The sequence below is a fragment of the Anomaloglossus baeobatrachus genome, chromosome 6 (assembly GCF_048569485.1).
Source record: "Anomaloglossus baeobatrachus isolate aAnoBae1 chromosome 6, aAnoBae1.hap1, whole genome shotgun sequence".
NCBI classification, from domain to species: Eukaryota; Metazoa; Chordata; class Amphibia; order Anura; family Aromobatidae; genus Anomaloglossus; species Anomaloglossus baeobatrachus.
Window position 1 is genome coordinate 501,226,505 of NC_134358.1, and position 72,089 is coordinate 501,298,593.

Here is a 72,089-nt window from a genome sequence, read left to right on the forward strand (position 1 = left end):
AAGTCACCAACACAGCTGGTTCACCATCATCACCTGAAGAGGAGGGTTAGCCTGGCCAAAATGTAGAAAAACGTCCTCAGCACGCCATAAGGTCTGGCACCACCATCTGATATGGTCCGTATTAGCAGTTGGTAGTGTTTCAACAACATGGTGGAAGAGTATGTGCCACACGTCTCCATGTATGTAGTGATGAGTCTGCCTCATTTAATGTCTGGATCTCCAAGTTTCACACATGGCCTGAGCTTGCCCTTTATGCTGTGGAGGTGCTGGCTTGCACTGCAGCAAGTGTACTGCTGGAACATGTGTTTAGCATAGCAGAAGGTATACTCACTTACAGATGCACCAGCCTGTCCACAGCCAATGTGGGCACCATCACATTCATAAAAACAAACCAGGCATGGATCCCACTGGACTTGTGCATATTTTTGGCTGACGAGAGAAGTAAACCATCTGCACCCAGCCATAGTTATAATCCACCGCAATTTGTTCATTATATTTGCCATTCCCAATGCTTTGGGTCCTCCCCAAATTAAAAAAACCCCAAAACAACTAAACAATGTTGACTACCTCCTCCGCCTCCTCCATCTACACTGCCCCATCCACCTCCTCATCAACCTTCTCCTCCACTTCTTGGATCTTTGCCACCTGGTTCAAGATTATTATTATTATTATTATTATTATTATTTATTCTTTGTTATTTTAAAGGGATTTTGTGTGTTCTGTGGGGATCTCTGAAAACAGGCTCCTAGGGGGATTTCTTAAAGTTTTGGCTCTGTGAGGGAACTCTAAAAACAAGCTCTGTGGGGAACTCAAAATTTTGGTTCTATGGAGGAACTCTGAAACAGGCTCTGTGGGGGTAGTCTTAAAATTAGCATTTTATTAACTTATTTCCTATTTACCCATAATTGCTATGGTGACAGAACCACTTTAAGTGATTTCCCTATCCACATTTGTTTGCAAGGCAATTGTCCTGCTCTTATCCCAATTTTGTTTCTTTTTGCAGCCCCCTAGCCCTTGCTAAGACCATTTTACAGCACAAAAGTTTGACTTCTATGGGTTTTGAGGTCAAGTTCGGGTACGAACCAAACTTTTAACAACAGTTCGGCCGAACCTAGCGAATATAATCATCCATGTGTCCGCTCATCTCTGTTGTGTTGAATTTATCACAAATCGATCAGAAAACATATGTAAATGCATATGTCAACCACACTGAGCTACACAATATGAACCACAAGTTCCACATATCTTTTGTGACGGCGATATAATTAACTAATATTGTGTAATTTTCAGATGCTAATTGCAAAAATACTTTTGAAAATAGTAGATTGATTCTTGTTTAGAAGTTATAATGGGAAAAAGGAAAGAAGGCAAGTTTTAAAAATATTTTCTTTTATTATGAAGAATATGCATATACATACATATACATGCATATACATGCTTCAAGTACGACTTACTTTTGTTTATTTCTTTCTGATTATCTAGCTGTAATCAACCAACATTGCAGGGTGCAATTTCCTTTTGTAATCAATGATAGCGATATCCTGATGAAAACGGTCCCGATGTTCATCAGTAAGTGTAGCACAATTAATGGGGAGACATCTAAATGAGGATATAGGATCTGAAGTTTCAGAGCCATTCTGCAGTCCATTTTCTTGATTGTCATCAGACAAGATGGTAGAAATTTTTGGTTCTTACATTTCCAACCAAAATACTTGACACATTTTTGAAAGCCTTCCATGCCTCGCTTTAACTATTCTTCAACCAACTGTCATGTTTCATCCTTTTGACGTTCTCTGATCTGGGGACCCATAAATATTTCCTCCTTGATTTTTTCTGTGGAGATCCATTTAAATAGCTGGCACAAATAGGTAACATTACTGCTCCTATTAGGACCCTTTACAAAATGTTTTATGAGACTGATGTTAATACTGCATCTAGGTGTGGAGAGATGACTTTATCGGGAGTGACAAGCAACTGATGCAATATGTTCTTCTGACCTGGTGTAAATAACAGTGATTAGGCCAGTCCTCCCTCTTTGGATCATGTAATCTGTCATGACTATCCCATTGACATAGATAACAACATAATTTTAAGGCCACTAAAATAGTGATTACTTTAAAATCCCAACATACATGTTACTCTTGATTTTTGCACCGTACGAGTCAAAAAAGGTTTTTCATGATGGTATAAGATTCTTTACTTTGGGTTGTATGCGGCAGTGGAACTGAAGGCAGCACATGTCACGATGACTATAGGATAGCGGGGAACTGGGGCTCCTAAGCTGTCCCTTCTTCCTGGCCCTACTCCTGACCAGTCCTGATCTGATTTGCTGTCCCCCACACAACAGGTTAATGCCTGAGTCTCCCTGTGTTGACCCCAGAGAACAAAGAAACCATCGAGTGGAGTGTCAGAATCTGCAATATTAACAGTGCCCAATGCCACCATTATAGTTGGCAAAGTTCATGCAAAACTCTGTGTGACAGCACGTTGCCATTGTGCAAAAACTCAGTCTTCAAACTGACCAAAGGGCCATTTATTGTGATATTGTGTGATGCTCAAAGCTGCCATAATGCAAGTGACAATGTTACAGAAATTTCTATCACTTTCTTCAGTAAAGAGCTGCACAAAGCATTGTTGTTTGAAGTGAAATATAAGTTACTTTCACATTTGTTAGTGAGGCGCTTCCATTGTCTCCACCTTCCAAAGCAGAAACACAGCACCAAGCAGTCAAAGTCAGTAATGAGGGTGTCTGATAGACGTCTGATAGAAGCATATCTATTACTAACCCCTGGGCTTGATGTCAGCTGTGAATTCACAGCTGATATCAACCCCAAAAGTATTACGCTGATTACCACCACATCAGGGCAACCAGAAAGAGCAGGGAAAAGTGCCAGAATTGGTGTATGTAAGATGCACCACTTCTTGGGCGGATGTGGGCTGCTATTTTTAGTCTGGGATAGGCCAAAATAACCATGGGTCCTCTTAGCCTGATAATTCCAGCCCCTAGCAGTCACCTTTACTTTGGCTGTTATTAAAATTATGGCATCCCCAAGCCATTTTTTTTAAATGATTTAATTAAATAATTTAAAAAATGGTGTGGGATCCATTCTATTTTTGATAGCCAACCAAAGTAAAGCTGACAGCTGAGGGTTACAGCACCCAACTGTCTGCTTTACCTGTGTTGGTTTTTAAAAATAAGTGGGAGCCCACGTCATTTTTTTTTCCTTTAATGCTCACAGCAGCATACAAGCAACTTCCCTATGCAATAAAGCTTGTTGATTGCCTGTGCTGCAGCGTTTAAACTAACTTTATTAACATAAAAACAGTACTCGAACTCTGACACAGACATTTTTAAATATCTGTGTTCGGGTCCGAGACCTGGCCAACCAATGTCCAGTACAAACCCTGAACATTACACGTAGGGTTTGCTCATCCCTTTTAAAAGGACATCTAGACCGCCTCTAGTACTGTTGATTTCTGTGTTTGCTTCCATCTTGTAGTCGGCATCTATGCCATTTAGAGGATTAGAGGTACATGGACTTCAATATTTACAATTACCTATATTTTTTCGTTGATTTGCTCCTCAACAATCCTGATCAATGTTCAGCTATAAAAGCAAAGATGCTGCAAAGTGAAATACCCTGGGGTTATCCCTGTGGCATGTCAGCAAACTTTAAATCCCAGTTTGCAAGTTCTTGTAAAACAGTTCATGGCATATTAACAGTTTGTAGGGAACTTAAAAGGGAATTTTTATTACTTTTTTTGTTGCAGATGACAGCTTATGTTTGCAAAAGCACAAAAGGTAATTTAAGATGGTACAGAGTACAACTATGTTAGCCTTATAGACATACATTATGGATGATTTACTGAATGACTGTGTAATATATGTAGAAGGAAAGAATATGGGGTTAATCTGCAGAGTATTAGCGTTCTGAAGCTGTTTGGCCGCCACACTGAGAGCCCGGCTACCGGGAGAAAATGAACTTTATTTCCCCAGGAAGCCTCTGGCTTTCAGATATTGAGGCGCTGTCGGAGCGTTTTCCATCATGTTGTAGCATCAGGCACCTGATTGGCTCAAAATGTATTCTGTAGTAACACAACGACCCCACATGTAAAGACAATGTCACTAAGAACTATCTTCAGTTGACTGATTGACTAGATTATTACAAGGAATGGAAGGCCTCCCAAAGAAGTGATTATATGGCCCCAACAGAGCCCTACTATCTACATTGTCAAGTCTATGATGGATTACATGAAGACAGAAGAATTTATTCAAGCCCAAACCCACAGAACATGAGCCGTCAAGATAAATTCCTTCAAAAACTGTGTACAAGTGTATACAGAAAGTTGCTACTTTAATGCAATTTTAAAGGCAAAGAGTGAACAGACCCAATATTGATTTCATTTACAACTCTCTGTTGTTCAATAACTTTACATTTTATCCATTGATAAAAATAAACTTTTAATACTTGTATTTTTGAAAGTGCTCTTATTATGCAGCATTTTTTCCACACTTTCCTAAAACTCTTGGACAGAACCAGGGGTGTAACGATTCCAGTCAAAAACGTTGCGACCTGGCTTGTGGATGAGGGGCCCAGCACTTATTTCAGCTGCATATGTGTCCTTGGATGCACACACAGTTGAAGTGTATTGCTGCCCAGATACTCAATAAGTCTCTGCACTGCAATTCAATAAGCAGCTAGCAGCTGACATCAGCACACTGTGACTGGGGGCACATGTCAGTGACATCATATTCTCTCTGTCGCATGCACGCAGAAGTCAGTTGCCAGCTTCAGAAGAGGATGCCGAAAGTCGGGGAGCAAAGCAAAGGTGAGTAGAATTGGGGTTTTTTTGTGTTTTTTTTAATGCTTTAAAAAAAGCGGCAAAAACAGGAGATTTATACACTAGGATGGGGAACATATATACCAGGATGGGCCCAGAATGGGAAATATATACCAGGATGGGAGACATACACCGTGTGAAGAATTATTAGGCAAGTTGTATTTTAGAGGATTTTTTTATTATTGATCAACATCTATGTTCTCAATCAACCCAAATTACTCATAAACATCAAAGTTTAATATTTTTGGAAGTTGTAATGGGTGTTTTTTAGATTTGGCTATCTTAGGAGGATATCTGTTTGTGCAGGTAACTATTACTGTGCAGAATTATTAGGCAATGTAATAAAAACCAAATATATTCCCATCTCACTTGTTTATTTTCACCAGGTAAACCAATATAACTGCACAAAATGTAGAAATAAACATTTCTGACATGCAAAAACAAAACCCCCTAAAAATTAGTGACCAATATAGCCACCTTTCTTTATGATGACACACAGCAGCCTACCATCCATAGATTCTGTCAGTTGCTTGATCTGTTTACGATAAACATTGCGTGCAGCAGCCACCACAGCCTCCCAGACACTGTTCCGAGAGGTGTACTGTTTTCCCTCAATTTAGATCTCACAGTTTATGAGTAACCACAGGTTCTCTATGGGGTTCAGATCAGGTGAACAAGGCGGCCATGTCATTATTTTTTCATCTTTTAGACCTTTACTGGCCAGCCACGCTGTGGAGTAGTTGGATGCATTGATGGAGCATTGTCCTGCATGAAAATCATGTTTTTCTTGAACAATACCGACTTCTTCCTGCACCACTGCTTGAAGAAGTTGTCTTCCAGAAACTGGCAGTAGGTCTGGGAGGTGAGCATCACTCCATCCTCAACCTGAAAAGGTTCCACAAGTTAATCTTTGATGATACCAGCCCATACCAGTACCCCACCTCCACCTTGCTGGCATCTGAGTCAGAGTGGAGCTCTTTGCCCTTTACTGATCCAGTTTCTGGCCCATCCATCTGGCCCATGAAGAGTCAGTCTCATTTCATCAGTCCATAAAACGTTTGAAAAATCAGTCTTAAGATATTTCTTGGCCCAGTCTTGACGTTTTATCTCATGTTTCTTGTTCAAAGGTGGTCGTTTTTCAGCCTTCCTTACCTTGGCGATATCCCTGGGTATGGCACACCTTGTCCTTTTTGATACTCCAGTAGCGTTGCAGCTCTGAAATATGGCCAAACTGGGGGCAAATGACATCTTGGCAGCTTCACGCTTTTCCCCAATTCGTGGGCAGTTATTATGTGCCTTTTTTTCCCAACACGCTTCTTGCGACCCTGTTGGCTATTTGCCATGAAACGCTTGATTGTTCGGTGATCACGCTTCAGAAGTTTGACAATTTCAAGACTGCTGCACCCCTCTGCAAGACATCTCACAATTTTGGACTTTTCAGAATCCATAAAATCTCTCTTCTGACACATTTTGCCAAAGGAAAGGAAGTTGCCTAATAATTAAGCATACCTTATAAAGGATGTTGATGTCATTACGCCACACCCCTCCTCATTACAGAGATGCACATCACCTGATTTACTTAATTAGTAGCCTATACCGCTTGGAGTAGGACAACATGTATAAAAAGTATCATGTGATCAAAATACTCATTTGCCTAATAATTCTGCACACGGTGTATACACTAGGATGGGGAACATATACACCAAGATGGCCCCAGGATGGGGAACATATAAACTACTATTGAAGACATACACCAGGATGGGAGACATATACACCAGAACATTGGAGAACATTCCCAAAAAGGCCACAACATAAACTGTTTTCAGGGTTGACCACATAGCCCATATTGTTAGAGTTCCCCCACAGAGCAACAATTCTCAAAACGAACCTTAAGCTAGTGTCACACACAGCGACAACAACGTCGCTGCTACGTCACCATTTTCTGTGACGTTGCAGCGACGTCCCGTCGCTGTCGCTGTGTGTGACATCCAGCAACGACCTGGCCCCTGCTGTGAGGTCGCCGGTCGTTGCTGAATTTCCAGCTTCATTTTTTGGTCGTCACTCTCCCGCTGTGACACACACATCGCTGTGTGTGACAGCGAGAGAGCGACGAAATGAAGCGAGCAGGGAGCAGGAGCCGGCGTCTGGCAGCTGCGGTAAACTGTAACCAGCGTAAACATCGCGTAACCAAGGGAAGGCCTTTCCCTGGTTACCCGATATTTACCTTCGTTACCAGCCTCCGCCCTTGCTGCCAGTGCCGGCTCCTGCTCTGTGCACATGTGGCGGCAGTACACATCGGGTAATTAACCCGATGTGTACTGTAGCAAGGAGAGCAAGGAGCCAGCGCTAAGCAGTGTGCGCGGCTCCCTGCTCTCTGCACTGTGACATGTAGCTGCAGTACACATCGGGTTAATTAACCCGATGTGTACTGTACCTAGGAGAGCAAAGAGCCAGCGCTAAGCAGTGTGCGCGGCTCCCTGCTCTCTGCACATGTAGCGACGTTATGATCGCTGCTTCTGCTGTGTTTGACAGCTAAGCAGCGATCATAACAGTGACTTACAAGGTCGCTGTTACGTCACAGAAAATGGTGACGTAACAGCGACGTCGTTGTCGCTGTAGCTTAGTGTGAACCCAGCTTTACATAGCCTGTTCAGAGCTGACACACACAAACAAAAATGTTAGCGCTCCCCCACAGAGCAACAATTCTCAAAAAGGCTCCTACATAGCCTGATTTTGGAGTTGACACACACAGCCAAGATTATCAGGGTTTACTCACAGAGCAAGAAGTTTCAAAAAGGTCCTTATAAAACCTGTTTTAAGAGTTCAGCCAGACATACAAGATTGGCAGAGCTTACCTACAGAGCAACTATTTTCTAAGAAACACTTACAAAACCTGTTTTCAGAGTTGACCTACACAACCAACAGGTGAAAGGAGCTGCTGACGTTCCTAATTGTGGAATTGTTGTTTGCACATGTGGTTTAGTGCTCACATGAAGTCCGCCAGGGAATATATACATATCAAAGATTTACAAATCCGCAACATCCTGTATAGTTAAAAAAGTATCTTCTTCTTTATTCAAAACATAGACACAATTTTAAAACAAAGCGCCGAAGCACACACACCATGTGACCCTGGTGTGTTTCTGACGCCCACAGCATCCTTAGCTAGTGATGCTAAAAACCTTTATTTTTTTAAAAAAGAGTTTTTGGTGTGATAGTAGCCAAACCTAAAAACACTATACAAACCTGGTATCGCTGTAATCATACTGACCGGAGGAATAAAGCTGCCTAGTCACTTATACTGCATGGTGTGCAGCATAAAAAATAAATAAATAAAAACAATTACTCAAATGCTGTTGATTTGTTTATTCTGCCTTCCAATGATTGCAATATGGCGCAGGTCATATTTCTCCTGCGCTCTACGCTGAGCGCTTGCATCAGGGAATATGTATAAATATATGAAAAACATTATTCCTACAAAATTCCCAACTGAAAATTCATGTATTTTGGGAGAGGGAGTCACTTTGAACTCCCATCTTGCCTGTGGTGCAGCAGTGTCCATTGTTTTACTAATCTTTTTAGACATGCCGAAGTGTGGTCATCAATAGATTTATTCAACTTGAAAAGAAGGGCACCACTGAGCAGAGGCCAAACAGAGTCCAGAGTAACTCTGTTGCCTCATTAGGGAATGTATCCTTTGGGTGTTTCACCTGAATCACGTATTTCGGAGATGTAGATGGAAACCCTGATGCAAGTCCTCAGCATAGAGTACAAGATAAATGTGAACTGATTCAAAATGTTCTTTACCTAAATTGCCACCAAATAGCATTCAACTCAACCCACAGAAACACAAGAAACCACTGTTGTCTGTTAGTGGAACTGTAGATGGCTCCAACGTTACTGGCAACACAAAGGTTCTGGAAAAACACTATGGCTCCTCCCTCAAAAAGATCTAGCAAAATACAAATCCCCCCCTCTTCGGAGCCCCACAATGTGCCTAAACCACAGTTAGCATCTACATATTTGGCATTATTATAGTGAGGAGAGCTTGCTTTATTTAGAAGGTGCACATTTGCAGAAGCATGAGCTGGGCACAAAGTACGGGCACTACAATGTGCTGGACATGACAAGGACTTATTTTCAATTTATAATTCTGCAACATTCACTATGTTTGACACCATGGGTATTTTCCAGAGACTAGATCATAACTACACCAGTAGATAACAGCCCAGAGGGGTGTAATTTCCAGAATTTGTTCACTTGAGGGGATTTATTTTGTTCTATAACTTAAGGCCCTGTCACACACAGAGATAAATCTGCGGCAGATATGGGGTTGCATTGAAATTGTGGACAATCCATGCCAGGTTTGTGGCTGTGTACAAATGGAACAATATGTCCATGATTTCACTTCAACCACAGATCTTCCAAAGATTTATCTGTGTGTGTGACAGGGCCTATAGGGGCTCTGCAAATGGAGTCTGCAAACTATTTTAGAAAATCTGTGCTCAAAAATCAAATGGTGCTCCTTCCCTCCCGAGCCCTGTGGTGCAGCCAAACAGTATTGTACAGTCACGTATGAGGTAGCACATTATGGGGCCTTTATTACTTATTCCCCTTGTGAAAATTAGAAGTCTGGGGTCAAAGCAACATTTTAGTGGTAAAAATAACTATTTTTTGTCCACAACCCAACAGTATAAAATTTTGTGACATGCCTGTAGTGTCATTATACTCAGTGCACTCCAGGATAAATTCACTGAGGGGTGCAGTTTGTAAAATGGAGTTACTTGTGAGGTGTCTGCTGTTCTGGCACCTCAGGGCTTCTGGCAATGGAACATGGTACCCGCAAACCATTCCAACTAAAGCTGAACTCAAGCATGGCGCTCATTCCCTCCTTCACTTTGTACTGGGCCTCAGAAGTAGTTTTTGACCAATCAGGAGAAATTGCACAACAAATTGTATGGTCCTTTATGTCCTATTACCCCTGTAAAAATAAAAGATTTGGAGTTAAAGGAACTTATTTGTGGTAAAAATGTAGCTTTTCATTTTCACAGCTCAACATTAAAATTCTGTTAAGCTTCTGGGGGTGCAAGGTGCTCAACAAATATCTAGATAAATTCCTTGAGGGGTCCAGTTTCAAAAATTGGGTCACGCGTGGGGGAGCACCACTATTTAGACTTTCAAAACACGACCTGGCATCCGCTAACGATTCCAGCTAATTTTGTGCTATAAAATTCAAATGGCCTCCTTCCCTTCCAAGCCCCGCCGTGCACCCAAACAGTAGATTTCACCACATCACCACATGTGGGGCATTCGTGTACCTAGAAGAAATTGCATAACAAATTATATGGTGCATTTTGTCCTGTTACCCCTGCAAAAATGAAAGATTTGGGGTTAAAGCAACAGTTTTATCTTAAAAATGTATTTTTTTTTATGTGTACGGCTCAACGTTATAAGGTTCTGTAAAGCACCTGGGGATTCAAGGTACTTAACAAACATCTAGATAAATTCCTTGAGGGGTTTACTTTCCCAAATGGTGTCACTTTGTGGGGGTGCTCCATTGTTTAGGCACACCATGGAATATCCAAACGCGACATGGCGTCTGATATCTATCCCAGACAATTTTGCGTTCTAAAATTCAAATGGCGCTCCTTCCCTTCTGAGCCCTGCTATGCTCACAAATAGCACCTTCCTACCACATATGAGGTAGCAAAGTATTCAAGAGAAATTGTAGAACAAATTGTATGGTGCATTTTCTCGTTACCCTTGTGAAAATGCAAAATTTGGCACTAGAGTAACATTTTTGTGGGAAAAAGTAACTTTCACTTTTTCTTTCACATTGGTTTAGTTCATGTGAAGCACCTAAATAGTTAATAAACTTCTTTGGTGTGATTTTGAGTATTTTGAGGGGTGTAGGTTTTAGAGTGGTGTCAGTTTTGGGTATTATCTGTCACTCAGGCCTCTCAAAGACACTTCAAATGTGATGTGCTCTCTAAAAAATGATTTTGTAAATTGCGTTGGAAAGGTGAGAAATTACTGATAAACTATGAACCTTTCTAACTTTTTAACGAAAAAAAAAGATATTTTAAAAATTGCACTGATGTAAAGTAGACATGTGGAAAATGTTATTTATTAACAATTTTTTGTGATTTAACTCCCTGGTTTAAGGGCATGAAAAGTCAAAGGTTGAAAATTACTAAATTTTTGCCAAATTTCAGATATTTTCACAAATAAACACAAAAAATGTGTTACTAAGTGTTCCACTAACATGTCGCCAAAAGAATAACTCAGAATCACTGGCATCCATTGAAAGTTTCCAGAGTTATTACATCATAAAGCGATACTGGTCAGAATTGAAAAAATGGTCTCGTCATGAAGGGGAAAACAGACGGTTAAATCAGCCGGCATTAGAAATGTTTACACAAGTCTGTATTATTGCTGTTTAAACACGCCGGTATTAGGGCAATCTTTGCTCCACCAGGATCAGAATGCAAAATGAAGGCAAAACCCATGATCCAACATTTATACAGGCCGGGTCACATGGTGCGCCAGCCAATCACAGCCATGACAATTCTTGACATGGCTGCGATGGTTCCGGAAGTGCCCACAGCCTAAATGATTTTTAATTGGCCCCACCTCTCCCTATTGCTAACCTCGGGATTTTGTGTCACAATTCAGTGCTCAGAGTCAGAGAGCTGGGTTTGCGTCCTAGGTCATGGGTCTACCAGCAGGACAATGATCCCAAACATACTTCAAGAACCCCAAGAAATGGATGAAAACAAAGCGCTGGAGAGTTCTGAAGTGGCAGCAATGAGTCCTGACCTAAATCCCATTGAGCATCTGTGGAGAAATCTTAATATTGCTCTTGGGAGAAGGCATGCTTGAAATATGAGAGACCCGGAACAGTTTGCAAAAGAAAAGTGGTCCATAATTCCAGCTGAGAGGTCTTGGAAGCTTGTTGATGGCTATAGGATGCAATTGACTGCAGTTATTTATTTCAGTGTGCAAAAAATATTAATTTGAGGGTGCCATTTTTGGAGTTTTGTGTTAAATGATGTCCAATTTGCATTCTTTTCTCTGTTTTCTTTTTTTGTTTTTTCTTGTTTGTTTTTTGGGGTTGTTCCAGTAAACACAAATTAAATATTTAATGTGTATAACAAAACATGTAATTGCAATAGTTTTCTGGGAGAAATACTTCCCTTTCATATTTGGCTTTCGGGTGAAATTTCAGGATGATCCCAAAATGCCCTCTAAAATTTTCAGGGAAATTACTGTGACGTTCTCTAAACCTTCGAATGCCCATGTCCTACTGTTCACTGTTTCAGTTTCAGCCCAACTTGCTGTTTTCTAACAAGGAGCTTAAGCTTGATGGCAAAATTCACAACAGGTGTTTGATCCATAAATCGCCCAATAAATTTCATGGTCCAATAAGAATTGGTATTTAACAGTCGTCCTCATCATTCTGGTCACATTTTGACATCATGAGATCGAGAAAACACCTAATAATTGATCAACAGTATCTCGCCATTGCGAAGCATCAAGTAGGATGTTCTCAGATGAAAGTGGCCACTAGGCTTAAAATGTCATAGAGTGTCATTAGCAGATTGCAACAGAGATACAAAGAGACTGAAAGACTAATGGAAAGGCATAAAAGTCAAGTCGTTTGGCCACATCCCATCATGAGGACAGTTCATTGTGAACAATGCCATTCGGAATCAGATAAGGAATAACACACAACTCCAGGCACATTTAAGGAATTTGAGAGGCAGCCATATGTCATGACATACCATTCAAAACCGTTTACATCAGCATGATCTGCTTGCTAGATGACCTGCAAAGGTATCTGATCACACTCCAGGCCCATCCTTCATCGTGTTGCTGAATGAGGGACTGGTGGGCCTAAGTGCTGTTCACTGATGAAAGTCAATTCCCACTGAGCAGAAATGATGGCCACCAATTATGATGTTACCAGGCAAGCCTTTTGTGGGCGTGGTGGTGTTACAGAGTGGGCAGGTGTCTAGTCAATTTAGATGTGCCCTACACTTTGTGAATGGTACAGTGACAAGCACCTATTACTTGAATAACATCATTAATCCAGTCATTGTGCCTTTGCATAAATAACACAGGCCTAATTTCATCTTCATGGATGACAGTGCTCCAGCTCTTCAAGGTCAAATCATTAGGGAACAGCTACTGGAGACTTTGGTACTTCAAATTTAGTGGCCTGCACTTTCTCCAGACCTGAATCCCATAGAAAACGTACTGTATATGATAAGCTAAGTCGCCATATAGAGGCTCATAACGCTGTACCCTAGAACTGCAATGACTTGAGGGCCACCCTTCAAGAAGAGAGGGATGCCTTGCCTCAGCAAACAATAACTTGACTTGTGAACAGCAAGAGACATCATTGTCAAACTTTAATTGATGCTCAATGCCACATGACAAGTTTTATGACATTGATATTTTTTTGGGGGGGGGGAGGGGTATATATCCACCACCGTTGTTGGCTTTTGTTTCATTGCTAAATGATCTGATTTTATATAAAAGCATTTCTTGAGAAACAAAATATATATATATACTATATGTATGTATTTATGTTCCTGCCTTTATGTTGTGGCAATACAGTGTGGGGATAGTATTGTTTCCCATTAATTAATTAATTCTATTTCAGTGGAAATTTTAACTCTTACATATGTATAAGGATGGATAAAAGGTTTATAATTTCCCTTTGAGAAAAAAGGAAAGTCGGACGTGACGGATACATTCATTGGTAACATCACTATCTTTGATGTGTTGGATTTTGTTTAGAAGAATCCCTCACTTCTTCCCTGGAGCCTTTTGCTTCATCTTCCTTTACACTTATCCTATAGTTTTTTATTTACAGATAATTTGTTCTGGACTTGCTTTAAAATCTGAATATCTCTGAGTCTTTCATTAATGAAAAAAATGTTTAAAGAGCATTAACCCCTTCACGACCGGTCGATTTTTCGCTTTCCGTTTTTTTTTTGCCATTCTTTTTCTGAGAGACGTAACTTTTTTATTTTTCAGTCAATATGGTCATGTGAGGGCTCATTTTTTTGCGGAATGAGCTGTACTTTTAAATGAAACCATCAGTTGTACCATATAGTGTACTGGAAAACGGCAACAAAATTCCAAATGCAGAAAAATTGCAAAAAAAGTGCGATAGCACTATGGTTTTTGAGATATTTTATTCACTGTGTTCACTATATGGTAAAACTTATGTGTGGGTGTGATGCCTCAGGTCAGTGTGAGTTCGTAGACATCAAACATGTATAGGTTTACTTTTATATAAGTGGTTAAAAAAAATCGGACGCTTGTCTGAAAAAAGTGGCGCATGTTTTACGCCATATTCCGTGACCCGTAGCGTTCTCATTTTTCGGGATCTATGGCTCAGTGATGGCTTATTTTTTGCGTCTCGAGCTGACGTTTTTAACGGTACCATTTTTGCGCAGATGCTACGTTTTGATCGCCTCTTATTGCATTTTGCGCAAAAGTTGTGGCGACAAAAAAACGTCATTTTGGCCTTTGGAATTTTTTTGCCGCTACGCCGTATACTGACCAGATTAATTGATTTTATATTTTGATAGATCGGGTGGATCGAGCAGATACGCTCTCTTTCTCTTTTGCTGTGCCGCTGGCACAGCGAAAGTGAAAGCAAGTCATGTGTAGTACAGGAGTCATCACATGACCCTGTGCTACCATGACAACTATCGGAAGTCACGTGATCACGTCACGTGACTTCCGGTATCGGGTGGTAAGTAAAAGTTTACCACGATCGCGCTTATAATGGCGCTGTCACATATTGACAGCGCCATTTAAGGGGTTAATGGGCACGAGCAGATAACGATTCTGCTCATGCCTAGCAGGCACACATCTCAATTGTGAAAATCAGCTGAGATGTGCGCCGATCGCGGCATGCTGCCGCCGGAGGACCGCGGGCAGTAACATTATGACATTTAGGACGTAATTTTACTGCCCGCGGTCGTTAAGGGGTTAAATAGAAGTTGTACATATATAATTATACATTATATATACATTACATATCTATCTATCTAGCAATATCTCTATCTAATAATAATAATAATAAAAATATCACAATTATATAGCACCAACATATTTTGTAGTACTTTACAATTAGGCAGGGATGTACAGACAATAAAAATATATATACAATGCTCAGTATAACGGAGTATATCCCAACAGATTTATCATAAAACCTAAAGGCCGCTTTACATGCTGTGATATCGTGACCGATATCGCTAGCGTGCGTACCCGCCCCCATCGGTTGCGCGACACGGGCAAATCGCTGCCCGTGGCGCACAACATCGCGCAGACCCGTCACACTACTTACCTGCCTAGCAACAACGCTGTGACCGGCGAACCGCCTCCTTTCTAAGGGGGCGGTTCGTTCAGCATCATAGCGACGTCACAGCAGCGTCACTGAACCGCCGCCCAATAGAAGCGGAGGGGCGGAGATGAGCGGGACGTAACATCCCGCCCACCTCCTTCCTTCCTCATTGCGGGCGAACGCAGGTAATGTGAGTTTCATCGTTCCTGCGGTGTCACACATAGCGATGTGTGCTGCCGCAGCAATGAGAGACTATATCGCTAGCTGCAGCAGCAGCGATATTCGAGAATAGGGGGGTATGTCATCGATGAGCGATTTTGAACGTTTTTGCGACGATTCAAAATCGCTCATATCACATGCAACGACATCGCTAACGCGGCCGGATGTGCGTCACAAATTCCGTGACCCCAACGAGATCGCTTTAGCAATGTCGCAGCGTGTAAAACGGCCTTTAGTTTCTTTCAGAATCAACGTTTCTTATGGAATATCATACTACAAAATTCTACCTCAAATGTGGACAATTCAGTGCAAACAAGATTTGTTATTCATTATTTTCGTAAAAACTTAAATCATACATAAATGTGACTTGCAATTATTTAGCATATGATTAGTTATGCAGATTCTTGTCATGTTACCACATTGTTCTGCTTTTCTCATAAATATCTAAATTTTAATTTTAATTATTTTGTTAGTATTTTGTAAAGCCACCTTTTGGTTTTCAACACTGCCTGAACCCTTCTGGGCATGCTTTTGATCATATTCCAGCATATTTTGACTGAAATCTTATGCCAAGTCTCTTCTTCATGTTCCCAATGTTGGAGTATACTGGTCAACTTCCTTGGGTTTTTTCTTTCAACTCTACCCACAAGTGTTTGATTGGGTTGAGGTCTGGGGACTGTGGGGGTCAATCAAGAACCACTACTTCATTGTCATTGAACAATTTCTTCGCCTATCTCGACATATGCTTACATATGCTTTGGATTGTTGTCCTACTGGTAAACTTTGCCTTCCTTTTCATACCCAGAGTACTTAGGTGTATAAAGTAACTCATCTTGTTGGATTCTCAAATATAAAATCAGAATTGAGACCACCATTTATCCTGATCAAGTATCCAGTGCCTTTAGCTGTGAAACAACCTCATATCATCAGGCTTCCTCAAACTTGACAGTTCCTTCAATTTCTCTATCCATTAGCCCATTTTTCCATTGTTTCTTGCAGATCCATTTTCACCCATCAGAGCCTAGTCTACTTACTTTCATTTCATCGCTCCAAATCACCCATTTCCAGTCTTCTACTGTCCATTTTTTTTACTTGTTTGCAAACTCAAGCCAAGACGTCATATGACAATATTGATGTTGAGGCGTCTTCAACTGTTTTCACACTACTACTCTAGACTTCTATAATGTGCATCGATGCTAGTACGGACATCTGTGATCTCATTATTATGAAGCTTATGAGCCCCCTCCACTGCTGTTTGTTACGCCAGACCTGATAGACATTGTGATGAGCTATCTTGTTGACTCCGATATTTTACCTGGACGTCCGCATCTTGGCTTCTGAATGGATGGACTTCATTTCGTATTCTTCCAACAGTCATGGCACTCACATGATGCAGGTTAGTAATTTTCTTGGCCGAGAGACCAACAACGATTACCAGAATAATGGTTTTTCTCTTTTCTTGGGAAATCTTCTCGACTTTTCCTCAATTTGAACCGGTGATTTTTCACTTGGGAATCAGCCTAATAGCCCACTGAGCTATTAGGGAATGTGAAAACAGGTTGTAATTTGCAGTATACATTTGTCTACTATCAGGAGCAAAACAGTAACCATGCAGTGAAATTTATGTATAAAATAGTCAAGATGATTGTCCATTAAAATGATGTATAACATCTCTCACACAGAGTGAGAGATGCAGTAATAAGGCTGTACACTAGGTGGCACTGGGGATACCTAGAAACTGAGGGAAGTAATACAGGCTGGAGTCAGAACCAAGAGGACACAGAGAGACACAAGGAACAGACAAGAGACAAGCTGGAGGTCGGGTAACCAGGAGAGAAAGTATGAACACAAGGGGCAGACAACAGAGTAGCCAGGAGAGAAAGCCGGGGTCAGGAGCCAGACGAGAATAGAGAAGTCAGAGGGGAGTAGACAGAGGCAAGTCAGGAAGTCAGTCCAGGGTCGAGTACCAGCTTGCACCAACAGAGCCAGAATATAATACAACTTGCAGAGTTCTGGAGGAGCATGCTCAGTAACGCTGCTTTCACGCATCCGGTTTTTGCTGAGCGGCACAATACGGCGCTTTGCAGAAAAAACGCAAATGTTTTTTTTGCCGCCGGTTGCGTTTTTTTCTGCATAGACTTGCATTAGCGCCATATTGTGCCGCATGGCCTTGCGCTGCGTCCGTTTTTTGCTGGATGTGGCTTATTTAGCCCATGCGGCGGCCGGATGGAACGTTGCCTGGCACTTTTTTTGTGCGGCGATTTACAATGCAAGCCTATGGACGCCGGATGCGGCATCCTGCGGCAAAAAATGCATCCGGCCGCCGGATGCGGTTTTTTGCACTGCACATGCTCAGTATCAAGCCGCATCCGTCAAAAAACGGACGGGCCGCATGGAAAAACGTATGCAATGGATCAGTTTTTTTCGCCACATCCGTTGCATAGGTTTTTGAGCTGGATTGAGCTGCACTGCTAAAACCGGATGTGTGAAAGCAGCCTAAAGAAGCCTGAGCAATTTCCCAGAAGGTGTAACAGCTGAGCAATCAGCACCTTCCAGAACCAACCTGGACTCCAGTATAGTGACCAAGCTGCTAGATGTGTAAGTGCCGCAGAGCATCTCCAGGTCTGTGAGATGCTCTGCGCAAAGTACTGTGACAGATAGTAGTCTCATGTTCGACACTGTAGTGGATAGTGAGATATGGGGAAAGAAAAATCTCACCTTATTATCAGCCACATGGCGTTGGCCAGCATGCTATACTTGATTCCTGAGATACAGGTTGGTGGTTAGTACACTGATTGGTTCTTTTATATTAGTGATTTTGGTCTGGAATATAATTATCAAGGATTTAGAGTGATGACGCTATCTCTTGGGATTGATATGTCCATTTTCTTTTTTTTGTAAGCCTGGCATTTTTTTAAGCAACATGAACTCTACTAAAGATAAAAAAGGGCAATATTGACTTTGCATTTCTAGCAACAACTCATGCTGAATGTGTAGGACGAAATGCAATTATATGTGGAATTGCTCTTTTTATTTCTCAGCCCTTTGTCACTGCAAATAGAACTCATTAGTTTTGGACAAACAACCAAACTGTATTGCTTTGCTATTACACAATAGAAAGATAAGGCAGTATACTGCCAGAGACTCTTGATTGTGCCATTTATTTCTAAATACAAATGCACATGATGATCTATGTGCTACCATAGAAAGATGAGTACAGTTTCTTGAAATTTTGGTTGATGTAAATTGCAACTTCATCTGACATGAAATACAATAACTATGCATAATGCCAAGAAATAACCTTTTTGAATGATAATACTGCCCCAATTGCCCATTCCATTATAGATAAAGGGCAAGATCCAAACATTTTATTTCCAAAAAAACCCAGGAATTTTTATAATTACTGGTGGAAATATTCTCAGACTCAGGGTACGGTTCCACTTGTGCATAGCTGGTGATGCAAGACCATGGGAAGCGATATGCTAATGACCCTCTGCTGCGAGGGTCAGCCGAGGGTCACACAACTGTGATGAGATCTTGCAATCGTATCATAGCTGTGGAGAAGAGGGAGGCAGCACTTTCTCCCCATCTCCTCCCCAGCCTGTCTCTGCATACATCACACTGCAGTCTGATGACATGCGAGTGCAGTGCGATGTTTCACACACTCCCGTAGACTTGTATGGGGGTGCTTGAGACGAGAATCGTTGCCAAACACAGCATGCTGCGATTCATTTCTCATGCCGATATGACATGAGAAATCTATGACAGATGGACACAGCCCCATAGTTTTGCACTGGTGCAAGTGCAGTCCAATGTTTTATTGGATTGCACTCGTCAATGCAAAACACAAGTGGAACCGTACCCTAAGGCTATGTGCACACAGTGCGTTTTTCTCGGCGTTTTTGCGCGTTTTTCGGGTGCGTTTTTGGCCTCAAAACTGCATGACTTTGCTTCCCCAGCAAAGTCTATGAGTTTTCATTTTTGCTGTCCCCACACAGCGTTTTTTTCAGCTGCGTTTTTGTGGTGGCCACAAAAGCGCAGCATGTCAATTATTCCCGTGTTTTTCACTGCGCTTTTCATCCATTGAGTTCAATGGGATGTTGAAAGACGCAATGAGAAACGCAAATAGCTGCGTTTTGGTGCGTTTCTAAGACCAAAAACGCAGCTATAAACGCAGGAGGTGGGTAGTAAAGTGACGTGTACAGGAAGAGGATTCCTTCTGTCAGTAAAGACAGAAGCGTGAATCCTCCCGGTACCGTCACCGTTGCTTCCATCTCCCGTCCTGTGCATGTCTGCTGCCGTGCGGCGCCATGTCTGGGCGGGAGGTGGAAGCGGCTGCGAAAACAAAAGTTAACAGTAGAAAAAAAAAAAAAAAAGTTATACTCACCTGTCTGCAGCCTCCCGGTGCCATGCCCGCTCCCATCTCCTCCCGGTCCCGCCGCTCTGGCTGTGTGCAGTCTCCCCGGGTGCGTATGCCTGCAGGATGCAGGACCTGGCGATGGATCACCTGACGCAGTCACCTGACGCATCAGCTGATCGTAAGTATCGCGGTGATGCGGGCGCCCGGCCGGTATCAGCGGATGCGTCAGGAGACTTCATCCCTGATTACCGGCAGCTGCTGCAGCGATCGGACGGGATCAGACTCCCGCCCCATCGCTGCAGGAGCTGCCGGTAATCAGCACATAAGAGAGTATTATTTTTTTTTTTTTTTTTTGCACCAATGCATCTGCTGATTGTATAAACGGCTTTTATACAATCAGCTGATGTGTGATGGGATTCAGGCACTTGATCCTGACACATCATCTGATCGCTTTGCCTTCCAGCAAACCGATCAGATGATATTGGATCCGGATTGGACGGCGCGGGACCCTGACCCAGGATTACTGCGGAGGGGGGTTCTTTATTTCAATAAAGATGGAGTCACTAATTGTGTTGTGTTTTATTTCTAATAAAAATATTTTTCTGTGTGTTGTGTTTTTTTTTATCTTTACTAGAAATTCATGGTGGCCATGTCTAATATTGGCGTGACACCATGAATTTCGGGCTTAGGGCTAGCTGATAATATACAGCTAGCCCTAACTCCATTATTACCTAGCTAGCCACCCGGCTTCAGGGCAGCTGGAAGAGTTGGATACAGCGCCAGAAGATGGCGCTTCTATGAAAGCGCCATTTTCTGGGGTGGCTGCGGGACTGCAATTCACAGCGGGGGTGCCCAGAAAGCATGGGTACCCTGCACTGTGGATTCCAATCCCCAGCTGCCTAGTTGTACCCGGCTGGACTCAAAAATTGGGCGAAGCCCACGTCATTTTTTTTTTAAATTATTTCATGAAATTCATGAAATAATTTAAAAAAAAAAGGGCTTCCCTATATTTTTGGTTCCCAGCCGGGTACAAATAGGCAGCTGGGGGTTGGGGGCAGCCCGTACCTGCCTGCTGTACCCGGCTAGCATACAAAAATATGGCGAAGCCCACGTCATTTTTTTTGTTTGGGGGGGCAAAGAAATCCTGCATACAGTCCTGGAAGGAGGATGCTGAGCCTTGTAGTTCGACAGCTGCTGTCTGCTCTCCTGCATACACTATTGGATGGAGGATGCTGAGCCTTGTAGTTCTGCAGCTGTCTGCTCTTCTGCATACACTAGTGGAGAATGAAGAACACATTGAAGAAGGAAATGACATCAGACCTTTTTTTTTTTGTTCACTGATAAAAAACGCATAAGGACGCAGTGAGCAAAAACGCAGCAAAAAAACGCACCAAATCGCGGCAAAATGCGTGCGTTTTTTGCCGCGTTTTTTCGACGCAGGTGCGTTTTTGTGCGTTTTTAGCGGCCAAAAACGCACAAAAACACAGCGTCAAAAAAACGCAGTGTGTGCACGTACCCTTACTCTACTAATCTGCATGTCTTTCTTCTGCATAAACTTGCTTCTACACAAACTTTCTTCTACATCATTTCTCTACAGTAGCATGGATAAGGACGGATTACCATTTACATTTTGGAATAGGTGAAACCTTCAAGAAGAACATCCATGACATCTGCAGACAAAGCAGACACCATACTGATTAAATTATTTTTTTAGCGGCGAATAGGTTGCCGCTATGCGAATATTCGATACGCAATGTAAGTCTATGGGAAGCCCGAATAGTTCCGAATAGTTATTATTCGGGTTTCCCATAGACTTACATTGTGCATCGAATATTTGCGAATAGTTGAATAACAGCGACCTATTCGGCAAATATTCGCAAAGCTGAATATTTGAGGTATTCGATCATCCCTATTCCTTATGTCAGCTAGTAACATATAAAACATGCCAAAATGGTGAGTCACTTAATAGATGTACTGTTGTTATCAGTCTAGGAAGGAATAATAAAGATGAAAGCACAGACAATAGGTAACTCCCTAGAAATGGAAGGCTGAATGAGGCAGAGTAAAAGCTGCAAGATGACGTAGGGACTAGAGGATGGTGGTAGAGAGTCAGCAAGTCCCAGCCATGGTGAACTTAGATGACCAGAAATCCTTCCAGCAACAGGCTGCCCAAATAGAAAAAGAACACTGGGGGGAAATGGGAGCTGAGGTGAACTCATCTTGAGTATGGGAAAGAAAGAATAAGTTGTGTTTACCAAGGTCCCTGTTCCCCATGATTGTGCAAGTAGCCTATGACCCCCTTAACGCATCAAAAAGTCACATGTGTATTTTGGTAAAAGTCTTTCGGATTGCTCCTGGTTTCAGTCATAGCCTCCAAATATGTAAAGTCCTGCTTCATATGTGCATAACACAATCCAGGAAAACACAGTAAAAGTCCCTAAGAAAACAACACCCAGGTCACTCTACCCTTTTAAAAGACTGCATATTGGCTACAAAAAAGTATCCATGGTAGGAGTGCATAAATATATCCTTTCATGTGTAGAGCGCTTATCAGGATGGTCAGAAACCTACTTGGTAAAAAGAGCCATTGCGAAAACAACAGCAGACAAATTAAAGAAATAGCTTGGAGATATGCTGTCCCAGAAACCATAGAAAGTGATAGGGGTTCACTGGGGAACAAATTAGGGAAGTTATACAGGTCCCAGAAATAGATTCCATACCCCTTATCCACAATCCAGTGGAAAAGAGGAGAGATTAAAGAGAACTGTTAAACTAAAGATCCGGAAAGCTATAGTGGGTACAAAAAGAACTGTGTAGAGTGCCTGCTCTTTCCATTATTTTCAGTCAAACACACTCCAAAAGGAAAGGTAAACTTGTCCCGATCTGAAGTACATCTTCGTAGTAGTGACCCAAAGATAGGTCTGTACTTCCACAAGTGTTACAGATGCAACACGGTAATATGACAATCTATGTCCAGGCCTTACAAGAAAGACTCAATGTGGTGCCGAAACATGTAATTTTTTCAATTCCAAATTCAAATGCAATTACGGATGTGGATCAGGTATTTGGGTAGTAATACACAGACACGTGAAGAGGACTCTAGAACCATGGTTTGATAGCTTCTTCCAAGCCCAGCTGACCATGTACAATGTCCACCTCTGTGAAACTTAAAAGAAAGCCCACCTGTATTTATGCTAATCACTGCAAAAAGGTCACTCCCCAGGCAGATTGACTCTTCTACTATTTGTCCTGCTTGGAGTAGATGGGTTATTGCCCCTAATAAAGACATTGGATACAATTTTAAATGAAGACTGTGACATTTTGCTAAGATACAGAACACCGATTAGATCGTATGGAAAAATCTTCATTTGTAAATGATTTGTAGAATGTAGATACCCCAATAAATGATTTATAGAATGATTAAAAAAATATTTGTAACTTACTCTTTAGTAAAGATGAGCGAACCTGAGATTCGGTGTCACGGTCATCTCTCTGCTGTTTTGAGACCAGTGACAGCCTTAGGACTGGAGCCTCCCATCTCTATCTTGACCTCTCATTTAAACAAGGTTCCCTTTCCTTTGGCGTCTTATGAGGGTTATACTACATTCAGTAAGGACAGGAAAGACAAAAATGGTGGTGGGGTGTGTATATTTATCAAATCTAACCGAAAACCTGTGTTGAATGATGACATTGGGGGGAGCTGCAACAATGTAATTTCATTTGTGCGAGCAGCGCTGTGCTCAGGTATAATCGGTGCTCAGCCCTATGCAAGCCTCTTGCAGTGTGTGAACAGTGCACAATGGGGGTAACAACAGCGTAATTAGATGTACTGTGCAACAAAAAAAAAATTAAAAAAGCCGCCAACCCTCCCCTGGAAGTGATCTGTTTATGGCTGGCTGTATGTGGGCGGAACTCAAACTGCCAATCAGTGATTTCGAACCGGGCTCAGGCCTAGTTCGAAATAGTTGAGTTTTGGTTCGATTGCTGCCAGTGAATTGAACCGCCAATGGTTTGCTTATCTCTACTCTTTAGATTATCACAAGTTAATGAGTAGATGATTTTTCATTCACAATATGAACTAGTCACGAAACCTACACAAAACAAGAATTAAATCAATGAAATAATGAAGTTGATTGACTTTAGTGTATTATAGTCAATGATATAATTTGATAATTTGTAAGATGCAATGTACTGAGTGTGTGTATGAATGCATAAAATAAAATGTTACTCAAGTGGAATTATACTTATTTTATAGAGAACTCCATTAAATCTTTTAGTACATGAGGAGCCATGGACTCTTATAATCTACCCTGATTACGACTCTCACCTTGACACATTCCTCTCCTATGTCTTTTAATTTCCCAATTTCGCTTACATGAACCTATTTAAATTAAACTTTTATTTTATCCCATATTCCATGCTGTTTTATTCCAGGAAAGATTATTTTTTATTGGGATTGTAAACATTTGTTAGCTGAATAATTTCTGATGTGATCCCATAAGAATTTGAGGCAAAAAAAAAAATAATTTTCATTATTTTAATTTTTTAAATTTATGAATATTTTTTTTTTTTGCTTTATTAAATAACTGTACATTTCTGTTTAGGACATACCGTAAGTTTAAGAAAAAAGTTATTATGACCGATATGATAATCAGAATACAAAATTTTCTATGATGATGACGACTTAAAATCAGTAATAACTTAATTCATACTGTGCGCGCTAATAAGTACTATAGCCATGTTATACATCATTCTGACTCGGTATATAATTTAGAGCACAGAATGTCATTTTGTAAGTTGTCAGCCAGAAGCTGTTGTGCATAAATTATGGAGTATAATTAGGGTTGTCACGTTTTGATGACTACCCAAATACATGCATGACAGCCTTGGGATTATTATTATTATTATTATTATTTTTTTACCTTTTTAATTAAGAACATGTAAATTAATGTTTGTTTCTTTTAAATGTGAGCAAAGGTCAGTAAGACGTACATGGCTTATATTACAAATTAGCCACATTGTCACTGAGGGAACCTATACATTTATATTTTACAGAATAGTTTGCTCATTCTAAACACAAAGGACAAACATAAGCATTTCACATTTTTATACACATTATTTATATTGTATTCTACTATCCAGCCATAGGGGATTATTTTGGTTCATTGTTAAATCTTACGCAGATATATTTTTTAATACTTGGGATTAGATCTGCTTTTAAATATAGGCGATAAATTGCAGTAAAACATAAATTTAGCAAAGGCATTTAGTATTTTCCTCTCTACTATTGAGTCCACCAGTTGCCTTGGAGAATTGTTTTTTTATAGATGATTTCAGCTGTAAATGACAAATTTAATAGATTGGAAACCATTTAACAAATGGCTCACATTTTTATTGCTGACAGTGTGCCCTGACTGAGGAGTAAACCTGCGGCGAAACGACTGACCAAGTGCATGAACTTACATAGGGCAATAATTAACCATTACTAAAAATCTTTACTTTAACTACTAGCTAAATGCAAGTAGATAAAAAAAAATCACGTATTATACTTTAGTAGATGATAACTAAACAGGATGTGCCCTCATTGCTTTTTTATATGCAGAAAATCTGCCCATAAAAACTCATGTTTTGGCAGGAAGAAAACAGCTGAAAAAACATGCATTCTTTTATTGTGTTTGCGTATTTTTTCACATGCTTTTTTCCTTTCTGCTTTTTGTAGTCATGGTGACCACGGGGTGTTCAGGTGCTATACCCCCGCGGTCACCGCCTGGTCACTGGGTGATCTTAAAGCTGGGACCCGGCTCTCACTGCCAGGAGGAGTGCCCGCTCCGCCCCCAGCAGTGTAACTTCTTAAATGTTATGATCAGTGCAATCACAGTGTAGCACCCAGGGGGCAGGGGGTGTCAGGCACAGGGTCTCGTACCTGAGTTACTTGTTACCAGGCTGGTTTGGTGGTCTGGGATGTCGCGGTGGCCTGCCTGGCTTCATGCCCCGAGGTGTACACCAATAAAGAGGGAAGATCATGGGGGTAGTAGTAGGATGATTGTCGTGATGATAACTGTGGTATGTGGCCAGGGATTAGCCACCGCTGCTGTCACTGTCCTCTGGGGCAGATAATAATAGCAGCCAGAGATGGTATCGCTCCCCACAGGTGGAGCGGGCCCCGGGGAGGATGTTGAGGGGAGTAGTGAGGGCAATAGCCTTTGGCGCTGAGGCGCGGGGCGGCGGCAACGGTATTAAGAGTCCGAGTTGGTTGCTGCAGTTCCAGGTGTCTTTACTCACTCTTTGTACCGCTCAACCAGGTAGTACCGGTCACCAGCTGTGATGCGCCCCATCAACCTCGGATAAGTTGGAAGAAGTCACCGGTGTTTGAAAGAAGAAAGTCCTTTGTTAGAGTTGCCCTTCCAGCCTAGAGGAAAGTGGGCTGAGCGCTCCACTCCAAGCCTCAGGCCCCGTAAAGAGAAGAGAAGAAAATGGTGGTGGTGTCGTGTCCCAGAACTGATGGACTGACTGGTGATTGTGTGAGTTTGCCTCCTACTTTTACCCCAAGTGGCTTTTTTTCCTGCGTTTTTCCCTGACTCCATTGAAGTCAATTAGTGAAAAAAGCAGGGAAAAACGCAGAAACAATTGACATGCTGCTTCTTTTTTTCAGCAACAAAATCTGCAAAGAAAAAAGAAGCAGTGTGTGCACAGCAACTTACGATTCTCATAGACTTTGCTGGGATGCTTTTTCCTTACTTTTATTTTATTATTAAAAAAAGCAAGGAAAAAAGCATGGAAAAACACAAAAAAACTCACTGTGGGCACAAGGCCAAAGCCTTTATCCACAAAAGAGTGCAAGTACATCGATGTACAAGAGGAACTCAATGCTCCTCACCAGCTTATTACTTTGTGTGTAGCCAGGACTCAAATAAGTAGCCAGCGAATGGAGATACAAAAAGCTCTCATAAACCTTTACAAGGTAAGGACTCATTCAGACATCAGTTTATCTCCTTTGAGTGGTATCCATATTTCTCAAGAATAGTACTCGTACTTCCGGTACTTTATGGATTAGTTCACCACCAGTCTGATTTTGCCTCAGACCAAGTGGTCTGCACAAAAGAACAGAGACTAGAAATGAGTGAAAAAAATTGAGCGGAATTGAATTGTATTTTAATGTGAAAAAAATCTGCATAAACCAAAATGTAGATTTTTTTTTTGTATTTCGCTTCCACATGGATTCAGCAAAACCATGGCCTATGAACCATAAAAGATGCTCAAAGTGTAATAAAAATAAAAAAAAACCTGTATACTCACCTGTCCACCATCTCCGACCCTAATAAGTGAGGCCCTGGGGATTTTAGGAGTGTTGACACTGATATGAAGATATGATGAGGACCGAACAGATCATGGTAAGGAACGCAGGGAAGTAAAGATGAGCGGTGAGATGAGCTATGGTTTTTATGCTCATTGGTCTGGAGCCACCCCAGAGCATAATGAGAGATATTGAATTAGTGGAGAAAACGTCACAATTTGAATTCACCAAATCACCAGGAAAACATGCAAACAGGAGAATTCAAATTTTGCCTGATTCATTCATCTCTAGTGGAGACTTATCCAATACTGGTCTAGGTAAAAAAAAGAAAAAAGTGTGACAGGACAAAATAAACAATCCAAATATTTTTTTTTTTTTATTCCGTATATGTAAATAATAAAAACAATTACGGTAAATTACAATAGTTCCAGCAGTACAGACAAAGCCTAAAATTGGTGGGAGAGCCGCAGTGGGAATTCCAGTAAACAGTATACAGTACATCACATAATTCTACGTTGTATATGGTATCTGAACAATATACAGTGGGTACAATAAGTATTTGAACACGTCATCAATTTTTTAAGTAAATATATTATTAAAGGTGCCCTTGAGTTGACATGAAGTTCTCACCAGATGTTGGTAACAATCTATGCAATCTACACAAGCAAAAAAATCAAACCATAGATGTCCATAAATTAAGTTACAGTTGAAACTAGAAGTTTACATATGCTATCTCAAAAGACACATCTGCAGGTTTTTCTCACTATCTGACATGAAATCAGAATAAACCTTTCCCATGTTTGGAAAATTAGGATAACCAAAATTATTTATAGTTGCCAAATGTCAGAATAATGAGAGAGAAAATGTTTTAAGGCATTTTTATTACTTTCTTCAAAGTCAAAAATTTGCATACATTAATGCGGGCGTCACACGAGACGATCTATCGTGCGACGTGTCGTCGGGGTCACAGTTTTCGTGACTCACATCCGGCATCGTTTGCGATGTCGTTTCGTGTGACACCTACGAGCGTCTCAGAACGATCGTGAATCGGTTACAAATCGTGTATCGCTTACACGTCGTTTATTTTTAAAAAATCGTTTATTCTTCTTTGCGCCGGTTGTTCATCGTACCCGGGGTAGCACACATCGCTCCGTGTGACACCCCAGGAACGATCAACTGCAGCTTACCTGCGGCCGCCGGCAATGCTGAAGGAAGGAGGTGGGCGAGATGTTACGTCCTGCTCATCTCTGCCCCTCCGCTTCTATTGGGCGGCCGCTGTGTGACGTCGCTGTGACGCCAAACGTCCCTCCCCCTTCAGGAAGTGGATGTTCACCGCCCACAGCGACGTCGCTCAGCAGGTAAGTACGTGTGACGGGGTTTAATGACTTTGTGCGCCACGGGCAACTAATTGCCCGTGACACACAAACGATGGGGGCGGGTACGATCGCTCATGCGATCACACGATAGATCGTATTGTGTGACGCCTGCATAAGAGTACTACGCTTTAAACAATATGGGGCAGCCCATGTGATGATGTCATGTCTTTGAAAGCTTCTGATAGGTTTATTGGCAACATCTGAGTTAAAGATACACCTGTGGGTGTATTTTAATGCAAGCCTGAAACACACTGCTTCTTTGGGTAGCATCACGGGAAAGTCAAACAAAATCATCCAAGCTCTCAGGAAAAGAGTTGTGGACTTGCACAAGTCTGGTTCATCCTTGGGTGGGTGCAATTTCCAGATACCTGAAGGTGCCTCATTCATCTGTACAATCATCTCTTTCATCTGTACAAACAAAAATATGCAAGTACAAAAATGATGGGAATGTCCAGCCATCATATTACTAAGAAAGGAGACAGGTTCCAGGTACTAGAGATGAACGTGCTTTGGTTATACATGTGCATATCAACCCAAGAACAACAGCAAAAGACCTTGTGAAGATGCTGGTGGAAGCTGGTAAGATTGTGTCATTATCCACAGTGAAATGAGTACTGAATCAACTTGGCCTGAAAGGCCACTCTGTGGCAGGAAGAGGCCTTTACTCCAAAAGAAAAGTAGAAAAGCCAAATTAATGTTTGCAAATGTTTGCAAATGCACACTGGAACAAAGACCTTAATTTTTGGAGACATATCCTGTGGTCTGATGAAACTAAAATGAACTGGCCATAATGACCATTGTTACATTTTGAGGAGATAGGGAGAAGCTTTGAAGCCTATGAACACCATCCCAACTGTGAAACACAGGAGAGGCAGTATCATGTTGTGGGGTTGTTTTGCTGCAGTAGGGACTTGTACACTTCACAAAATAGATGGCATCATGAGGAAAGAAGATTATGAGACAATACTAAAATATCATCTTAAGACATCATTCTGGAACTTAATGCTTGGGAGGAAATGGGTCTTCCAAATGGACAATGAACTGAAGCATAATGACAAACTCGGCACAAAGTGGATCAAGGATAACAAAGTCAATGTTTTGGAGTGGCCATCACAAAGCCCTGGTCTCAATCCTATTGAAAATTTATGGGCATAGCGGAAAAGGCAGGTGCGAGGAAGGTGACCTACAAGGTACTGGAGAAAGAATGGAGGTATTGCTGCGCGACTAGGACACTGTTGTTGATTTCCATGGTCCTGAGGAAGGGGACTTGATCCCAGAAACGCATTGACCTGTAAAATAAATTACTAATATTAATCAACACTTCTTCGCATTGGTGGTAGCGCGGCAATACATCCATTCTTTTTCCAGTACCTTCCAGATTATTCACGTGGAGCTGCAGCAACCGCCATTAAATTATTATGTATTAATTATTATACATTATATTGGAGTTGTGCCTGCAACAACCCTGCCAGGTGAGTGTTGTCAATTTTACCTAACTCACCATTTATCTAGTAAAGCCCTATTTTGCGCTCTCCTTTGTTTTCAGCAAGGCGACCTAACAAACATGGCTCAGTTACACTAGTTGTCAGGAGGAATGCTCCAAATTCCTACCAACTATTGTGAGAAGCTTGTGGAAGGAGATCCAAAATGTTTCACCCAAGTAATAAAGTTTAAGGGCAATGGTACCAAATACTAATAAAATATGTAACGTTTAACTTTGCAAAAAGTAATAAAAAATGCCTTAAAACATTCTGTCCGTCTCTCATTATTCTGGCATTTGACAAATACAAATAATTTTGGGTTCCTAATTGACCTAAAACGGGAAAGGTTCATTCTGATTTCATGTCACATAGTGAGAAAAACCTGCAGATGTGTCTTTATAGATAGTGGATGTAAACTTCTGGTTTCAATTGTATATGATTAGCATTGTGTCTACTGGTCAACGTTCAGCATAGATGCTACAGTGATAATTTAATGGTACACAGAATCTCCAGAGATAGAATGGTAAATAACAGAAAACAAAGAGGTTTTATCATACAAAAGTGAGACAAATATTCAGAACTAAAAATAAATTGGGAGACTGCTTATCAATTTGTAGGAAAATAGCACATTTTTCTCTAGCTATTATAGTATATTTTTTCCGTTTATGCACTTGGGATTTCAGTTTATTTGGAAATTCATGTGTGAGTGGTTAATGTGTATTCACAATTTTATAGTCCTCAGAGCTGAAATCTTCCAGCATTCCTTGCTGCATTAAGTTTCTTCTGGTGATTTACATTTTGAATCTTTTAGGCAATATACACTGCTTTGATGACTAGAAACAACTTTTTTTTACTGAATAATAGTAAAGACAGTTAAAATATTAGTGATGTGTCTGTAGACAAACTTGCTTACTGTTTTCCAATAATATCCTTCAGAATTACGAATACAACTCTAGGCCGTAATATAAACTATAATTTCGATGACAAATCTCTTGGAGAGTGACCTTTTTTTTTTTTTTGGGGGGGGGGTACAGGTTTCTTGCTTAAATCATTATCCAGAGCATAACTAGGGAGGTTCACGTGACATACAGTACAGACCAAAAGTTTGGACACACCTGCTTTGCCCACTGTTGGCATTCTCTTGATGAGTTTCAAGAGGTAGTCAAAAGAAATGGTCTTCCAACAGTCTTGAAGGAGTTCCCAGAGATGCTTAGCACGTGTTGGCCCTTTTGCCTTCACTCTGCGGTCCAGCTCACCCCAAACCATCTCGATTGGGTTCAGGTCTGGTGACTGTGGAGAACGGGTCATATGGCGTAGCACCCCATCACTCTCCTTCTTTGTCAAATAGCCCTTACACAGCCTGGAGCTGTGTTTGGGGTCATTGTACTGTTGAAAAATAAATGAAGGTCCAAATTTTTTTTTTATATAGTTCTTTGTGGTTTTTCTAACTAATTCAGTGTAGGGACTCGCAAGTGTGAGAATCCTTGACGAACGGATTGCGAGCTTACATATTTTGGGCAAAAATATAAACTAATATCTCACTATTTGAGGTATGGCACATTTTATCCATTTTTGCAGGATGTGTGTGGACCTTTTGAATTCAGGTGGTTAAATGGTGAGCCTGTCATGTGTTATGTACTCATAGTGCTAACTGACCCGCCTGGACCTGGTGTTGTGTGTCATTTATAGGCCATTATTCAGACACTGTGCGTCTCGTGTATCCGTGCGAGATGCACCTATATAGTGCTTATTTGCCCGCCTGACCTGGGTTTCTGGCGTCATTTATAGGTCACAGTTCAGACACTGTGCATTTCACTCATTATATGATGGGCTCCCAGTGCAAGCCTTATTAGTGTGCATGTCTTATGCTAAGCAGCCGCCCCTCCCCCTTAGTGTGGAGGTTGAGTGGCTGTGACATCAGCATCTTGCACCTCGGCTGCAGCCATCTTTATGAGGAAGGCTCACCACATTCTGTGTGTGCACATATCATTTGTCTTGGCTCCTTTTTGTTTTTTTTTTTTTTGTTTTTTTTTTTTATATAGTTCTTTGTGGTTTTTCTGGTGACTGTGGAGGCCAGGTCATCTGGCGTAGCACCCCATCACTCTCCTTCTTTGTCAAATAGCCCTTACACAGCCTGGAGGTGTGTTTGGGGTCATTGTACTGTTGAAAAATAAATGATGGTCCAACTAAATGAAAACCGGATGGCATAGCATGCCGCTGCAAGATGCTGTGGTAGCCATGCTGGTTCAGTATGCATTCAATTTTGAATAAATCCCCAACAGTGTCTCCAGCAAAGCACCCCAAGACCATCACACCTCCTCCTCCATGCTTCACGGTGGGAACCAGGCATGTACAGTCCATCCGTTCACCTTTTCTGCATCGCACAAAGACACGGTGGTTGGATCCAAAGATCTCAAATTTAGACTCATCAGACCAAAGCACAGATTTCCACTGGTCTAATGTCCATTCCTTGTGTTCTTTAGCCCAAACAAGTCTCTTCTGCTTCTTGCCTGTCCTTAGCAGTGGTTTCCTAGCAGCTATTTTACCATGAAGGTCTGCTGCACAAAGTCTCCTCTTAACAGTTGTTCTAGAGATGTGTCTGCTGCTAGACCTCTGTGTGGCATTGACCTGTTCTCTAATCTGAGCTGCTGTTAACCTGCAATTTCTGAGGCTGGTGACTCGGATAAATTTATCCTCCGCAGCAGAGGTGACACTTGGTCTTCCTTTCCTGGGGCGGTCCTCATGTGAGCCAGTTTCTTTGTAGCGTTTGATGGTTTTTGCCATTGCACTTGGGGACACTTTCAAAGTTTTCCCAATTTTTCGGACTGACTGACCTTCATTTCTTAAAGTAATGATCGCCATTCGTTTTTCTTTACTTAGCTGCTTTTTTCTTGCCATAATACAAATTCTAACAGTCTATTCAGTAGGACTATCAGCTGTGTATCCACCAGACTTCTGCACAACACAACTGATGGTCCCAACCCCATTTATAAGGAAGAAATCACTCTTATTAAACCTGACAGGGCACACCTGTGAAGTGCAAACCATTTGCGGTGACTACCTCTTGAAGCTCAAGAGAATGCGAAGAGTGTGCAAAGCAGTAATCAAAGCAAAAGGTGGCTACTTTTGAAGAACCTAGAATATAAGACATATTTTCAGTTGTTTCACACTTTTTTGTTAAGTATTTCATTCCACATGTGTTAATTCATAGTTTTGATGCCTTCAATGTGAATCTACAATTTTCAGAGTCATGAAAATAAAGAAAACTCTTTGAATGAGAAGATGTGTCCAAACTTTTGGACTGTACTGTATATGTCTTGGGTTCCATTACACACAGATAAGGCAGCAAACTGAATCTTTACTGTGCTTGAGAGAAATCCTTACTACAATTTTCTATTGGGGCTCGTTCATACGTCAGTCATTTTCCTCATATAAGAAACACTGCTTGAGTTACATCTGTGTTTTGAGCAGAGATCATCAAAGTTTTATCAGGATGTCAGGTGTTACCATTAAAAATACACTGTTGTATGTGTTTATTGTTTCTGAGCTTTTAAAAGATAGTATTCTCTTTTTAGTAACACTACATTCCCCCTTTTATCGCCTGTCATCATAATTTCGAATAATCCTAAAACCGTTTAATGCCATCTTTCACCGTCCATTATTTCTACTTTTGGGGTAAATCAGTGCCTTAACTTTTTCAGCACTTATACGCTAAATAGATCTATCTTGTTCCCTGGTTGTATGACAGGCATATATGTGGATTTAATTCTTTTCATAAAAGGATTGAACAAATCTCTCTTGCTAGTAGGAGCTACCCCCTCAGAACCCTTTTCACATATACTAAGCAATACAGCTGTATCAGTGGTCACCGAATCCAGATCTGATTTTGGTCTCAAGCATGATTCATTATTGTTAATGGGAATTTCAACTGGATAAACAGCTTTAGATTGTTGTTCAATGTGACAAAATGATTTAAATAAATGCATCTTCCTTGTGGCATTAAACAGATCCACATTAAATTCAGAAAATTCTAGTTCATCTGGTTTACAAAAATGTAATCCTTTAGACAATAAATTTTGCATGTCCTTAGTCAATGTCAATTGCATAAGATTTATTATTGTTAATTGGTCTTGTTCATCCATCATCGTCTCCAAGTGAGCTGTTTTCGTGTTATGCCTTTGTCTTTTACTGTGTCCTATCCTTATTCTTTCTCTAAAAGGATATCCATCATTCCTGCTCTATCTTTGGACAATTTAGCGTTACATTTCAGATTCCCGCGTTTGTTTCTAAAGGCCTCGTTACACGCTACGATATATCTAACAATATGTCGTCGGGGGTCACGTCGTTACTGACGCACATCCGGCATCGTTTGACATATCGTAGCGTGTGACAGCTACGAGCGACTGTGAACGAGCAAAAATACTCACCTTATCGTTGCTCATTGACACGTCGCTCATTTTCAAAAAATTGATCGTCCTCTGCGCGCATGTTCATTGTTCCCGTCAGCACACATCGCTCTGTGTGTCACCCCAGGAACGATGAACTTCAGCTTACCTTCGGACGCCGACAATGCGGAAGTAAGGAGGTGGGCGGGATGTTACGTCCCGCTCATCTCCGCTCCTCCGCTTCTATTGGACGGCCGCTGTGTGAAGTTGCTGTGACGCCGAACATCCCTCCCCCTTCAGGAAGAGGATGTTTGCCGCCCACAGCGAGGTCGTTCGGGAGGTAAGTACGTGTGACGGGGGTTACCGAGTTTGTGCGACACGGGCAGCAAATTGCCCGTAATGCACAAACGATGGGGGCAGGTGCGATCGCACATGCAAACACACGATAAATCAACGCATGTAACGGGCCATTTAGGCACTCGAGTCTAAGTCAGTGGTCTAATATTAGAATGTTTTTTAAAAACCTTTGGTTTCCTCTGTTGTATCTTACCCCACTAAAAAAATATTATTCGATTTGTAATCTAACTTGTCTTGCAAAATTGTGTCTTTTTCTCTTTGTTTAATTTCCGTCTGAATTGATACCAATCTTTTGTCGTGTTTCTGGAAGAAGATTTCTAATTTTTTTTCTTGATGCACGTGTGTTAAATTCTGCTTTAGCTCTATTTAATTCTTCCAACAATTTTTCATAATCCTTTTCATTGTTTGAGTATTAAAATCATAGGCTTTTTAGAGTAGTCTACATGAATTCATTTTCATGAGTTACTAAAATCAACATCAGAAAAATACACATCAATGAAAAAAAAGAAAAATTGCGAGACAAGTTAGATTACGAATCCAATAATATTTTTCAGTGGGATCATAAGACACAAGAAAGGAAACAAAAAAGGTGTTTTAAACAACGCTCAAATGATTATTGGATCTCTGACTCGGGTGTCTTGGAAGAAAGCAAAGGCTGGAATCTAACAAGCCATGGAGAAAAAGACATGGATCGCACATCCCAAAAATACATTGATCTAAAAGCCGCTAGGCAAACATTTAAATAGAACATGAGGTTCTTAGTTACCTTTCTGATCAGACTGTATTAAGCCCACTGCCACGTCACGGCGAACCTCTTGAGTGGGTCCCTAATCTAAAGCCTTTATGGTGCGGCACTGTGCACCAACCACTGCCACAGCGACAAAGCACCAGCAAGGCAGGCGACCTGGCGCCTCACAGCACCCATGCTGCAAGGCAAAGCCCCCAAGGCTCCAGGCCGCACTGCCCCACTGTCACGACATCACCACAACAGCGGCCACTGCACAGCACCAACACACAGTGAGAGAAGCTGCGCACTCACCTCCCACCGGCTCCCATGTGTAAACTGGGAGCAAAAAAGGCTGACCCCTCTTGCAGTCTCCTGCTGATTAAAAACACCTGTGCCAAATGGGGGGAGTGCAGATCCAAGCAAAAAACAGAGGGGGATAGACTGTTATATAACAAGCCATGGAGAAAAAGACATGGATCGCACATCCCAAAAATACATTGATCTAAAAGCCGCTAGGCAAAAATTTAAATAGAACATGAGGTTCTTAGTTACCATTCTGATCAGACTGTATTAAGCCCACTGCCACGTCACGGCGAACCTCTTGAGTGGGTCCCTAATCTAAAGCCTTTATGGTGCGGCACTGTGCACCAACCACTGCCACAGCGACAAAGCACCAGCAAGGCAGGCGACCTGGCGCCTCACAGCACCCATGCTGCAAGGCAAAGCCCCCAAGGCTCCAGGCCGCACTGCCCCACTGTCACGACATCACCACAACAGCGGCCACTGCACAGCACCAACACACAGTGAGAGAAGCTGCGCACTCACCTCCCACCGGCTCCCATGTGTAAACTGGGAGCAAAAAAGGCTGACCCCTCTTGCAGTCTCCTGCTGATTAAAAACACCTGTGCCAAATGGGGGGAGTGCAGATCCAAGCAAAAAACAGAGGGGGATAGACTGTTATATAACAAGCCATGGAGAAAAAGACATGGATCGCACATCCCAAAAATACATTGATCTAAAAGCCGCTAGGCAAAAATTTAAATAGAACATGAGGTTCTTAGTTACCATTCTGATCAGACTGTATTAAGCCCACTGCCACGTCACGGCAAACCTCTTGAGTGGGTCCCTAATCTAAAGCCTTTATGGTGCGGCACTGTGCACCAACCACTGCCACAGCGACAAAGCACCAGCAAGGCAGGCGACCTGGCGCCTCACAGCACCCATGCTGCAAGGCAAAGCCCCCAAGGCTCCAGGCCGCACTGCCCCACTGTCACGACATCACCACAACAGCGGCCACTGCACAGCACCAACACACAGTGAGAGAAGCTGCGCACTCACCTCCCACCGGCTCCCATGTGTAAACTGGGAGCAAAAAAGGCTGGAATCTAAAATTCAACTCTAATTTATCCAAAGGTACTGTAGATCAGGAATGATGGATATCCCTTTAGAAAAAGAATCAGGAGAGGACGTAGTAAAAGGCAAAGGCATAAAATGAAAACAGGTCACTTGGAGATGCTGATGGATGAGCAAGACTAATTGACAATAATAAATCTTACGCAATTGACATTGACTAAGGACATGCAGAATTTATTGTCCAAATGATTACAGTTTTGTAAACCAAATAAATTTGAATTTCCTGAATTTAATGTAGATCTGTTTCAAGCTACAAGGAAGATGCATTTATTTAAACAATTTTGTCACATTAAACAATTGATAGATGCTTATCAAGTTGCAATTCTCATCAATAATAATGAATCTTACTTAAGAACAAAATCAGATCTGGTTTTGGTGACCACTGTGAGGTAGCGACTGGTTATATAGTGAATGGAAGATTATGTATCGCAGAGGCAGGAGTCCTCTGCAATTTAAACCTGGAATGTTTAGTCTGGAACTTGTAGTTTCACAAGGGTTGTTAATATTTAACCTCACTCAAAGGGTTGTGTACTGACTGAAATCAGTGAGGGACTGTTGCAATACCTTCACTGGGATATTTCAGTGAGGTTGTATCCAAAGCAGTGCAGGCGTACCCACGGATGAAATGAACTGAATGTTATTTTCATTTCTGTAAAGCTGAAGGAAGGCTCATGATTTGTTTCTGGAAGTCGGTTTATGTGTGCTAAATAAACCGGCTGGACTAAATAGAAACTGTTCCTGTGTGGGTGCCTCAATCTAGCAGCCAAGCGAGTGTTTCCAGTTACATTCAGTGAGCGCAACCTCACACCACTGATACAGCTGTATTGCTTAGTTTATGTGAACAGGGTTCTGAGGGGTGGCTCCTACTAGCACGAGAAAATTGTTTAACCTTTTAATGAAAGGAAATAAATCCACATATATGCCTGTCATACAACCAGGGAACATGATAGATCTGTTTAGAGAACATGTGCTGAGAGAAGTTAAGGGACTGATTTACACCAAAAGTAGAAATAACAATTGACGGTTAAAGGAAGGTTTTCAACAATGTTAGGATTAACCAAGAAATCTTAATCCGACAGTCAGATAAAAAGAGGGTAATGTAGTGTTATTAAAAAAAAATCTTTTAGAAACTCAGAAACTGATATCAGATACAACAATGTATTCTAAATTAACAGCAGATCCCTCTTTTAAACCCAAAATGACGCAGGAATCCATTTCTGGTACAACAAGTCAGAGAGGGAATAATTTCCCCAAAAACTGATGAGAGGTTCCTCCCCTTTTATCCACGGAAGCCACATTGGTACTTTGTCCAAAAGTTCATAAATCTTTGACCTCCCTCTCTGGCTACCTAATTGTGGCAGGGAATGGTCCCTCACAGAAACCCTGTCACAATATGTAGATTGGCTACTATACCCGCACTCAAAATGATGCCCTCATTTTTACAAGACACGGGTGATTTTTTTTAGTGGTACTACAGGATATTGTGTGGCAGTAAGATTTTTCTTTGGTGTCCATAGATATGCAAACCCTGTATACCAGAATCCCACAACAAGAGAGTGTGACAGTGGTCAGGAAATTACTTACAGATGTAGGCAAAGAAGACAAATACATTGAATTGATTGGAGAAGCATTAGCATTTATGTTAGCGTACAATGCGTTTCAATTTGATAAATGGTTAATTCAAAAGCCAGGTACCACAATGTTTCATGTACTTTAGTGAATTTGTACCTCTCAGAATTTCAGAACAAATACTTGCTTTCACATATGAGCCCTTTTCTCATATTCATCAAATGATTTTTACGTTATATTGATGATATCTGCATTATTTGATCAGGTTTCAAAAAAAATGTTGAAGATTTTCTCAACTACTTAAATGTCATAAACATTATATGTACAGTACATCGGTTTTTGGAGGACATCAGTTGGCTTTTCTGGATGTTAGAGTAGTGATAATAAACAATAACTCCATACACACTGAGATATGTAAGAAAAAAACAGCAACTAATGTGTTAATACATGATACGAGTGCAGATGCCTACTTTACAAACAGTGCTCTGCCTTACAGTCAATTCCTACGCCTGGAAAAAATCAGCAGCTCAGATGATACTTTGGAAAGGCAATCTGATGAATTAAAACCGAGATTTAGACACGGAGGCTACCCCCGACATTTGCTTAATGAGGCACATGAGAAGGCTAATCTCACTAATCAAATAGTAATTCTGAAAGGAAGCCGAAATATCGAAACTTGTAAAGTTAAAGAAAAACAATTCATGTTTCATTTTAAATATAGTGCCATGGATAGGAGAATTAGAACAGCAATTAATAAACATTGGCATCTGTTACAAAATGATAAAGATTTACGAGAGAGAGCAAATAGAGGCCCCCATATCACTTATGGATGAGGAGAGAACACCAAGGATAATCTGGTGAATAATTGTTTTGAGACCCAAAAAGATGATAATTGGCTAGAGAAATTCATTCCAAAAGGGAACTTTAAATTTAACTGTTCCTATAACTATCAGCGGCACATCCGAAACCCCATTCAGTTTGGACATATGAATCATTTTGTATCTTATTTTATCTCTTCTAGGACAAATCTCGTAGTTTATATTGTAATGTGCCCATGTGACTTTTTTTACATAGGCAAAACGATATGCCCTATGTTTGAACATTTGAGAGAGCATACTTGCTCGATTGCAATACGAAAGGGCTCACCGAGGTTTATAAATTATATATGTAATGTAGATGCAGGGAATGCAAAAGTACTACAATTTACTGGTCTCGAGAATGTGAAACCATTAAAGAGAGGGGGAGAAAGGTACAAGTTACTTCTGCAAGGGAAAGCCCATTTGGATCATAGATTCTAATGCCCAGGGCCCCTTAGGGCTTAATGACAGGAATGACCTGTCGGTATTTCTTTGAGAATATTCTTCAATTCAAATGTCATGAGGAAACACTACAACAAAGTAGTAAAACTAATCTTTGCTTTTCTGTAACACATTTTAACCATTTTTAACTGTATATATTATGCATACTAAGTATAATGACTGTTCTGTAATGTCTAGACATGTGACGTACTCACCTAGATGAGGTGGTAAATGGTCATAGTACGTCACTTTCTGGGTGGACCCATTGAAGAACCTGTGTGCATGAAATGGCCGTCGTCCGGCCTCTTGCACCTGCACTTCCTTGTTTCTCCTGCTCCACATGACCAAATATAAAAAAAATTAAATCATTTTAATCATCTTCCCTGTAGGTCTTCTAACATAGCTGGCACAGAAACCGGCTGCTGACTTCAGCATGAAAGCGTAAGGCAGCACATGATATCCCTGCTATGTGCCACCAGTGATTTGCACTCCAACATAAATGCTGATCTCTGTTTGGCTGGCAATGTTTTTTGCAGTACAGGGACCCAAATGCATCTCTGTGACATGCCCCACCTGGGGGCTATTCGTTACCGGCTAAGATTCTGGGATGTCACGGTGTCAGGGCCTAGCTCCGTGACCCTGGGGGTCTTGTTTCAATGTGTGGTGGGGGTTATTTACAGGGGATAAATCGTGACTGTAGTATACGGCAACATAAATGCCGCCGCTGCTATTCAGTTTCCCCTGGGGGTTGATGGTGGGTTGCAGCTTAGTTGGTATAGCTCTCCACAGGTAGAGCTGAGCCCCAGGGCTGAAGACGGAGTTGTGGAGCAATGGCGGAGTGCAGGGCCGGAGGTGCAGATAATAAATGGGCAACACAGGGATGTAGTCACAAGATCTTTACTCCCAATTAAGAGTTCCTGATCAACATGACCGGTCAAATGCTGCCCTTGGATTGCTGAATTCTGCTGTGATGGGCCCCAGTCGATCCCCGAATAGTTTGGAGGCACAACCCGCTGCACTCTTCTGTGTTCCTTTCCTGGTTGTCTTCCTGCGCTGGCCTCTCTGCCTGCCCTGCACCTCACACACAGTGCCCTGAGACAGTGTCCGTGGATCATTTGATGGGTGACTTTTCTGCCATGTCCCTTGGTCCTATGTAGTCACCTTTTCAGAGGTTTATGTGCAGATGTGGCTTTGATACTTGCAGTAACATCTACCTCTGGTTTGCTAGCTCAGTGGATAGAGCTCTCGCCTAAGAAGCATAACTTCAGGAGTTCTAGTCCCGATCGCGGTCAAGAATTTAATTTATTTATTTTTTTATTTTTAATTTTAAATTATAATTATTATACATTTATAATTATAATTTAATTTAATTATGCACTGAGGGGAGGAGCCTGACATCAGCTGTGAGCCACGGGACACACCTCTAAAATCGGAGCAGTTCATGGAATGAGGCTGCATTGCTCTCTCCTCTCTCACTCTCTCCCTCTCCCTCTCCCTCTCTGTATCTCTTTTTCTCTTTTTCCCTCTCTCTCTCTCCTCTCTCTATCCCTCTCTTCTCTCTCTCCTCTCTCTCTCTCTCTCAGACCTGGCAATGATCACCTGATGCAGTCACCTGACGGAATCAGCTGACACTATAAGTCGAGCGGTGTGGCCGGCTTTTTACCGCCCAGCCGGCTAAACTATTAGCTGATGCTGTCGGACAGGAGTCTGCACTGAAGTGTGTAGTTTGTTGGGGTTTTTTGTGCACTGATGCATCAGCTGATTGTATAAAAGCCGTTTATACAATCAGCTGCTGTGTCATGTGATTCAGGCCCTTGAACCTGACACATCATCTGATCGCTTTGCCTTCCAGCAAACCGATCAGATGATATTGGATCCGGATTGGACGGCGTGGGACCCTTGACCCAGGATTACTGCGGAGGGGAGGGTTCTTTATTTCAATAAAGATAGAGTCACTAATTGTGTGGTGTTTTATTTTTAATAAAAATATTTTTCTGTGGGTTGTGTTTTTTTTATCTGTACTAGTGATGAGCGAGTACTAAAAAGCTCGGGTTCTCGAGGCTCGGGCCGAGCATCCCAAGATACTCGTGTACTCGGCCCGAGCACCGAGCCCATTGTTATCCTATGGGAGACTCGAGTATTTTTATGAAATGACCCCCCGGCAGCATGGAGAAACCCTAAAAATGTCACAAAAGTCTCAGAAGAGTGCTCAAATGACATGGCAACAGCATGGGGAAGACCCCTTGAAGCATTTATCACTCAAAAGTCACAGCTGTGAACAATTTTGTCTGCGTTTTACGCCATTTTTACGGACTCGCCAGAAAACCTTCCAAAATGACACCAAAATGAATTTTCATGGCGGAAATGTTAAGGGCACATACCCAATAGTGAGATAGAGCTGGTGTATGTTACTTTTTGATATTACATGAAAGATTTTATGTGAAAACATTGTGTGGCTCTCCGATGTCCCTGAGAAGAGATGTACATGAAGGCCTTTTGAGTCTAATGTGCCCATTTTGAGGAAGTGAGTCTTTGTAGTATTTTCCTTTGCCAGGGAAGTACAAAATTGTGAGGTTCACCAATGCCCCTGCATACAGACGTGCATGATGGCCTTTAAACCTGAAGTGCCCATTGTAAGGAAGTGGGTCTATTGTAGTATAGCCCTTTGGCAGGGCAGCCAAAAATTGGGAGGCTCCACATTGTCCCTGGATAGAGATGTGCATGATGGCCTGTAAACCTGAAGTGCCCATTGTAAGGAAGTGGGTCTATTGTAGTATAGCCCTTTGGCAGGGCAGCCAAAAATTGGGAGGCTCCACATTGTCCCTGGATAGAGATGTGCATGATGGCCTGTAAACCTGAAGTGCCCATTGTAAGGAAGTGGGTCTATTGTAGTATAGCCCTTTGGCAGGGCAGCCAAAAATTGGGAGGCTCCACATTGTCCCTGGATAGAGACGTGCATGAGGGCCTGTAAACCTGAAGTGCCCATTGTAAGGAAGTGGGTCTATTGTAGTATAGTCCTTTGGCAGGGCAGCCAAAAATTGGGAGGCTCCACATTGTCCCTGGATAGAGACGTGCATGATGGCCTGTAAACCTGAAGTGCCCATTGTAAGGAAGTGGGTCTATTGTAGTATAGCCCTTTGGCAGGGCAGCCAAAAATTGGGAGGCTCCACATTGTCCCTGGATAGAGACGTGCATGATGGCCTGTAAACCTGAAGTGCCCATTGTAACGAAGTGGGTCTATTGTAGTATAGCGTGCATGAGGGCCTGTAAACCTGAAGTGCCCATTGTAAGGAAGTGGGTCTATTGTAGTATAGCGTGCATGATGGCCTGTAAACCTGAAGTGGCCATTGTAAGGAAGTGGGTCTATTGTAGTATAGCCCTTTGGCAGGGCAGCCAAAAATTGGGAGGCTCCACATTGTCCCTGGATAGAGACGTGCATGAGGGCCTGTAAACCTGAAGGGCCCATTGTAAGGAAGTTGGTCTATTTTAGTATAGCCCTTTGGCAGGGCAGCCAAAAATTGGGAGGCTCCACATTGTCCCTGGATAGAGACGTGCATGAGGGCCTCAAAACATTGTTCCCATTGCAAAGGAGCGGGTCTCCTGTCGTTGTAATGTCTATTCTGAAAGAATGGGCGAAAAAATTTACCACTGGGGGTATACCTGAAACAACGGCTTAACTATTGTAACGGTCATCATGGTGGCGCATGAGGAGAAGGAGGAGCAGTCCAGTGATTATCCAAAGTCCAGAAGTGTGTACCCATGGGTGAGTGGAGGTACATGGCAAATTCCTGTTACAAACTTTAAATTCCGCTCTCATTTGCTGGTGGTGTGGTGAAGTCTGGCCCAATCCAACCCTTGTTCATCTTGATCAGAGTCAGCCTGTCAGCATTTTCAGTTGACAGGCGGGTGCGTTTATCTGTAATGAGTCCACCTGCGGCACTAAAAACACGCTCTGACAAAACGCTAGCGGCAGGGCAGGCCAGGTCTTCCAAGGCGTAGAGAGCCAATTCATGCCACGTGTCCAGCTTGGATACCCAATAATTGTAAGGCACAGAGGAATGTCGGAGTACAGTTGTTCGATCTGCAAGGTACTCCTTGAGCATCTGGGCAAACTTAGGATTTCTTGTGGCACTACCCCGCACCTCAGGGGCTGTGGTACGTGAGGGGCTGAGAAAACTGTCCCACATCTTAAAGACTGTTCCCCTACCTCTGGCGGATTGGACTTGTGCCCCTCTCGGCTGTACGCCTTGGTTGTCCACTGATTCCTGACCTATGCCGCTAGCGTTTTGTGAGGGGAATGCTTTGCCTACTTTCGTGACTATGGCCTTCCGGAACTGCTGCATTTTGGCTGACCTCTCCGCCTCGGGAATAAGAGACATAAAGTTCTCCTTGTAGCGTGGGTCTAACAGTGTTACCAACCAGTAATGATTGTCGGCCAAGATGTTCTTAACGCGAGGGTCACGAGACAGGCAGCTTACCATAAAGTCAGCCATGTGCGCCAGACTCTTAACAGCCAGTACTTCAGTATCCTGACCAACACGATGACTAAACATGCTGTCCTCCTCCTCCTCATCTACCCTGTCCTCTGGCCAGCCACGCTGAACCGAGTATATGACTGGTGTGCATGTCATATCCTCAATTTGGCCGGAGAGTTGCTCCATGTCTTCATCCTCCTCCTCGTCATAGTCCTCCACTGCACGTTGTGATGAGGTGAGGCTGGGCTGTGTGTTATCACCCACACCCACTACTGTTTCTTGCTCCAACTCATCGCGCTCCGCCTGCAATGCATCATGTTTGTTTTTGAGCAGAGACCGTTTTAGAAGGCAGAGAAGCGGTATGGTGACGCTAATAATGGCGTCATCACCACTCACCATCTTGGTGGAGTCCTCAAAGTTTTGGAGGATGGTACATAGGTCGGACATCCATCTCCACTCCTCAGGTGTTATGTGTGGAGTTTGACCCATTTCCCGACGGCTTAGGTGATGCAGGTACTCAACAACTGCCCTCTTCTGCTCACATATCCTGACCAACATGTGCAGAGTTGAATTCCAACACGTGGGGACATCACACACCAGTCTGTGAGCCGGAAGATGCAAACGGCGCTGAAAGCCGGCAAGGCCGGCTGAAGCAGTAGGTGACTTTCGAAAATGTGCAGACAGGCGGCAAACTTTTACCAGCAGATCAGACAGCTCTGGATATGACTTTAGAAACCGCTGAATGACGAGGTTGAGCACATGGGCCACGCATGGAACACGTGTCAGCTGACCTCGCCTCAAAGCCGCCACCAGGTTCTGGCCATTGTCACACACGACCTTTCCTGGCTTTAGGTTCAGAGGTGTGAGCCAGTGATCTGCCTGCTGTTTCAGAGCTGTCCACACCTCTTCTGCATTGTGGGGTTTGTCACCTATGCAAATTAGCTTCAGCACAGCCTGTTGCCGCTTCGCCGAGGCAGTGCTGCAGTGCTTCCAGCTTGGGACTGGTGTGGAGGGTAAAGTGGATGAGGATGCGCAGGAGGAGGAGGAGGCTGAGGAGCATGACATTCCAGAGCTGTAGAGTGTGGGTGAAACCCTGACTGAGGTAGGGCCTGCAAACCTTGGTGTGGGAAGGACGTGTTCCGTCCCTCGCTCAGACTGGGTCCCAACTTCCACAATACTAACCCAGTGTGCCGTCAACGAGATGTAGCGGCCTTGCCCACAAGCACTTGTCCACGTGTCTGTGGTTAGGTGGACTTTGGCTGAAACAGCGTTGTTCAGGGCACGTGTGATGTTTTGTGACATGTGGTTATGCAATGCGGGGACGGCACACCAGGAGAAATAGTGGCGGCTGGGGACCGAGTAACGTGGGACAGCTGCCTCCATCAGGTCGCGGAATGCTTCTGTCTCCACCAGCCTAAAAGGCAACATTTCCAGCGCAAGCAGTCGCGAAATGTTAGCATTTAGAACTGTGGCATGTTAGGCGTTGGCAGTGTATTTGCGCCTGCGTTCAAAGGTTTGCTGAATGGATAACTGAACGCTGCGCTGGGACAAGGACGTGCTTGATGATGGTGTTATTTCTGCGTAGGCAACTGCAGGTGCAGGGCCGTAGGAGGCTTGTTCGCAGACAGCATGGACAGGGGATTGGCTCGCATGCACAACAAGCGAAGACGTAGCAGTGACATCAGCAAGCACTGCTCCTCAACTCTGTTGTACATCCCACAAAGTCAGGTGCTTGGCTGACATGTGCCTGATCATGCTGGTGGTGGTCAGGCTGCTAGTTTTGGTACCCCTGCTGATGCTGGCATGGCAGGTGTTGCAAATGGCCTTTTTAGAATCATCTGGAGCCAACTTAAAAAACTGCCAGACTCGGGAAGACCTAACATTTGTACAGGCACCTTTTGTCGTGTTGTTGTTCCGGGGAACGGTTGCCTGACTTCTGCCTGGGGCCACCACCCTGCTTCTTACTGCCTGTTGGGATGCTACGCCTCCCTCCCCCTGTGCACTGCTGTCCTCGCTCTGCATATCCTCCTGCCAGGTTGGGTCAGTTACTGGATCATCCACCACGTCGTCTTCCTCTTCTGCACCCTGCTCCTCCTCCTGACTTCCTGACAATTGTGTCTCATCATCGTCCACCCCTTGTTGAGACACGTTGCCAACTTCGTGAGAACGTGGCTGCTCAAATATTTGGGCATCTGTACATACGATCTCCTCATGACCCACTTCAACAGGAGCTGGCGAGAGGCTAGAATGTGCGAATGGAAACGTGAACAGCTCTTCCGAGTGTCCAAGTGTGGGATCAGTAATGTCCGTGGACGTGTACTCAGCCTGGTGGTAGGAAGGAGGATCAGTTTCTGAAATGTGCGGTGCAGTATCACGGCTACTGACACTTGACCGTGTGGAAGACAGAGTGTTTGTGGTGGTGCCAATCTGACTGGAAGCATTATCTGCTATCCAACCAACAACCTGTTGACACTGGTCTTGGTTCAAGAGCGGTGTACTGCTGCGGTTCCCAAGAATTTGGGACAGGACGTGCGAGCGAGTAGATGTGGCCCTTTGTTGTGGCGAAATTAGAGCTTGCCCACGACCTCGGCCTCTGCCTGCACCACCATCACATCCACTTCCTTGTTCGTTGGCAACGCCCTTGCGCATTTTGCAATGCTGTGCTGACGTGTATTCACTAGACTTGTGCGTTATATTCAAGTTTGTGCAAAACGCACACAAGTGCACCTGTACGCTGCCACCGACAGGCACACACGTGCGGTTTTTAAATGCAAGCACGGACGCACTAAGAACCTAACAGGTTTTTAGGAGCGACAATTACTGAGAAGTTTGACACTATCAGACACTGCTGACTGACGTGTATTATTCACTAGACTTGTGCGTTATATACTAGTTTGTGCCAAACGTGCACCTGTACGCTGCCACCGACAGGCACACACGTGCGGTTTTTAAATGCAAGCACGGACGCACTAAGAACCTAACAGGTTTTTAGGAGCGACAATTACTGAGAAGTTTGACACTATCAGACACTGCTGACTGACGTGTATTATTCACTAGACTTGTGCGTTATATACTAGTTTGTGCCAAACGTGCACCTGTACGCTGCCACTGACAGGCACACACGTGCGTTTTTTAAATGCAAGCACGGACGCACTAAGAACCTAACAGGTTTTTAGGAGCGACAATTACTGAGAAGTTTGACACTATCAGACACTGCTGACTGACGTGTATTATTCACTAGACTTGTGCGTTATATACTAGTTTGTGCAAAACGTGCACCTGTACGCTGCCACCGACAGGCACACACGTGCGTTTTTTAAATGCAAGCACGGACGCACTAAGAACCTAACAGGTTTTTAGGAGCGACAATTACTGAGAAGTTTGACACTATCAGACACTGCTGACTGACATGTATTATTCACTAGACTTGTGCGTTATATACTAGTTTGTGCCAAACGTGCACCTGTACGCTGCCACCGACAGGCACACACGTGCGGTTTTTAAATGCAAGCACGGACGCACTAAGAACCTAACAGGTTTTTAGGAGCGACAATTACTGAGAAGTTTGACACTATCAGACACTGCTGACTGACGTGTATTATTCACTAGACTTGTGCGTTATATACTAGTTTGTGCCAAACGTGCACCTGTACGCTGCCACCGACAGGCACACACGTGCGGTTTTTAAATGCAAGCACGGACGCACTAAGAACCTAACAGGTTTTTAGGAGCGACAATTACTGAGAAGTTTGACACTATCAGACACTGCTGACTGACGTGTATTATTCACTAGACTTGTGCGTTATATACTAGTTTGTGTAAAACGTGCACCTGTACGCTGCCACCGACAGGCACACACGTGCGGTTTTTAAATGCAAGCACGGACGCACTAAGAACCTAACAGGTTTTTAGGAGCGACAATTACTGAGAAGTTTGACACTATCAGACACTGCTGACTGACGTGTATTATTCACTAGACTTGTGCGTTATATACTAGTTTGTGCAAAACGTGCACCTGTACGCTGCCACCGACAGGCACACACGTGCGGTTTTTAAATGCAAGCACGGACGCACTAAGAACCTAACAGGTTTTTAGGAGCGACAATTACTGAGAAGTTTGACACTATCAGACACTGCTGACTGACGTGTATTATTCACTAGACTTGTGCGTTATATACTAGTTTGTGCAAAACGTGCACCTGTACGCTGCCACCGACAGGCACACACGTGCGGTTTTTAAATGCAAGCACGGATGCACTAAGAACCTAACAGGTTTTTAGGAGCGACAATTACTGAGAAGTTTGACACTATCAGACACTGCTGACGTGTATTATTCACTAGACTTGTGCGTTATATACTAGTTTGTGCAAAATGCACACAAGTGCACCTGTACGCTGCCACCGACAGGCACACACATGCGGTTTTTAAATGCAAGCACGGACGCACTAAGAACCTAACAGGTTTTTAGGAGCAACAATTACTGAGAAGTTTGACACTATCAGACACTGCTGACGTGTATTATTCACTAGACTTGTGCGTTATATACTAGTTTGTGCAAAACGCACACAAGTGCACCTGTACGCTACCACCGACAGGCACACACGTGCGGTTTTTAAATGCACACACGGACGCACTAAGAACCTAACAGCTTTTTAGGAGCGACAATTACTGAGAAGTCTGACACTATCAGGACTGTTTTAGACTGTGTACACCAGCCCCAGATATGATGAAGGCTGGTATACGGTCACCACTAGGAATGGCTATATACCCTGCCTGCCTGCCTGTTTACAGCTACAATAGTCCTGAGAAGGACTCTTCTGGTCACTAGCCTGTATTCCGACCTGGCTATACCCTGCCTGCCCTGCCTGTATACAGCAACAATAGTCCTGAGAAGGACTCTGCTTCTGTACTCCGACCTGACTATACCCTGCCTGCCTATATACAACTACAATAGTCCTGAGAAGGACTTCTGGTCACACTGTTTGCAGCCCTGCTACGGAAATAACTATAAAGGGCCGCAAACCTTTCCCTGAAGCAGCAACACTCTCCCTGCACTGACTGTCTGGATGGCTGTGTGCAGAGCACAGCGCACCCGCCGGTATAAAGGCTCGGTCACGCTGTGCGGGCCGGCCAATCACTGCAATTCCACAACTAACAGGGCTGTGGCATTGCAGTGGTCTGCCAGCCAATCCCTGCATGAGGGCTGGCTCTCAAAAGAGCGCCAACATGCAGGGATGAAGACCACGAGTACAGCACGAGTATCGCGAGATTACTCGGTCCCCGCCGAGTAGCCCGAGTACAGTGATACTCGTGTGAGTACCGAGTAGTGACAAGCATACTTGCTCAACACTAATCTGTGCTAGAAATTCATGGTGGCCATGTCTAATATTGGCGTGACACCATGAATTTCCGGCTTAGGGCCAGTTGATAATATACAGCTATTTGCAGCATGGGTGCCCAGAAAGCTTGGGCACCCTGAGCTGTGGATTCCAATCCCCAGCTGCCCAGTTGTACCTGGCTGAACACAAAAATTGGGCGTAGCTACGTCATTTTTTTTTAATTATTTCATGAAATTCATGAAATAATTAAAAAAAAAATAAAGGACTTCCCTATATTTTTGGTTCCGAGCCGGGTACAAATAGGCATCTGGGGGTTGGGGGCAGCCCGTAGCTGCCTGCTGTACCTGGCTGTACCTGGCTAGCATACAAAAACATGGCGAAGCACACATAATTTTTTTGGGGGGCAAAAAACTCCTGCATACAGTCCTGGATGGAGTATGCTGAGCCTTGTAGTTCTGCAGCTGCTGTCTGTCTGTATGGAGGAGAGCATACAGCAGCTGCAGAACTACAAGGCTCAGCATGCTCCACTCACTAGTGTATGCAGGAGAGCAGACAGCAGCTGCAGAACTACAAGGCTCAGCATACTCCATCCAGGACTGTATGCAGGAGTTTTTTGCCCATCAAAAAACTGACGTGGGCTTCACCATATTTTTGTATGCAAGCCAGCTGCCTATTTGTACCCGGCTGGGAACCAAAAATATAGGGAAGCCCTTTTTTTTAATTATTTCATGAATTTCATGAAATAATAAAAAAAAAAATGACGTGGGCTTCGCCCATCTTTTGTGTCCAGCCAGGTACCATTAGGCAGCTGGGGATTGGAATCCGCAGCACAGGTTAGCCTGAGCTTTCTGGACCCCTCTGCTGAGAATTGCAATCCGCAGCCGCCCCAGAAAATGGCGCTTTCATAGAAGCGCCATCATCTGGCGTAGTATCCAACTCTTTCAGCTGCCCTGGTGACGGGTGGCTTGCTGGGTAATAATGAGTCAATACTAGCTTTGATTTACTAGCTAGTATTAAGTCAGAGATTCTTAATGTCAGGCCAGTTTGACCCGGCCATTAAGAATCTCCAATAAAGGGTTAAAAAAAAAAAGACGCCACACAGAGAAAAAATACTTGAATAGAAATAAATACACAGACACAGTTAGAGACTCCATGTTTATTACTCCCTGTCAGCCCTCCACGATCCATGGTCTTCTGTCTTCTTTCTCCTTCAACCCATGCAGCTCTGCTACATCAGACAGCACTGCATGGGAGGAAGAACGCTGCTGCTTCCCATGCAGTAATTACTCAGTGTGTGACCAGAGGCTGCGGGCTGTAAGCGGTGATGTCACCGCTGACAGGCGGGTTTCAATAGCAACGGTGATCTCCATTATTGACCGGCTGTGGCAGCCGGTGAATAACGGAACAGGGAAGCAGATCATGTGCCAGAGCATTTCGCCGGTATACGGAGATGCTGGAACGATCATCGCGTACCGGAGAGATGCACTGACAGGACCTAGCATGACGTCATAGTCATGTGACAAGTCTGTAGCCAATGAGATAATAGACACGTGACTGGTCACATGCTTTTTTTGACGTCACGGAAGGTCCTATCATCAGTACTGGTTACTGGGAGGACGCAGCGATTATCGCAAGGAAAAGCGGTGTGAGACAGAGTGCAGGATGCGTCGCGGGGACCTGTAAGTGTAATGGCAATATTTATTAACTGTATGTGTACATTTATAATGTGTTTTTATCTGTTTGCCTCCCATTATTTTCAATGGGGTTCGAGAGGTTCGTCGAACGGTTCGCCGAACTGAATTCGAACGGGGCCTCCGTTCGACGAACCGAACTCGAGTCTTTAGAGGCTGGCTCATCTCTAGTACTAACCAAGATAGGATCAGTGAATCCCAAAATGCAAGGCAGCTAAATAGGTTCCCTCATCAGAGGGTCTCAACAATACAATAGAGATCCAGCATAGTATAGTTTGAAAGGGTTAACCCCTTAACGACCTTTGACGTACTGAGTACGTCATGGTGACATGGTGCTAAACGACCCATAACGTACTCAATACGTCATGGCGAAATCGCGGTCCCGGAGCCCCGGGGAGTGAAATTTGTTTAATTAAACGGTAGATTCGGGAAGGAGGGGACCTCTGCCTGACCTCAGGAGGGGTGGTGCCTCCTCCCCGAACCTACAGAGGCTGTGATTGGCTGACGAAAGCCGCTCAGCCAATTACAGCCACTGTAATGTTCCAGCCATTGAAAATGGCTGGAACATTGAAATCCAGCCCTGATCAGTGCTGCTGTAGCACTGGCCATTGGCTGGAGCTGGGTGATCAATGCTTCACCCGCCCCCAGCTCTGATTGGAGAGACCGGTCTTGTGACCGCTCTCTCCAATCAATGTGGATCTGCGGCCTTTGACCGTCCCTGGAAGCCGAGGAGAGCGGTAAGTTGCTGTCCCCGCCGCCCGCCCCTGTCCCCGATCGCCCCGCCGCCGCTCCCGATCCACCGCTGTCCCCGCCGCTGCTCCCGATCCACCGCTGTCCCCGCCGCTGTCTCCGATCGCCCCGCCGCTGCTCCCGATCCACCGCTGTCCCCGGCGCCACGCTCCTGATCCACCGCTGTCCCCGGCGCCATGCTCCCGCTCCACCGCTGACCCCGCCGCTGCTCCCGATGCACCGCTGTCTCCGATCGCCCCGCCGCAGCTCCCGCTCCACCGCTGTCCCCGCCGCTGCTCCCGATCCACCGCTGTCCCCGCCGCTGTCTCCGATCGCCCCGCCGCTGCTCCCGCTCCACCACTGTCCCCGCCGCTGCTCCCGATGCACCGCTGTCCCCGCCGCTGTCTCCGATCGCCCCACCGCTGCTCCCGATCCACCGCTGTCCCCGCCGCTGTCTCCGATCGCCCCGCCGCTGCTCCCGCTCCATCGCTGTCCCCGCCGCTGCTCCCGATGCACTGCTGTCCCCGCCGCTGCCTCCGATCGCCCCGCCGCTGCTCCCGATCCACCGCTGTCCCCGCCGCTGCTCCCGATGCACCGCTGTCCCCGCCGCTGTCTCCGATCGCCCCGCCGCCGCTCCCGATCCACCGCTGTCCCCGGCGCCATGCTCCCGCTCCACCGCTGTCCCCGCCGCCGCTCCCAATCCAGCGCTGTCCCCGCCGCCATGCTCGCCACTGTCCCCGCCGCCGTTGCACCCACCTTTTTCAGCCGCTGCTGCCCCCGAATCGGCCCCCACTGTTCCCGATCGGCGGCCGCCGCCGCCTCCTTCATCGGCTGCCCCTTCTCCATCGCCACACCTCCTAACCCTCCATGTGCTGCAAGCCACCCTCCCCCCACGTGGGGGGAGGGTGGCTTGCAGCACATGTGGGGGGAGGGTGGCTGGCTTGCAGCACATGTGGGGGGAGGGTGGCTGACTTACAGCACATGTGGGGGGAGGGTGGCTGGCTGCAAGCCACCCTCCCCCCACATGTGCTGCAAGCCACCCTCCCCCTACATGTGCTGCAAGCCACCCTCCCCCTACATGTGCTGCAAGCCACCCTTCCCCCGGGGCCCCCCCTCCTCCATGTGCCATCTCTCTCTCCCATCAGACTCTGCCCCCCTCCCCGATCTGCTGCCTGCTCTCTCCAATTTTCCATCTACTGCCCCCTCTCACCCTCCTCGATCTGTTGCCTCCTTCATCTGCTGCCTCTTCTATCTGCTGTGATCCTGCTGCCTAGATCCATCCTGTAAGGTAGGTATCCCCATCTCACCTCCCCCCCCATCCTCTGCCGCTCCTCCATCCGCTGCGCCATTTCCCATCCATCCGCTGCGCCATTTCCCATCATTCATCCGCTGCGCCCTTTCCCATCCTCTGCCGCTCCTCCACCCGCTGCGCCCTTTCCCATCTTCCATCCGCTGCGCCCTTTCTCATCTGCCGCCCCGCCCTCTCGCATCGCATTATCCAGGGCAGTTGCTCGCTTCCAGACTGCAGTGGATGATGCGATGTGAGACTCGTGCATTGTTCTCACGTTTGGCACTGGTCTTAGTGGCAGGCGCTCATTTTTTTTTTTTTTTTACTGATGTCTGTATTTTTTATTTCGCCAAACTAATTTTTTTTGTATGGGGGGGGTCTAGTTTCCAAAATGGGATCACATGTGGGGGAGCTCCATTGTTTAGGCACCTCAGGGGGTCTCCAAATGAAACATGGCGTCTGCTAATAATTCCAATCAATTTTACTGTGAAATGGCACTCCTTCTCTTCTGAGCCCCGCCGTACGCCCAAACAATTGATTTCCACTACAAATGAGGTATAGTCGTACTCAGGAGAAATTGCACAATACATTTTATGGTGCATTTTTTCCTGATACCCTTGTGGAAAAAAAGCTACCTGTTTGAAAAAACAATTTTGTGGTAAAAAAAAGAATAAAATATTTTCACGGCTGAACATTACAAACGTTTGTGAAGCCTCCAGGGGTTCAAAGTGCTCACTAAACAGCTAGATAAATTCCATGAGGGGTCTAGTTTCCAAAATGGGGTCAATTGTGGGGGAGCTCCATTGTTTAGGCACTTCAGGGGGGTCTCCAAACGCAACATGGCGTCCGCTAATAATTCCAACCAATTTTGCTGTGAAATGGCGCTCCTTGCCTTCCGAGTCCTGCCGTGCGCCCAAACATTTGATTTACACCACATATGGGGTATCTGCGTACTCAGGAGAAAATGCACAATACATTTTATGGTGCATTTTTTCCTGATACCCTTGTGATAAAAAAAGCTACCTGGTTGAAGCAACAGTTTTGTGGTAAAAAAAATTGTTTTTCTTTTCACGGCTCAACGTTATAAACTTCTGTGAAGCCCCCAGGGGTTCAAAGTGCACATCAAACATCTAGAAAAAATATTTGAGGGCTCTAGTTTCCAAAATGGGGTCACTTATGGGGGAGCTCCATTGTTTAGGCACCTCGGGGAGTCTTCAAACCCGACATGGCGTCCGCTAATGAGTGCAGCTAATTTTGCACTCAAAAATTCAAATGGCGCTCCTTGCCTTCCAAGTCCTGCTGTGTGCCCAAACATATGATTACCACCACATATGGGGTATCTGCGTACTCAGGAGAAAATGCACGATACATTTTATGATGCATTTTTCCTGATACCCTTGTGAAAATACTAATTTTTATGGCTAAAGTAACATTTTTGTGTTAAAAAAGTAAAATTTTCATTTTTTCGTCTACATTGCTTTGGTTGCTGTGAAGCTCCTAAAGGGTTAATAAACTTCTTGGATGTGGTTTTGAGCAGAGTGAGGGGTGCAGATTTTAGAATTGGGTCACTTTTGGGTATTTTCTGTCGCCTAGGTTTCTCAAATCACTCCAAATGTGATGTGGTACCTAAAAAATTTTTTTTTGTAAACTTTGTTGGAAAAATGAGAAATTGGTGATGAACTTTGAACCCTTCTAACTTCCTAACGAAAATTTTTTTTTTTTCAAAAATTACGCTGGTGTAAAGTAGACATGTGGGAAATGTTATTTAGTAACTTTTTTGTGTGACATATCTCTCAGATTTATGGGCAAAAAATTTCAAATTTTAAAAATTGCAAAATTTTCAAAATTTTCGCCAAATTTCCGAAATTTTCACAAATAAACGCAAAACATATCGGCCTAAATTTACCACTGACATGAAGTACAATATGTCACGAAAAAACAATCTCAGAATCGCCAGGATCCGTGGAAGTGTTCCAGAGTTATAACCTGTCAAAATGACACTGGTCAAAATTGCAAAAAATGGCCGGGTCTTTAAGGTGAAAACAGGCTGGGGGCTGAAGGGGTTAATACCCTAAAGAAGGGCCCCACTGTAAGGAGAAATTAGCATGCATAGAAGTGTGCAGTAAAGCACATGTGACAATAGGAGGCAACGGGAAGGTAGAAGCTCAAATTGACATAAAGCCAAAAATAAGGTTGAGTGATCAGCATAGAGACCTGAAACATGTCGCTGTGTTCAGCAGCTTTGTCAGGGGTCCCCTGTACTGGTGAGACCCTCTGATGAGGGAAACTGCTATTTATCTTTTTTGCATTTTGGGATTCATTTTCTTAAATGCAATCTTTGTATAATACTTATGCTCATTCTAACAGGAGGAGGGGATAACTATGAATATATTATTTGATCCTCAGCTGCTGTCTCTTAACAAGCAGCTACATTTATAAACTTAACTTTCTTGGATTTCAAAACCTAAACATCCGAGCTAACCGCTACAAGTATGTAGAGAATCAGCCTGATAGTGCCAGTATAGCACTGGCTTTAGGTTATATACGAAAATCCTGGTGACTGGCTCCCTTTAATGTTTGATATATTCAGTTTTGAGGAGTAAATCTGCCAAAATTCAAATTTATTAGTTTGGTCAAAGATGGCTAGGAATTTCAATTTGTTTAAAATTTATTTGATGTGAATCAAATGTGCATTAACCACTTTACTACCTAGGACATATATATACGTCTAATCAGCAGAGATGTGCGGCTATAAGGTGTGGGTGGATCTGAGATCCACCCGTGCCTGTTATCCCTTAGATCGCACTGTCAAACTCTGATATCACTATCTAATGTGCTCTGGTGGAGATTGCACTGTTCCTCGCCACCATGTGATCACAGGGTGCCAATGGGGTGCCATGACTGTGCGGGGTCAGATGATGATCCCTGTCACTGTAATGACTCTCTTTCTGCAGATGCTTGCAAAGCACCGACTCTCACAGGATAACAGCATTGCTCTGATCAGAAGAAGCGATCAGACTGTGCAGTCATAGTGTCCCCTAAGGGGACTAGTAAAATCAATAAAAAAGGTAAATAAACAGTTTTAAAAAATATTAAAAAATAAAAAGAACTAAAAGTTCAAATCGCCCCCCTTTTGCCCCATTTGAGAATAAAGCAATAAAAAAATACACATATTTGGTATCGCCGAGATCAAAAATGCCCGATGTATCACAATGTAAAATCAATTAATCTGATCGGTAAAGTGCATTGTGAAAAAAAATTCCAAATACCAAAATTAAGTTTTTTTGGTTACTTCAACATTGCATTAAAATGCAATAACAGGTAATCAAAACATTGCATCTAGGCAAAAATTGTATAATTAAAAATGTCAGCTCAAGGCACAATAAATGAGCCATCACTGAGCCCCAGATCCTGTAAAATGGCGATAAAAGCAGAATTTCTTTTTTACAAATTTCAGAATTTTTTCACCACTTGGATAAAAGAAAAACTATACATGATTGGTACCTATGAACTCATACTGACAAGATCATAATTCCAGGTCAGTTTTACCGTATAGTGAACATGGTGCCCTCACACAGGTCCTGCAAGAGACAAAGTGAATTTTTGTATAATACTTTTGCTAATTCTAACAGGTGGAGGGGATAATTCTGAATATATTATCTGCTCCTTTGCTACTATCACTCAACAAGCAGCTTTTTTTTTATAAACTTTACTTTTTTGGATTTCAAAACCTAAACATCCGAGCTGACCACTACAGGTTTGTAGAGAATCAGCCTGATAGTGCCAGTATAGCACTGGCTTTAGGTTATATACGAAAATCCTGGTGATTGGTTCCCTTTAATGCCTGCTTTACACGCTTCAATAAATCTTTCAATCCGTCGTCGGGGTCAAGTTGTAAGTGACGCACATCCTGCATCGTTCGTGACGTATTTGCGTGTGACACCTACGTGCAATCAAGATTGAACTCAAATACGGTGATCGCATACACGTCGTTTATTCCTCATACATTGGACGTTTTGTTGTACGAACCTAGTCAATTGAAACGTGTGACATCCCTCATACGATTTTGATGTCTGAGGCTATGTGCGCAGGTGTGCGCGCTGCACCGCAGCTTAAAAAAGGTCCGCTTCAGAGCGCAGCTGAAAAGCTGCGTTCTGAAGCACCTCACAATGTCTGTCATTCACTAATCTCTGTCAGTCGGTCACTATCTCTGTCCCTCTCTCTCTGTCCATGTCAGTCTATCCCTCTTACCCCCTCTCTCATACTCACCGATCCCCGATCTCCGGCACGGCGCTGCACGACGTTCACACTGCTCCGGCGGCTTTTACTATTTTGAAAAAGCCGGCCGCCCATTAAACAATGTCGTATTTCCTGCTTTCCCCGCCCACCGGCGCCTATGATTGGTTGCAGTGAGACACGCCCCCACGCTGAGTGACAGGTGTCTCACTGCACCCAATCACAGCAGCCGGTGGGCGTGCCTATACTGTGCAGTGAAATAAATAATTAAATAATTAAAAAAAACGGTGTGCGGTCCCCCCCAATTTTAAAACCAGCCAGATAAAGCCATACGGCTGAAGGCTGGTATTCTCAGGATGGGGAGCTCCATGTTATGGGGAGCCCCCCAGCCTAACAATATCATCCAGCAGCCGCCCAGAATTGCCGCATACATTAGATGCGACAGTTCTGGGACTGTACCCGGCTCTTCCTGATTTGCCCTGGTGCGTTGGCAAATTGGGGTAATAAGGAGTTAATGACAGCCCATAGCTGCCACTAAATCCTAGATTAATCATGTCAGGCGTCTCCACGAGATACCTTCCATGATTAATCTGTAAGTGACAGTAAATAAACACACACACACACACACGAAAAAAGCCGCTGGAGCAGTGTGAATGACGTGCAGCGCCGCGCCAGAGATCGGGGATCGGTGAGTATGAGAGAGGGCTGCTCAATTCAGTTACTCAGGAGTTTAGCGGTCACCGGTGAGTCCTTCACGGGTGACCGCTAATCAGGACGCGACACAGACAGAGCCGCAGCATGACAATGAAGTCGGGTGAAGTTAACCCGAGTTCATTCTGACAGTGCGGCTATGTCTGTGTCTGCTATCATCTGCCATTCAGCTCTGCTACATGGCTGTCTGTGTCTGCTGTTAGCGGCCATGTAGCAGAGCTGAATGGCAGATGACATAGTAAAAACGCATCCCTACACATTACACACGCTTGGCAAGTCAACAAATAAAAAAAAAAAAAAAAAAAGTTTAGTTAGGTTAATTGGTTAAGTCTTAGCACAGTCAGCTTACAATATGAAGAACTGTACAGATCAAGAATATGCGATTATTAGCGTTAACTTAAATGAGTTCTATGAGTTCAGAAAAAAATGGCTGACTTCTTTCAGAAACAGTGCCACTTTTTTGCATGAGTTGTACTTGCTAATATAACACATTTTTAATAAAACACACATTTTTAATAAAAAGCAGCCATTGTTTCCATTCTCACATAACTTCTTAAATAGAAAAATATGTGGTTAGAGTAGGGAATCCCCTCACCACTATTTTCCGAGGCAAAACCACAGCAAACCTCATCTACCTCAATGTTCTAACAAGAAAAGACTTAGACTTAGGGTACAGTTCCACTTGCGCATAGCTTCTGAAGCGAGAGCATCAGAAGCGATATGCTAATGACCCTCTGCTGCGAGCGTCAGCCGAGGGTCATGCGACTGTGATCCGATCTTGCAATCGTATCACAGCTGCGGAGAAGAGGGAGGCAGCACTTTCTCCCCATCTCCTGCCTGGCCATTCTCTCTGTACATTGCACTGCAGTCAGATGACATACAAGTGCAGTACGGTGTTGCACACGCTCCCTTAGACTTGTATGGAGGTGCGTGAGCTAAGACTCGGTGCTAAACGCAGCATGCTGCAATTCATTCGACATGTCGATATGGTATGAGAAATCACTCACAGATGGACACTGCCCCATAGTTTTGCACTAGAGTGAGAGCAATCTGATGTTTTATCGGATTGCACTCATGTCTGCAAAACGCAAGTGGAACCAAGACCTAACACACAGTAAATCTACTCAATATTCTGTGCACTCATCTAAAGGCATCAACCACAACATAATGTGTTTTGGCTTCTTCTGAGCCTTTTTAAATGTTTATCAAAAGTGTCTTGTTGTGATTGATGTCTTTTCATGAAGATACACAGATTAAACAGCAGACATGTGCAGCTCAGATAAATAGCAATAACCTTGTTTGTATGTGGTTTTATCCATGAAAGTCTATAAGAGTTTTAAAAAGAGACAAGCACTAATTGCTATGGGGTACTTCTCACATAGCGAGATCACTAGCTGCTGAGTCACGTTTTTTGTGACGCACCAGTGACCTCATTAGCGATCTCGCTGTGTGTGACACTGAGCAGCGATCTGGCCCCTGCTGTGAAATCGCTGCTCGTTACACACAGTGCTGGTTCATTTTTGGATGTTGCTCTCCCGCTGTGAAGCACACATTGCTGTGTTTGACAGCGAGAGAGCAATGATCTGAATGTGCAGGGAGCAGTGAGCCGGTGTCTGGCAGCCTGTGGTAAGCTGTAACCAAGGTAAATATCGGGTAGCCAAGCAAAGCCCTTTGCTTGGTTACCCGATATTTACCTTGGTTACTAGCGTCCTCCGCTCTCAGGCTGTTAGTGCCGGCTCCCTGCTCCCTGCACACGTAGCTAGAGTACACATTGAGTAAATAAGCAAAGCGGTTTGCTTATTAACCCGATGTGTACTCTGGCTAGGAGTGCAGGGAGCCAGCGCTAAGCGGTTTACTCTGGTAACCAAGGTAAATATCGGGTAACCAAGCAAAGTGCTTTGCTTGGTTACCAGATATTTACCTTAGTTACCAAGCGCAGCATCACTTCCACGCGTCGCTGCTGGCTGGGGGCTGGTCACTGGTCGCTGGTGAGATCTGCCTGATTGACAGCTCACCAGCGACCATGTAGTGACGCACCAGCGATCCTGACCAGGTTAGATCGCTGGTGGGATCGCTGGAACGTCGCTAAAGGGTGACGGTACCTTTAGTTTCTTATTGAGATGAGTGAATTGATTTGGTTTGGTGATGAGTCTCTCCTAATTTGTTTCTGTACATCTGTGTGAGTTTTTTCTTTTTTCCTGTGTAGGCTGTGTTGACAGACTTCTTGCTATAGCCCCTATTCATAAATCTGTTTAGTTCCACTGCTTGTTTCTCAAAGTCAGTATCTTCTGAGCAGACATGTCTAATACGCCAACATGGCTATGGCATTACCGTGTATGGAAAAAGATGTAAACTGGCTGTGAAAAAGCCATGAAACATGAGGGGCAGTAACTCAAACATGGCACTAGATCACCCCCGATACTTGATCGAGTAACAAGCGTAGCTGATCACTCCAATGTAGGATTGAGTATCAAGCTATTGCCAGAATGTTTATGCATCACTATTTATTATCTATTAATTATCTAAAATTGTATCAGATCTTGAAAAGTAACATAGCGCAATACTGTACAGTACAAAATCAGTTTGTATTTTGTTCAATTAAATTCAATATATTTCTAATTTAGTTCTTAACCTAATAACAAGTAAAAATTCCAGCTGAAATTAAAGTCTGAGTTTAGAACCAGTCAAAAATGAATTTAGTTTGCCATGAAAATGAACAATTAGATGCCAATAGATGATAAAATGCCCTTTAAACCAACAAGCAGTAGAGCCATAGAGGGAGTTAGAAAAAAATAGGAAGAAATTCAACGAGCTAGGTAGAAAAAATGAAAAACATAGTCGTTGACTTATGCCGGCGTCACACGGGACGATCTATCGTGCGATCGCACGAGCGATCGCACCCACCCCCGTCGTTTGTGTGTCACGGGCATTTAGTTGCCCGTGGCGCACAAAGTCGTGAACCCCCGTCACACGGACTTTCCTCCCGAATGACCTCGCTGTGGGCGGTGAACATCCTCTTCCTGAAGGGGGAGGGGCGTTCGGCATCACAGCGACGCCACTCAGCGGCCAGGCAATAGAAGCGGAGGGGCGGAGATGAGCGGGACATAACATCCCGCCCACCTGCTTCCTTTCGCATTGACGCCGGGACACAGGTAAGCTGTGTTCGTCATTCCCGTGGTGTCACACAGAGCGACGTGTGCTGCCACGGGAACGATGAACAACCGGAGCACAGAAGGAGGACCGACTTTTTGAAAATGAATGAGGTGTCAATGAGCAACGATAAGGTGAGTATTTTTGCTCGTTCACAGTCATTCCTAGGTGTCATACGGTATGATATGTCTAATGATGCCGGATGTTCGTCACTAACGACGTGACCCCGACGACATATCGCCCGATATATCGTACTGTGTGACACCGGCATAAGACGAAGGCGCCTGCTGAAACGCATCTCATTTAGACCACTATATTTTTTCCTTCACTTTTTTGCCAAAGCTGATACCTGGTGTATGTAATTTTAAAGGGAACCAATCACCAGGATTTTCATATATATCCTAAAGCCAGTGCTATACTGGCACTATCAGGCTGATTCTATACATACCTGTAGTGGTCAGCTCAGATGTTTAGGCTTTCAAATCCAAGAAAGTAAAATTTAAAAAAATCGTCAGCTTCTTGAGTGGCAGCTGCAATAAATCAGATAATATATTCATAGTTATCTCCTCCCTCTGTTAGAATTAGCATAAGGGCGGCACGGTGGCTCAGTGGCTAGCACTGCAGTCTTGCAGCGCTGGGGTCCTGGGTTCAAATCCCACCAAGGACACCATCTGCAAGGAGTTTGTATGTTCTCCCCGTGTTTGCGTGGGTTTCCTCCGGGTACTCCGGTTTCCTCCCACATTCCAAAGACATACAGATAGGGACTCTAGATTGTGAGCCCCAATGGGGACAGTGTTGCCAATGTATGTAAAGTGCTATGGAATTAATAGCGCTATATAAATGAATAAAATTATTATTATTATTATTATTATACAAACGATTCACTTTGTTGCAGGACCTGTGTGAGGTCATACCCATGTGACCTGGTTTCAGCTTTGTTGGCTGAGGCCCCGCCCCTTCTGGTCACATGGGTACGACCTCACACAGGTTCTGCAACAGACAAAGTGAATTGTTTGTATAATACTTATGCTAATTCTAATGGGGAGGGGATAACTATGAATATATTATCTGCTCCATTGCAACTGCCACTCAATAAGTAGCTAATTTTATAAACTTTACTTTTTTGAATTTCAAAACCTAAATATCCGAGCTGACCACTACAGGTATGTATAGAATCAGCCTGATAGTGCCACTATAGCACTGGCTTTAGGTTATATACGAAAACCCTGGTGATTGGTTCCCATTAATATAAATATCTTGAATAAAATGCAAGTTTTTTTATTTTTTTCTACCAAGCTCGCTGGATTTCTTCCTCATCCATGTGCAGTTGCTTCTTATACTGATCCATTGCTGAGCTGCAAGTGGAACAATTATATACCTGGTCTTCTCATCAAATGGTAAGCTCGCTATTTTCTATTTTATTTTTTTTCTTAAATAGTGGGAGATAGGCTGTGCTTATACTGCCGAATCACATGGCTGAGTGCTATCCAAAGGTTTGACATATAGCTCTCAGCCCATTGTTATACTATGGGGCAGTGCAAATCAGCGATTCTTTTCTTGCTGATATTGACAGCGTGTATCAGATGTTACGTACCCATACAAGTTTATTGATGCATGCAAAACATTGGACTCCACTTGCATCTCATCTGAGTGCAGTCTGATATACCCCAGCACAGACAATGGAGAATATAGAAAAATAGGTTCTCCATCTTCTCATCTGTGCCTTGATTCTTGCATACGAGAGAATCGGAGATCAGTGAATAACACTCGTCTCAAACCCTGATCGGAGTTTGAGCCTAGCGTCATTTGCATTATCAGCACAATTCTCTTGCATTAAAGAATCACCCTTGAATTATGATCAACAAGATTGAGATGTTTTTAATTGTCTTGAGTATTTCAAAGGTGTTGCAAATCTTTCTGCAGGTTTTTTGCAGTCACTTAAATGTTTATGACCACCTGCGTCCTCTGGAATTTGGTGGAAGCCGAGGTCAACTTTGCCTTGCTGCTACATTTATGTAGTATAACCAGTTATTCTATATTTTTAAATTTGTAAAGTATCATCTGTACCTGATAAAAAAAAGTTTGGTGGGATTCAAAGAAAGTGGATGCCGCTCACAAACTTAAAAATATTAGTAATCTGGAGGCCATTGCCCATTAGAAATGGGCGAGGATTGATCGGAATGCTACCAGAAGCCGATGTCTAGCTAAACATCATGTGATCGGAATGCTACCAGAAGCCGATGTCTAGCTAAACATCATGTGATCGGAATGCTACCAGAAGCCAGTGTCTAGCTAAACATCATGTGATTGGAATGCTCACAGAAGCCAGTGTCTAGCTAAACATCATGTGATCGGAATGCTCACAGAAGCCAGTGTCTAGCTAAACATCATGTGATTGGAATGCTCACAGAAGCCGGTGTCTAGCTAAACATCATGTGATCGGAATGCTCACAGAAGCCGGTGTCTAGCTAAACATCATATGATCGGAATGCTCACAGAAGCCAGTGTCTAGCTAAACATCATGTCTAAAGTAAGCCAAGAGGTGCTTGTCATGAAGCGGTTTAATAATTCTGCTCAGACCGCAGTAGTCAGTAGAAGTGCCATTTTGCGTTGAATTTGGAGAATTAGTTGGGTTGAGCTGTTTAAATTGTTTCTTGTTTTACTTGATTACTATAAACAGAAAAAAGATAATACATTTTGCAAATATACCAATTTTGCCATTGGGGATAAATAAGTTTCATTGGATCTGTATAGAAATGTTTTCCATTTATTATTATATCCTCACCAATGGGTATATGAATGAACTGTATCAGCTCCAGCTACTGAAATCCACTCTGCTATCCACAGAGAAAACATATGATTATAAATGTGATGCAGTGCGGTTCCTGAAGGTAATGACTCTGACAACTTAACATGGATTTATAGCTCCAGACTGCATTACATGCGTATACCAAGCCACCTGGGCATTTAATAACATTCACAGCCAAAAAAAGTGTCTTAGGAGCAATGTTAACTAATCCCATAAGGTTTACTGAATGTAGCATATATGTGTAAATAGACTTTCAGTACAATATACGGCAAAAACAAATGTTCATCTGGTAAAATAATAAAAGTAGCAGTACTAAATATTTAAATATCATTATACTGTAGGTTCATGTCAGTACAGTCATATGAAAAAGTTTGGGCACCCCTATTAATTTTAACCTTTTTTCTTTATAACAAATTGGGTTTTTGCAACAGCTATTTCTGTTTCATATATCTAATAACTGATGGACTGAGTAATATTTCTGGATTGAAATGAGCTTTATTGTACAGAAAATGTGCAATCCGCATTTAAACAAAATTTGACCGATGCAAAAGTATGGGCGACCCTTATCAATTTCTTGATTTGAACACTCCTAACTATTTTTTACTGACTTACTAAAGCACTAAATTGGTTTTGTAACTTCATTGAGCTTTGAACTTCATAGGCAGGTGTATCCAATCATGAGAAAAGGTATTTAAGGTGGCCACTTGCAAGTTGTTCTCCTATTTGAATCTCCTATGAAGAGTGGCATCATGGGCTCCTCAAAACAACTCTCAAATGATCTGAAAACAAAGATTATTCAACATAGTTGTTCAGAAGAAGGATACAAAAAGTTGTCTCAGAGATTTAAACTGTCAGTTTCCACTGTGAGGAACATAGTAAGGAAATGGAAGAACACAGGTACAGTTCTTGTTAAGCCCAGAAGTGGCAGGCCAAGAAAAATATCAGAAAGGCAGAGAAAAAGAATGGTGAGAACAGTCAAGGACAATCCACAGACCACCTCCAAAGACCTGCAGCTTCATCTTGCTGCAGATGGTGTCAATGTGCATCGGTCAACAATACAGCGCACGTTGCACATGGAGAAGCTGTATGGGAGAGTGATGCGAAGGAAGCCGTTTCTGCAAGCACGCCACAAACAGAGTCGCCTGAGGTATGCAAAAGCACATTTGGACAAGCCAGCTACATTTTGAAAGAAGGTCCTGTGGACTGATGAAACAAAGATTGAGTTGTTTGGTCATACAAAAAGATGTTATGCATGGAGGCAAAAAAACACGGCATTCCAAGAAAAGCACTTGCTACCCACAGTAAAATTTGGTGGAGGTTCCATCATGCTTTGGGGCTGTGTGGTCAATGCCAGTACCGGGAATCTTGATAAAGTTGAGGGTCGCATGGATTCAACTCAGTATCAGCAGATGCTTGACAATAATGTGCAAGAATCAGTGACGAAGTTGAAGTTACGCAGGGGATGGATATTTCAGCAAGACAATGATCCAAAACACTGCTCCAAATCTACTAAGGCATTCATGCAGAGGAACAATTCCAATGTTCTGGAATGGCCATCCCAGTCCCCAGACCTAAATATCATTGAACATCTATGGGATGATTTGAAGCGTGCTGTCCATGCTCGGCGACCATCAAACTTAACTGAACTGGAATTGTTTTGTAAACAGGAATGGTCAAATATAGCTTCATCCAGGATCCAGGAACTCATTAAAAGCTGCAGGAAGTGACTAGAGGCTGTTATTTTTGCAAAAGGAGGATCTACAAAATATTAATGTCACTTTTATGTTGAGGTGCCCATACTTTTGCACCGGTCAAATTTTGTTTAAATGCGGATTGCACATTTTCTGTTAGTACAATAAACCTCATTTCAATCCAGAAATATTACTCAGTCCATCAGTTATTAGATATATGAAACTGAAATAGCTGTTACAAAAATTCAATTTGTTATAAAGAAAAAAGGTTAACATTAATAAGGGTACCCAAACTTTTTCATATGACTGTATATACAATATTAAGAAATAATAACATGACTAGTGAAAAGCAGACACGGACTATAAAAGTTCAGATTTGCATGGTTTCAAAAGTTTCTGGGTGCCAGACCCGGGCCCTGAGTTCTCAGTGATGTCCGGCAAATCAACAGGGTCCGGCAACGTGGAAATAAAACAAAAAAAGGAAAAATAAAATAAAAGCGCACTATACTTACCAAGTCTCTGGCACGGCTGTAAATCCTTCTGGTCCATTCACTCTTCTTTCAGGCATGCTCATTATTGCTCATCCATATTCACTGCTTCCCCGCCCACCTACTGTCTTGGCATCTGTGATTGGTTGCAGTCAAATCTGCCCCTAGCCTGTGTGACATCATCTGACTGAAACCAATCACGGACTTTGTCTTCATGTCACTATCGTGGTATAAAAATAAATAAATAAATTGGTGTAGGGTCCCCCCTGTATTATGATACCCAGCACAGCTAAAGCATACGCCTACAGGCTGCAGCCCCCAGCAGTGCACCTATCTTGGCAGTGTATCAAAATAAGGGGAACTGCATGTGACTTTTTTTTAAGAAACATTTAAATAAAGAATTTAAAAAATGGCATGCAGTCCCCCCAAAATTTAATACCCAGACATGACAAAGCCTGACAGCTGGGGGCTGGTATTCCCAGGCTGGGGAGAGCCATGAGGCATAGCCTGGGACAATGTAGTATGGAGGTGGGGCAAATCACGATTGCGGAGTGGGCACAAATGAAGGAACTCTGCACTCTCCTGCACAGTTTTGAAATGGCTACTAAGATGGTTAGTGCTGACGATGCCATCATCAGCATCAGCATTACCATTCCGCTCATCTACATGTTGGAGCACACTTTGAGTAGTCTGCGGGAGGAGGTGGGTGGCCCAGAGGAAGAGGAGGAAGCAAAGGATGATGAGGAAGGGTGAGGAAGGCATACCATTTCCTGTAAGGTCTGGACAGTCGTCACACAGGTGGATGTCACGGGAGAGTGGAGTCCGTCGATTGAGGTGGGCTCATGATAACAGACAAACTTTAGCGAAGATGCAGGAGGACAATTATTAGACCCTATTAATATATCCTATTGAGGACAAATTTGTTACCCCTGGGTGTACGGTACTGGTGAGCTATTGTAACGCACTATAGTACTGTTTTTCCATATTCCTTGTACATTGTATATGGGGGAAAGTATTATAAATGTATGCTTTATAAATAATAGAAAAAAAGTTTGTTTAAAAGAACTGAAGTCCTCAGTGGTTGATACCTTTTAATGGCTAACTGAAAAGATGGTAATAATTGCAAGCTTTCGAGACTACTCAGGTCTCTTCATCAGGCTCAGTATAACACAAAATCTGAAGAGTCACATATTTATACACAACAGGACATAGGGTTATAAATAGTGATGAGCGAGCATGCTTGTCACTACTCGGTACTCGCACGAGTATCGCTGTACTCGGGCTGCTCGGCGGGGACCGAGTAATCTCGCGATACTCGTGCTGTACTCGTGGTCTTCATTTCTGCATGTTGGCGCTCTTTTGAGAGCCAGCCCTCATGCAGGGATTGGCTGGCAGACCACTGCAATGCCACAGCCCTGTTAGTTGTGGAATTGCAGTGATTGGCCGGCCTGCACAGCATGACCGAGCCTTTATATCGGCCGGCGCGCTGTGCTCTGCTCACAACTATCCAGACAGTCAGTGCAGGGAGAGTGTCACTGATTCAGGGAAAGCTTTGCGGCCCTTTATAGTTAGTTCCGGAGCAGGGCTGCAAACAGTGTGACCAGAAGTCCTTCTCAGGACTATTCTAGTTGTATACAGGCAGGCAGGGTATAGCCAGGTCGGAGTACAGTAGCAGAGTCCTTCTCAGGACTATTGTTGCTATATACAGGCAGGGTATAGCCAGGTCGGAATACAGGCTAGTGACCAGAAGAGTCCTTGTCAGGACTATTGTAGCAGTATACAGGCAGGCAGGCAGGGTAGTGGTGACCGTATACCAGCCTTCATCATATCTGGGGCTGGTGTACACAGTGTAAAACAGTCCAGATAGTGTCAGACTTCTCAGTAATTGTCGCTCCTAAAAACCAGTTAGGTTCTTATTGCGTCCGTGCTTGCATTTAAAAACAGCACGTGTGTGGCAGTCAGTGGCAGCGTACAGGTGCGCGTTTTGCACAAACTATTATATAACGCACAAGTCTAGTGTATAATACACGTCAGTCAGCAGTGTCTGATAGTGTCAGACTTCTCAGTAATTGTCGCTCCTAAAAACCAGTTAGGTTCTTATTGCGTCCGTGCTTGCATTTAAAAACAGCACGTGTGTGGCAGTCGGTGGCAGGGTACAGGTGCGCGTTTTGCACAAACTATTATATAACGCACAAGTCTAGTGTATAATACACGTCAGTCAGCAGTGTCTGATAGTGTCAGACTTCTCAGTAATTGTCGCTCCTAAAAACCAGTTAGGTTCTTATTGCGTCCGTGCTTGCATTTAAAAACAGCACGTGTGTGGCAGTCGGTGGCAGGGTACAGGTGCGCGTTTTGCACAAACTATTATATAACGCACAAGTCTAGTGTATAATACACGTCAGTCAGCAGTGTCTGATAGTGTCAGACTTCTCAGTAATTGTCGCTCCTAAAAACCAGTTAGGTTCTTATTGCGTCCGTGCTTGCATTTAAAAACAGCACGTGTGTGGCAGTCGGTGGCAGGGTACAGGTGCGCGTTTTGCACAAACTATTATATAACGCACAAGTCTAGTGTATAATACACGTCAGTCAGCAGTGTCTGATAGTGTCAGACTTCTCAGTAATTGTCGCTCCTAAAAACCAGTTAGGTTCTTATTGCGTCCGTGCTTGCATTTAAAAACAGCACGTGTGTGGCAGTCGGTGGTAGGGTACAGGTGCGCGTTTTGCACAAACTATTATATAACGCACAAGTCTAGTGTATAATACACGTCAGTCAGCAGTGTCTGATAGTGTCAGACTTCTCAGTAATTGTCGCTCCTAAAAACCAGTTAGGTTCTTATTGCGTCCGTGCTTGCATTTAAAAACAGCACGTGTGTGGCAGTCGGTGGCAGGGTACAGGTGCGCGTTTTGCACAAACTATTATATAACGCACAAGTCTAGTGTATAATACACGTCAGTCAGCAGTGTCTGATAGTGTCAGACTTCTCAGTAATTGTCGCTCCTAAAAACCAGTTAGGTTCTTATTGCGTCCGTGCTTGCATTTAAAAACAGCACGTGTGTGGCAGTCGGTGGCAGGGTACAGGTGCGCGTTTTGCACAAACTATTATATAACGCACAAGTCTAGTGTATAATACACGTCAGTCAGCAGTGTCTGATAGTGTCAGACTTCTCAGTAATTGTCGCTCCTAAAAACCAGTTAGGTTCTTATTGCGTCCGTGCTTGCATTTAAAAACAGCACGTGTGTGGCAGTCGGTGGTAGGGTACAGGTGCGCGTTTTGCACAAACTATTATATAACGCACAAGTCTAGTGTATAATACACGTCAGTCAGCAGTGTCTGATAGTGTCAGACTTCTCAGTAATTGTCGCTCCTAAAAACCAGTTAGGTTCTTATTGCGTCCGTGCTTGCATTTAAAAACAGCACGTGTGTGGCAGTCGGTGGCAGGGTACAGGTGCGCGTTTTGCACAAACTATTATATAACGCACAAGTCTAGTGTATAATACACGTCAGTCAGCAGTGTCTGATAGTGTCAGACTTCTCAGTAATTGTCGCTCCTAAAAACCAGTTAGGTTCTTATTGCGTCCGTGCTTGCATTTAAAAACAGCACGTGTGTGGCAGTCGGTGGCAGGGTACAGGTGCGCGTTTTGCACAAACTATTATATAACGCACAAGTCTAGTGTATAATACACGTCAGTCAGCAGTGTCTGATAGTGTCAGACTTCTCAGTAATTGTCGCTCCTAAAAACCAGTTAGGTTCTTATTGCGTCCGTGCTTGCATTTAAAAACAGCACGTGTGTGGCAGTCGGTGGCAGGGTACAGGTGCGCGTTTTGCACAAACTATTATATAACGCACAAGTCTAGTGTATAATACACGTCAGTCAGCAGTGTCTGATAGTGTCAGACTTCTCAGTAATTGTCGCTCCTAAAAACCAGTTAGGTTCTTATTGCGTCCGTGCTTGCATTTAAAAACAGCACGTGTGTGGCAGTCGGTGGCAGGGTACAGGTGCGCGTTTTGCACAAACTATTATATAACGCACAAGTCTAGTGTATAATACACGTCAGTCAGCAGTGTCTGATAGTGTCAGACTTCTCAGTAATTGTCGCTCCTAAAAACCAGTTAGGTTCTTATTGCGTCCATGCTTGCATTTAAAAACAGCACGTGTGTGGCAGTCGGTGGCAGCGTACAGGTGCGCGTTTTGCACAAACTATTATATAACGCACAAGTCTAGTGTATAATACACGTCAGTCAGCAGTGTCTGATAGTGTCAGACTTCTCAGTAATTGTCGCTCCTAAAAACCAGTTAGGTTCTTATTGCGTCCGTGCTTGCATTTAAAAACAGCACGTGTGTGGCAGTCGGTGGCAGGGTACAGGTGCGCGTTTTGCACAAACTATTATATAACGCACAAGTCTAGTGTATAATACACGTCAGTCAGCAGTGTCTGATAGTGTCAGACTTCTCAGTAATTGTCGCTCCTAAAAACCAGTTAGGTTCTTATTGCGTCCGTGCTTGCATTTAAAAACAGCACGTGTGTGGCAGTCGGTGGCAGCGTACAGGTGCGCGTTTTGCACAAACTATTATATAACGCACAAGTCTAGTGTATAATACACGTCAGTCAGCAGTGTCTGATAGTGTCAGACTTCTCAGTAATTGTCGCTTCTAAAAACCAGTTAGGTTCTTATTGCGTCCGTGCTTGCATTTAAAAACAGCACGTGTGTGGCAGTCGGTGGCAGGGTACAGGTGCGCGTTTTGCACAAACTATTATATAACGCACAAGTCTAGTGTATAATACACGTCAGTCAGCAGTGTCTGATAGTGTCAGACTTCTCAGTAATTGTCGCTCCTAAAAACCAGTTAGGTTCTTATTGCGTCCGTGCTTGCATTTAAAAACAGCACGTGTGTGGCAGTCGGTGGCAGGGTACAGGTGCGCGTTTTGCACAAACTATTATATAACGCACAAGTCTAGTGTATAATACACGTCAGTCAGCAGTGTCTGATAGTGTCAGACTTCTCAGTAATTGTCGCTCCTAAAAACCAGTTAGGTTCTTATTGCGTCCGTGCTTGCATTTAAAAACAGCACGTGTGTGGCAGTCGGTGGCAGCGTCAGGCTCCATATTGTCCCTGGATAGAGACGTGCATGATGGCCTGTAAACATGAAGTGCCCATTGTAAGTAAGTGGGTCTATTGTAGTATAGCCCTTAGGCAGGGCAGCCAAAAATTGGGAGGCTCCACGTTGTCCCTGGATAGAGACGTGCATGAGGGCCTGTAAACCTGAAGTGCCCATTGGAAGGAAGTGGGTCTATTGTAGTATAGCCCTTAGGCAGGGCAGCCAAAAATTGGGAGGCTCCACGTTGTCCCTGGGTAGAGACGTGCATGAGGGCCTCAAAACATTGTTCCCATTGCAAAGGAGCGGGTCTCCTGTCGTTGTAATGTCCATTCTGCAAAGAATGGGCGAAAAAATTTACCACTGGGGGTATACCTGAAACAAAGGCCTAAGTATTGCAATTTGTAACGGTCATCATCATGGTGGCGCATGAGGAGAAGGAGGAGCAGTCCAGCGATTATCCAAAGTCCAGAAGTGTGTACCCATGGGTGAGTGGAGGTACATGGCAAACTTTAAATTCCGCTCTCATTTGCTGGTGGTGTGGTGAAGTCTGGCCCAATCCAACCCTTGTTCATCTTGATCAGAGTCAGCCTGTCAGCATTTTCAGTTGACAGGCGGGTGCGTTTATCTGTAATGATTCCACCTGCGGCACTAAAAACACGCTCTGACAAAACGCTAGCAGCAGGGCAGGACAGG